This window comes from Mirounga angustirostris, unplaced genomic scaffold, assembly GCF_029215605.1.
Source record: "Mirounga angustirostris isolate CCGP_5_RB_7025 unplaced genomic scaffold, mMirAng1.0.hap1 SCAF_18, whole genome shotgun sequence".
Lineage (NCBI taxonomy): Eukaryota > Metazoa > Chordata > Mammalia > Carnivora > Phocidae > Mirounga > Mirounga angustirostris.
The window spans coordinates 589,838-661,237 of NW_026991726.1; the positions used below are offsets into that span (position 1 = coordinate 589,838).

Consider the following 71,400-nt stretch of genomic DNA (forward strand, 5'->3'; position numbering starts at 1 on the left):
AAAAAACTTCAGAGTTCTGCAAGACTCTTTCCGCTTCTCTATGATGGCTTTCCACCTGTGGACTTGCTCTGTTTTTACCTTGCATTGCCTCTGTTAATAAAGATAAATAATCTCCATTCTCTCTTTCTGGGGACAGAGGGTGAGGTGTTAGCAGCAAGGGAGTTCTTAATTCTCTGTCTTTATCAATGACATAACTCTTTGGACTACGCTTGTTAGGTAGGAGCTGTTTTCTTTCCCAGGACTGAAGAAAAACCAGAGCGGCTTAGAAATTCCTGGCCATCCATGCCCAGGTGGAACCAATTTGGTAAAAGAACCTTTTGCTGCAAATGTTCTGCAGGTCACTGAGACCGATCGGTTCATACCCATGCTTCCCAGGGAGTTCTCCCCTCAATCCCATGAGCTTCTTTGGGAATGGCACACTTTAGGGAATTCTTGACCTAGAGTAGGAAAAGGTAGCAGTCCTTTATCCCCCTCACATAGATTCTTCTTTAAAAAGTAATAAATTACCTTTGATGACTCAGGGATACCTCCTTGCTTTGATTACCATTACAAGATTTATTTGGTTTGTTCGTAATAAGTGTATTAGGTTTGATCTTACTTTAAAAGCCTGTCCTGGCACAGATGTCTTGCTGAACTGTGAATGGACATCGAGGCTCCTTTTAAAGGAGACTTAAGCATTTGTTGCCACAACCGGATCTGAGCATAATACTGAGCTCAAGAAAGATCATTTTCTCAACAGAAATAATTTATTATTGCCAGAGGTAATGTGAAATTATTTATTTTTTCTTGAAGCATGTTTTTTGTAAATGTTTTCCAGAGATACGTGACTTGAAATTAATGACACTCTCCTTTGTAAAGACTTTATTTCATTTCATGTACTCTATTGACCCCCTGGGAGAATATCCAGTCTAGAGAGGAGAAAACGGACGTGGTGCCAAACAGCCACGAATGCCTCCAGTAGATGAGGTGTTCGCCTGAATGCTTCATGGGGGACTTCATCCCTATGCTGTATTTTGTGTTTTTTGGCATCTTTGGTTCATTTGTGGAAGCTTGTCTGTTAGAATTCCATATACATTTCATTGGCTTTGAAAGATATTGGGGTTGACATAAACCTACTGAAAGGAAAGTTTGCATCGAAAGTAATACATTTCCTAGTCAAAGAAAACACCATTGTTCTGGCATCAGTGGATGTGATTTTTGTTTTCTTTTAACTTCCCAGTAGTAGTGAAGCTATTTGGGTCAGTTATCTGGTAATTGTCAGAAGGAAAGTTATATGTATATTTTACTGGTTAGTGGTTCAGACTGGCCATAAAGTGGGAGGGAAAAGAAAAGGACCTTCTTCCCCCACACATGAGGTCATACTGCTCATCACAGCTTTATGAACATAGTAAGAAACTGAAGTCATCTCTGACTGAGGTTGTCGAGTTGGAGGCGTAACATCTCCCAGAAAAGAACTTCTGTGAGAATTCTGAAAAATCTGTTGATGGAGGCTTCTGCCCATTTAGTATTGTCAGCATATTACTATTGATGTCTTACAATTTCCGGTGTACTTCTCACATAAACCTATAGTGCCTCAGCTAGCTGCATTTTCATTATTTTCCACCAGTCCCACCGATTCAAACTTCCTTCCTTTAACTGTTTGCTTTCATCTTCTCTAAGCCCTGGGGATTCTTCTTGGCTTCCAGAAAAAGTCCTCCTTACTCCCTTCTCCCACTCCCCATTTCTCTTTACATAGCCTTCTTTGTCTAAAGAGTGTCCTGGTGATCAGCAAGCTGTGACAGAGTGTGTGTGAGGCCTGGTGGGTAACGACTGACAACTGCAGGTACGTGTCCAGGGCTCTTAGAACCTTAAAAACCTTCTGCCGTATGAAATAGGATAGGGCCGGTCTTTCTTCTTTTGATTGCTTGCTTTCCTGATTGCTCTTTTGTAGGAGATCCAGTATCTCTTCTACATACTCAGTCTGTATTAGGAGTGTTGGATTTCTCCATAACTCCCCTCTCCGTCTCGGAAATAGACCCAAGGCTTCACTCAGGACCAGAAGATATAGTTAGGGTGGCATGACAGATAGAAATTAGTGAAAAGTTTAGGCTTATCCCAAAAAATAAATGTTTGATACATCTGGGACTTCTTCAAGCTGTCCTCTGCTTTATATAGCAAAGGACAAAATGAATCACTCCATAACAAGGGGTCCTAAGAGATACCAAACTCAATTAAAATTGATTTAACTTGGGGCACCTGGGTGGCTCAGTCGGTTAAGCGGCTGCCTTCCGCTCAGGTCATGATCCCAGGGTCCTGGGATCGAGCCCCGCATCGGACTCCCTGCTCGGCGGGAAGCCTGCTTCTCCCTCTCCCACTCCCCCTGCTTGTGTTCCCTCTCTCGCTGTCTCTCTCTGTCAAATAAACAACTAAAATCTTAAAAAAAAAAAATTGATTTAACTTCTGGGGAGCTGTCCAGATTATACTCCACAAATACTAATATGATAATATCCATTTTAGCCATAAAGCATCTCATTGGATCTCGTGTCTCTTTTCCTAGATTATAGATCATGGACAGTAATAGACTGTCTCTCGAACCAAGAGAGTGTAGATCTCACTGCTTCAGATTTCCAGCACGGAAGGCGAGCCGTGAAGAAGTAGGCTCACATGGCTCTGTTGGAGAATGGCCGTACACGTGACAGGCGGCCTGGCCTGGAGTGGGGCTAACCTTTTCTCATTTAAAGTTCTCTTTTCCCTCCAGAACTCATTGGAGAATCATTTGCATGTTATATTTCATCTGCGTTTATCTCATCCCAAGCTCTTCATCCTTCTGTTGAGTTACATGTTCTCCGGAGTAAATGTTTTCTACTGTCTGACAGTGTAAAAAAAAAAAAAAAAGAAAGAAAAGAAAGAAAAAGGTGAACGGTGGCACAGTTAGCATGAAAAATGGTGAAGATAGGAATAGAAAACGGGAAAATGTATGTCACTCTGGAAGTTCTGTACAGTATAAGAAAAGTGGAGCAATCAATTTCTATTAACATATATATTCTTTTAAATTTAGGAATAGACGGACAGTCTGTGGAAGTGTCCAATATCGTGGACATCCGAAAAGAACATAACCGTGAGATTGCAATGAGAATTTCTTCTAGCATAAACAGTCAAAACAAATTTTATACTGACCTGAATGGATATCAGGTAATTTTCCCTTAAAATGTCTAAGTAATAGCTGTGTTAGTGTGTAACTTTTATATATGGTAGTGGGCCAGTTAATTTTGGATCCTTTGAAAAATATGCTTAAGTTTACAAATTATTTCTAAAGGAAAACTGAATTTTAACAGGTACTTATAGGTTCTATATTCAACCAGATGTCCAAAGTTAGAACAGATATTTGAGAGATTGGTTTGTAGAGCATCTGATTTACGGAGGTAGTGTTTTCAAAGGCAGATTTGGTGACCATTTGCATGTTAAATGCCTTGACACCAAAATATATCTGAATTTGTTTAATAGAAAGGAAACATAATTAGGGATTGGTGGAGTATGTATTTTTCCCCTCATAAAGAAATGGTATGTGTGTATTTAATTTATTACATATATACTTTTAAATGTATAATGTAATAATGGGCTCTTTTAAATTTCAGGAAAGCTCTTTCCCTCTTTTTATCAATAATGTATGTGTATTTACCTTTATGCACACACTTGTGTACATATACATAGACAAAGAAATACAAGCACATATATAGAAATGTGGGCAGGCATGTATTTAATCAAAATGTTCACAAAATAATTTGAAATAGTAATGAGAAAATTGACTCAATTTTTTTCAGATTGTTAGCTCTCTAATTTAATAGGGCTCTTTTGATTGTTACATAAATTTCTATATTCAGAGTATATGTGTGTGACAACATAGCTTTGAAATACTACCACTAAAAACATTAGCATGTTTTTGAGACATTAGCATTTTAGAAATTTCTGGCTATGAATAGAAATAATTTCACAACAAATGCTTTTACTTTGTCTGATTTTCAACTGGGATGAGTGGAAGGCGTTGTGATAATTTTCTCTTCTACAATTTCCTGCAAAGGTTAAATTTAAACCTTTTCCAAAGCATAAAAATTGCATTATACACTTTGAATTTACATGTTAATTCTACCACAGCTGTTTGGTTTTCAAATGAAGCCCTGACTTTATGGTGATTCATTTTCCTTGTGTACAAAAGAAACTCTTTTCTTAAAATCTTACAAAAGCAATTATTTGTATGTGTGGGTGTATACATGAATGAAAAAAACTTAGTAAAAGTGAATAAACATGTGAATTTTCTTTTCAAGGATCGAGCATTTGAATAAATGGGAAAATATTATTTCTAAACTTCTAAATTTCTAAATTTATGACCTAAATATTTCTGCTTCTAAAATAGGCCATTTTTTAAGACTTGGAAAGAGTAGTCCTTGAGCAAAACTAGAAATCTAGACCAACAGGTAGGGAGTGAGGGTGGCAGCCCTATAGTCATGACAGTGTGAATGTCCTTTTCAGTGAGTATACAAGTTAATTTGATTGGGAAGATCCAGATTGGAAAGGAGAAATGGAAAATTCTTTGAAACTCTCTCTTCTTTTTTCTTTCTTTCTTTCTTTCTTTTTTTTTTTTTTTAACATTTTGCAGTTGTTTCTTCAGGTTCATAATTTCCTGGGCCTGTGATACAAATTACCACAAAATGGGTGGCTTAGAACAACAAGAATTTATTCTGTCATAGTTCTGGACACCAGAAGTCCCAAATCAAGATGTCTTCAGGGCCACACTCCCTCCAGAGGCTCTAGGGAAATACTCTTCCTTGCCTGTTGGGGCTTCTGATGGGCTTGTAGACCCATCACTCCACTGTCTGCCTCTGCTGTCCCAGAGTCCCTGTCGTATTCTCCTTGTGTTGCCGTGTGTGTCCTTTCGTGTCCATGTTTCCCGCTTAGAAGGACACCAGCCCTTGGATTAGAGCCCACCCTAATCCACTATACCTTATGTCTGTAGAGATCCTATTTCAGAACAAAATCACATTCACAGGTTATGGATGACCATGAATTTGGGGGACACTATTCAGTACAACCAGTAAGTTAAAGGATGCACTACAGGGTTGTTGTAAAGATTAAAGATCATATTTGTGAATGCCCGTACTTTGTCTCGTTATAATGGGCACTTAATACTATTACATTAACTTTGTACTCCTTTTCTTCTTGAGTGTCATGTCAGACTTGCATGAGCTGAACAGGAGAGATGTCATTTTTATGTGGTGTGAATAAGATACCTCATAACAAAGTCTCTGTTTGATGTTTCCTCCTGAGGTTTGAGGGACTCTCCTCAGCCCCAACCAGCTTAGTGAATTTTCGGTCAAAAAATAAAATAATGTATTTCATGCATTCACATACCAGACCAAGAAAAGTTAAAATATGGAACTACCTACATTGACACTAAAGAGGAAGAATAAGCACTGAAGAGTTTTTAAATATAAATATTAATTTGATTATTTTAATGTAATATGTTAGAGGATTTGATAAGGGGATCTGTGGTATTTATTAAAACTGATTCAAGAATTATAAGAGAGATTTTTTGAAAGGGGATAGAGAGCTATTATGCTTAGCATTCATTACAAAAGCAGTATGTTAGATTTAGATGAGAAATGAATACTTGATACCTTTATAATTTGTTTTATGCAAATATTGGAAAGCTAGAAGACTTTTGTTAAGGATTTTTATTCTGAATTTAAATAGGAATGCCTATTTTAAGAACCTGGATAAGTTCTACCTTTCTCACCTAAAAGTTTTCTAAGATCCTCCTTATTTTTTTTTTTTTTCATATTGTTTGAAAGAATGTTTTAATTCCTAAATTAGCTCTTCCTTTGAACAAGAAAGGAAGCTATACCTTTTTCTTTTTGGAAGAAACGTCATCTGTAGTCAGTACTAATTTTTTAAAGTACATCTGTAAATATCCCTTGATTTCTTTTTTTTAAAGTGAACTGTTTGGTCTTATAGATTCAGCCCAGAATGACGATGAGCAAATTGCCTCTTCAAGCAAATGTCTATCCGATGACCACAATGGCCTATATACAGGACACCAAGCATCGCTTGACATTACTCTCAGCTCAGTCTTTAGGGGTTTCAAGTTTGAAAAGTGGTGCGTGTTGTTTGGATTCTTTTTTGCTCTTACAAGTTTCAGTTCCAAATGTATAATTTTTCTGTTGGTCATATTATTAATTATCATCTTCAGACACCAGCTATTAGTTAATTTTGGTTTTGTGAGAATAACATAAAATAATGCATTTCTTCAATCTTCTGATGAAGAATGAGGGACCTAAAGCTCCATGAAACCATGGCTTCTTAAAGATAATTTTTCTCTCCTGATAGCTCATTGTTTGCACAAGCCTCTGTCGTTGTCATAATGGAATGGCTGTGGAAACTCTCCCAGAAGCCAAAGAGGAGAGGGAGCTGGGGTAAAAGTTAGAAATTCCCAGAGTTGCCTAAGTTCGCAAAGGCGGGACGTAACAGTTCAAACCTAGGTCCTTCTCTGAATCGTATCGTTCTAGGGCACTTCTACCCGAAAGAAGAAAGGGAGTTGCAATGATACAGCTAGGCAGATAAAGAGGTGACAGACACAACTTTAAGGATTCCAAAAGATAGAACAAGATGGAAAGAGAAAATAAATCGTAAACACAGATTAATTTTTATAAAACCTTCTATGGAGAGGCGTATGTCCTTTATAATACATATTTTTTCATTATCATTTATATGTAGTCAAATTGCTCTTCTTTCTTACATATTAAGAGTTGCTAAGACAAATGTCTTAAGGAGCCAGGCAGATAATAAAGGTGTGCAGGTACCTGACGTACCCTTTGCCCCAAACCCACTTTTTTAATTGGGCATATACATACATTCCATATGTCCACCCCCACAAAAAAGCATACTACTCATCTTCTTTTGTGGCTTTCATTACACAGACTCATGAGATGATACCATAAAGACATTAACGCTGTTAGAAAAATAATAATGGCCTCACATCAGGGATGCAGCGGGGAGTGGTGGGGCTTCGGCAAACTGGGGCACACCATTCCCAGTGAACGGTGGGGCAGCCGCTGCTCAGCGCCAGGTTGTTGTCACCATGGGGAAAGGGGCCCAGGGTTGCCAAATTTTTCTGCTTCTGAAGAGCCCAGGAGTCTGGAATTTTTTATGTTTTTATTTTTATTTTTTTTGGAGATTTTATTCATTTATTTGACAGAGAAAGAGAGAGACAGCGAGAGAGGGAACATAACCAGGGGGAGTGGGAGAGGGAGAAGCAGGCTTCCCAGGGAGCAGGGAGCACAATATGGGGCTCGATCCCGGGACCCCGGGACCATGACCTGAGCTGAAGGCAGCCGCTTAATGACTGAGCCACCCAGGCACTCCATATGTTTTGATTTTTAAAAAATTAAGTCAACTATTTATAGATTGGACAACTTCACATAAAATTCCTAAATGTGGTTTAGGGACAGAGGAGCTTTATTTCTCAGCTTGCCTTTGTCAAGGGAAGTGACATAACTGTCTACTCCATGATTGCTCCAGTCCTAATGTCTAGTTCCCTATTTAAGGACCCAGCTTTGAGAATTTAAGGCAACGTTTAAAAATGGGGGGCTCAAGAGTCACACCTGGCCCAGGTGCCCCTGCTACAGACAGCCAAGCACCCTAGCATTTCAGTACCTACAAACAGAAGAACAATTTGAGTACAGCCCAGGAGATTTACTGAGTGTCACATATTATGAGGGCTAACATTTGGAGGCAGGGAGAAGAGAGAAACTGCCAAGAGATTGATGTACTCATTTGGGTGTGACATGATCAAGCTCTAGATGGCCAATTCGTCCCAGTGCCTGAGGAGCACATTCTAGACAGTTGTGTTCTAAAATAAATATGGAGGTAGTAACAACGAAAATTCTGACCATCACTGGCAGTTTTATGTACTGGGTACCTAAATTGAGAAGAAAGAACTAAACAGAGTTGGATTGACTGTGTGAAAATAATAGTTATTAAAATATTTTATGTATTGCTCTTTTATGCCAAAAGATCATTTAGTACTGTAACAAATGTGAATGAGTGGATGGATGAATATGCATATATTTTTATGTATGACTAGGTTTTTTTTTTAGTGTAAATATATGACTGTGGCTCTGGGTGGTTTTTTGCTTTGTTTTGGATAGGGTTTTTTGGTTTGTAGTCTCATAGCCTAATTCTTAGCTTACAACTTAACCTAGAGGAGGTGTGGAATTACTGCACAGCCAATGAAGGAACCAAATATGGCCTCTTCTTGAACTAGAGGAGAGAGGATAGTTGATGCCACTAACTTAATACCAGGGAGGGAAGGGGGTACGTGCTGGGTGTCTCCAAATCCTGGGGTTTCTTCAGAGAATCACCAGATACCAAGTAACCAAAACGCTTAGTCTTTCAAATCCTTTTTAGATTCTACACATCTGTATTTGCCTTGTTACTCCAGGTGTGATGTATGTTTCCTAATGAACCTCGTAAATGTTTTTAAATTCCAGGTGCTACCACTAAAAATTTTAGAGGACATAATTTACTCTTCAGATTAATTCTTTTTAAATTTCACTTAAGTTTGATCTGTCTCATTTTTAAATTTCTTACCAAATTTTACCAGACATTTATGAAGAAGAACGGAAATAAAGTCCTGTTTTTTGCATTTATCCTAGCTGTTTTGAGAAAGCCCTTGGTACTTTGGGCTATATGGATCTGTCTCCTTGGCTTAAATCAGGACCGTGCCTAAACTTATGTGATTGTCACTGGATGTTTGTATTAAATAACTCTGGCCAGTTTGTTTGTTTGTTTGTTAGGTCAGATTGAAGTTATCATGGATCGAAGACTCATGCAAGATGATAATCGCGGCCTTGAACAAGGTGTCCATGATAACAAGGTTACAGCTAATTTATTTCGACTACTACTGGAAAAAAGAAGTGTGAATACGGTAGGAAAAAAATAATAACTCATACGTTCTGATGTTGTTTGTTCTTTGCCACCCAAAATTTGAAATTATGACTGTCCACTTTTTTTATGATTTTCAGTTCCCAGGATTGAGATATCCTTATAATAGGTGTAGCCTATATTGACAAAAAAGAGAACTTCAGTTACACATATGTCAGATTTGCATTTAGGTCATCTTATTTTTTATTTTTCCTTATTATGTAGATGTAAAATGTTAAAGAATCAGTTTGGGTGAGATTTTCTGAGATTATTTTGAAAGAAAATAAGAGTTGAATTTAAGAATAGAACTTAATCACATACTTAGATTAAGTTTGATTAGTAAAATTTATGGGAAACCTTAGTGTGCTTATTCTAGTCTTAGACTCCTCAATTAAAAATGGATTTACTTGTCTATCTTCTTGCTCAGTTTTCATTTCTCAAGACAAAACCTCAGCATTCCATTAAAAAAATCTGGCTAAAGCTCAGTTGGATGTAAACCAACATGACAATACGCCTCTTCAAGGCTACACAAAAGTCATCATCACAGTCCTCCGTGCTTTACTGATTTCCCACCTCAGATGATCTGTACACAGCCCTTTTTTTCTCACTCTGCTCTCCTTCTTTCTTCACTGATCCATTTCAGATCTTTTCTACTCTTTTTAGCTGGTGGCCTCACCATCGACTTCACATCTGACAGGGCTCTCTGTTCTGGGTATCAACCATCTCCTCCCACCCTTTCCTTCTTCCCTCATGTTGCAATAGAGACATTTTTACCTTCCTTTCCTCCCAGGCCAGTACCTCCACTTGTCCTTGCAACGTACCCCAGCACCCTCCTCAGCATCACCATCCTCCTTCCCTCTCTCTGCCCTTCATAGCTGACATTTCCCTAGGAAAGAAACCCTTTCTGCAGGCTTTTAGACACTCTTCATTTTCTCCTATTAAAAATAAAAACCAAGGGCGCCTGGGTGGCTCAGATGGTTAAGCGTCTGCCTTCGGCTCGAGTCATGATCCCAGGGTCCTGGGATCGAGTCCCACATCAGGCTCCCGGCTCAGCGGGGAGCCTACTTCTCCCTCTGACCCTCTCCCCTCTCATGCTGTTTCTCGCTCGCTTGCTCTCTAAAAAATAAATAAAATCTTTAATAAATACATACATACATACATACATACATACATACATACATACATACATACCAAAAACAACCTCCACACAGACTCATGTCCATTTGCCCTGCTCTCCCGTCCTGTCTTCCACACCCAGTTGAGCCGCTTTGGAAGATGGGTTTATTTCATTGCTTCCGTGTCACACTCAACTCATTTCAGATTTGCTTTAGCTTCCCCCACCACACACACACCCTTGCCAGTGTCATGAGATCCACCATCTTACTTCACCTTGCAGCAGCATTCGACACTGACCATGTCACTTCTTAGAAGGCAGTCTAGCCAGGGATTCCGTGGTGCCATGCTCATCTGGTTTTCCTCCTAGCTCTCAAGTGGTTCTTTATCTCTCTGATGGTTATTAAGCCATTAAATGTCAGAGTCCTCAAGGGTTGGCCCCACGCCTTCTCCTTTTCTCGTTTTATATGTTCTCCCTCTGCAATCTCTCCTACTCCTGTGGCTTTGGTGACCACCTCTACGCAGATGAAACCCACACATATAGTTCACCTCTTACCTGCAGACCCATCTACCTAGCTGCATCCTGCTATTCAGACCCGACATATCCATGATCACTCTCATGATCTCTCTTCCCTTCCCCCCAGACCTGCTCTTTTCTAGTGTTTGCTCTCTCGGGGACTAGTACCACCTTCCATCCAGTGCCACATACATAGCAGTCATCTCTCATTGATACTTCTCCTTTGCCTGCCCCTTTCTTAAAACAATGATCACCAGTGTTGACTATCTTATTGCCTAAATATTTCAAATCTATAAACTTGCTTATTTTGACCACCATTATCTAAAGAAACATCATGTGTTTCCTGAATCATTCTGCTCTTCTTTTCCTTCCATATTTGTTCTCAAATCAAGTAAGCAAAGTGATTCATCTTTTCAAAATTCAATCTGACCTCAGTGCTCCCTTCTTAACCCTCAGGTGTCTTCTCATTGCTCTCCTAATAAAAGCCAAAATCCTTCCCATGGCCTGAAGAGCCCTTCATGATCTGGGCCCTGCCTGTCCCCCAGCTTCATCCAGCATGACTCGTGTTATTTCTGCTCTAGGCCCACTAGTTTTCTTTCAGTCCCAAGTGCTCCCTACGCACCTGGGGCCCACAGCACCTTTGCATTTGTGGTTTCATTCTGTGCCCAGGGAACTCTTCATAATAGTTCAGGCCAAAGCTGCCTTGGTCAACTGCTTTTTCTTGACCAGGCCAGATCACCATCCTCAGTGCCTCCTCAGAATTGCGCATCTGTCCTCCGTGCATAGATGTGATTATATTTGATCATTGTCTCTCTCCTCTTTTGGACCATAACTTCATGAGAGTGGGGGCCATGTTCCTCTGCTTCTAGAATTGTTCCTGGTAGAGGAAGCACCCGATATGTGTTGCATGAATGAATGCACAAATGCATAAATGAGTGAGCTGTAATAGCGCATGGTGCCACCGCATTTATCCCAGCCCCTGCTTACTGCCTTGTCATACTCGGCATGTTCTCTTCCCCTGCTCCATTCCAGGGACTTGTCTGCTTCATTTTTATGTACCCCACAGGGCTCCTTGCCTATGGTAGCTATTCTATAAATAAAACACTGGTTGATTGAATGAAATGGCAACAGCTCATTAAAGCCAAGAATTCTTTCAGTATCTAGAATCTTTTAGGAAAAAAGATTTTAATATCCATTTTTAGATGTCAAGATTTAAACCAGTTCTTGGGACTCATGGTTTAAATCAATTACTGACAAGATAGCTTAATTTGAGGACTAAAACTGCACAGGAAAATCATTGTCTGAGTGCTGGCAGCTACTGTCTTTTTCTCCTCCCGAAAATGTCTCTGGCTTTTATGATTTTTTTTTTTCTCTCTATATAGACACTAATTTGCAAAGCTTCTATTAACTATGGCAATAAGCATTTTCATGTCAGATCTATAAAGCTTTCACTTAGAAGTGAAATAATTTGTTTATTCCCATTCAAAACTCCTTGGATAGTAATTGATTGAAATTTGATCCAGTGTTTGTATAATCCTATGTTGGTTAAATTTTTCTTTTTGCTCAACTATAGATTCTTGGACTTAAATCAATAGTTTCTTTTAAATAAAAAATGAACTAGAGAAGAGAAAATACATTTTAATTTCTAGTGCAATTGATTAAAAAGGCATTTGATTAAGGAATGTTCCATCTCCTATAACTTAAACTTTGCAGAAAGTGTTTTTATTTTCAACTCAGACTCTCATGTTTAAGATGTCGATGGTAGGAACCATGGTGAGGAGACAGTCTCTGTACAGGAAGGCATTTTAGTAGAAAGTCTTCAGCCTGCCAGAGCCTCTGGGAGGAGTTATCTGGGTGACTAAGTGGAACCGAATCCTGTTCGTGAGTGTTCTGCAGAGAGGCAGTGAGAACAAGGACTGGAATGATACTTGCTGTGAGATGTGCAGATGCCCAGGGGGTTACTGTAGCTATGTGAGGTGGACTATCATCCATGTGTAATGACCAACGGAAGCGGAAAGTGGGAATTGTCTCTTTGGCATTGACCCTTTAGGTTTTGTTTCTTTGACACTTACTCCCTATCCCTTCCTGCTGAAGACTGCTATAGGTAGAGGGCATTGAACCAGGAATTAGAAGTGCTGGGAAGTGTTCAGGTATTACAGTTGTGTCATTTTACCTGTGGATACCAGTTCTTTACATGTCAGGAAAAGGAGCTAGGAGAGATCAGATGAAAAGCTCAAATGCTGACAGGACTCAGAAAAGTGATGGCATGAGGGAGGTTGGTCAGGTTTAAGGGCAAACACGTAAGTGAGGTGACCCCAGGTCTGTGATGAGTGAGGACACATCCCACCAAGGAGCTACAACTCAGCTGCACTTGAGGGAATATGGGGGCCCAGGGTGACTTGGGTTTCCAGTGTTTTGGGTTTAAAAAAAAAAAAAAAGCTACCTGTTTTAGGGAGTTTTTTTGTTGTTGTTGACAATTTCACTGTGAAATCTCCTGGATTTTTTTTCTTTTTTGAGAGTTGGCCAAAAAACAGACAACTTTTTAATACCATGCAGACCTATCAAAACCTATCTGTAGGCAGATTTAGCTCACAGATCACCAGGCTTCACCTCTGCGCTAAATGAGATATATTTCTAAATCTTATGATTCATTAATTTTCATCAATTATTTCTTCTGTCTCTTTTTACCACATCCTTTCTCCTACTGTATTTTTCTCTCCTTTATTTATATTACATTTACTTGTTGATAGATTAAGTTTAAAAAAACATTTATCAAGTTCTCACCATGTATCAGGTCATACTGAATAAGCCAAAGTGACTCAAAATATCATCTCTTATTGTCTTAGATAATTTATTTAGCAAGTTTTGCTGTAGATGGATGGAAACCTTTGATGTTTAGGGATCAGATAACTTAAATGGGCTTCATGAAGGACACCATGGAGCCTAGCAGGAAGTTCTGATTTATAAAATAAGGGCTGGAACCCAATGGAGATCTCAACTTCTTGTGGTTTGGATCAGAATGTGCTATAAACTCTTTATAATTTCATACAGAATGCAAGGAGAAAGCTAGATCTGAACAGCTTGAAGCCTTCCAGCCCACAAGGAACCAAATAATGTTTAGAGTAGTATTTTAGTACTGCAAGGCTGGAGAATTCATTTACAGCTTAAAATTTCCTATAGCAAACATGTGTTATAAGCTTTGGGTTTATCATAAAGGTTACAGTTAAAAGATTACCTTTCCAGGAGATTAATCAAAAGGTGATAATTCACCAGCTAAATATCTTGTCGAGCCCCTCGTTGCTATAAACATGTTAAGAAAGTGCATGAATCATGGAACCTTCTGTGAGATTTTGTCCCACCCTGCCTGGCCAGCTTCCAGCAGCGTTATTTGTTCGTGGTGCTTTTATAGCTCTGAACCACAAATCTTCCCTAAACTTCTCTCCCTTATCCTGCTTAGGACAGTAAATGGCACAGTTCTTGAATTCTCGAAGCACTTACAGTCATGATATTGTTTCCTTTGACGAGACTTAGCATTAACATGTTTCTGAGTCTGAATCATTTTCTTAATCCAAAACTAGTTAAAGGATGAGACTCAGACATTTGATTGCAAAGGCAGCGGTTTCTTCTACAAGGTTGGGAGGATGTCTGGGGTGATGGTTCCCAGGACGTGTCCACAGAGCTGTGTCAGACTGACCGAGATTTGAGATTCACTCTGGGGGCTGTTAAGCTTTGGCTTCCTAGGGCTCACCCCTGGAAATTCTGATTAAGTAGATTTGGGTTAGGGTTCGGGGATCTATGTTTAAAGCTCCCCAAGCCATTTTTATGTATGGTAGGTTGCAGGGGGGCACTGAGAGTCAAGGGAACTGGTGTGGTTGGGAGGAAGAGTATATATGCACATTACTGTTTGAAAGGTATACATAATCCATCAAGAAGTATCCCACCTATTCACTGAAGTGTCCAGGGATTCCTCCAAGAGCATAGAACAAAGCCAGAGAGCTTTCTCTGAATGTTACTTGACCTAGAATGGACTTAATGCCTTCTGATTCTGATACGGCAGGTGTCTTCTTTTCTGTTGGGATCTTTTATCTTTTATTATTGAAAAGTGATTTTGTCAGCAATCCTGCCCTAGATTATGAAGTCCTTTGATCTTGGAGTACATTTAAAGTTTCCAGTTGAAACTGTTCCCTCAGTATTCAACAACATGCATTAAATTTCAGTATTGTTGGTGAATATTATTATATATGCTTTTTTAATCTTTCTTTTAAAAAAAGAGTGTGGGATGGGTGCATATTTTATTTACAAGTCATTTAGACCTTGTGTCAGTATCTCAGTATGCACTGTCCCTCTACTGCCATTAATTTTTTTTCTTTCTCCATAGTCTGAATTGTAATGACATCTACAGTTCGCTGCTGGCAAGATGCTTGTCACTCTTTGCTCAATACCCTCTGTTCAGTGCTAATCTGACATTCTGAATTTTAAGCCCCGTATCTCCTATAAATCCTATCTTTTCGGCCAGATAAGTAGCCAAGCCTTTTATTTGAGCCCTGTATTGCAGAAAGGATGCAAAATCAGAGGATATCAGTGAAATGGACAGTTTAAAAATAAGATACAAAATTAAATTTGTTCCACATGTCACTGTTGATCAAAAAACCTTTCTACATAAATTATTTTCTCTTCTCAGTGTTTTTCTCTGTGTGCTCTTATACCTTAGGCATTATTGGTTAAGATTCTACTTAGTCATCGATTTAGTTAATTGAGTGTGTCATCTACCATATGTCTATTGCCAGCCCTGGCAGACTTGTTTAATGTTTGAACATGCAGAACCACTTGTCTTTAAGTATATACCATAGCAATGACTAAAGTACTTTTAAATTCTACTGAATAATTGTGTACTAGGTAAATATGTACTAACTATTATATAACATAATTTAACAGTTTCAGTTCAGTGGTAGTGATTTACCAAATTTAACAGATGATATAGGTATACTCCTTGTGTTATTTTAAAAACCTTATTTATTTTGAGAGTTTTTCCCCAAAAAATCCTGTCATTGGGTAACATGTATGGAGCATAGCTTCAGATCACAAGATGTTATGGTCTAGTTGAGTGTATAAATGAAACCATGAGTATATGGTGGGTAAAACCTGAGGGAGAAGAGATCACATTTGATGATGTGCAAGATGTGTGAATATCCCAGCCCATCTATTTAAGAATTTTGTGGTAGGTTGAGAAAGAGTTTCCGTAAAATGTTATGCCTTGTCCTAAAATGTTTTTTGGAAAATGTTATCAGGATTTTTAGTACTAAAGCAATGGAAAAAAGATCTTTCTAAACATGAGTTAGGTGGACACTGTTCATTTTCTTGTATTGCTTACAAATGGACTTGGTAATCTCTATGTTGGCTAAGACTGTTATTTACAAAATATAAAATTAAAATATTTGTTTTTGTTTATATTTCTTTTCTATTTAAACCCTGTCAGGTAATTCCATTAATATTGTGAAAACTGCATATATATATAACACTTAAGCATTTCTGTTTTTTCTTGATAGGAAGAAGAAAAGAAGTCAGTCAGTTATCCTTCTCTCGTTAGCCACATAACATCCTCTTTCCTGAATCATCCTGTCTTTACAATGACAGAAAAGATCCCCGTGCCCACCCTTCAGCTGCTAGGTGAATTCTCTCCGTTACTGTCATCTTTGCCTTGTGACATTCATCTCGTTAATCTGAGGACAATACAGTCAAAGGTATATCCCAAAATGTATCTATAAAGAATTACTTTTTTGTGATGTATTTGATATAAGGGGATGAGAAGCAGAAAGAACTGCAGCTGACCCTTGAACAGCATGAGCTGGAATTGCACTGGTCCACTTACACAGATTGTTTCCCATAAACACACTACAGGACTGAAAATGTATTTTATCTTCCTTATGATTTTCTTAACATCATCTTTTCTCTAGCTTCTTTTATTATAAGAATACAGTGTAACATACATATAACATACAAAATGTGTGCTGATCACCTGTTCATGTTATCAGTAAGGCTTCCAACCAAGAGTAGGCTATTAGTCGTTATGTTTTGGGAGAGTCAGAGTCATGCGGATTTTTGACTCGGGGGAGGGGGATCATCGCCCCTAACCCCCGGACAGCTCAAGGGTCAACTGTACTGTGGGTTTTACTGCTCCTCAAGGAGACGTTAAGAGGACTTGGCCTTTAGGCAAAATCATTCTACCTTTCATTTGACTGTTGCTGTGTAGTTTAGAGCATATCCCACTACTAATTTCTGTTATTCCCGGAAAAGTTCTATGTGGTGAGAAGGTCAGGGTATATTATCTTTGTACAGATAAGAAAGCAAAAACTGGCCCTGGGGTCACATTATAGTAGGTGGGAGAACAGGCCGTAAGATCAGCTCTTCTAGCATTTTCCATTCATTTCTCCTTGTTAGCCAGTGTTTCTTGAGGAGTTAGAGAATTAAGAAGCATAGCATTTAATTATTTCTGTATCAGAGGCCTTGTACATTCATATCTTTCTCTTGAAAATCACTGCAACTCAGATGTTTGCATTGAGAAACCCAACTATTTAGAGACATCCAAAGATATACTAGAGGAAGAGAGGGGAAGGTTTTATTAGATTTGGAAATTTAATTCAGTTAGACTGCTTTTGTTTACATGTATGCCTACTTTTAAAGTCAGAGATTGCATTTGAAAAGAATAAAAATTAGACATTTGACATCATTTTTATCTTTTGTAGAGCTGTTTTGTGATATTGTGAATTGACATATGTGTAGCTGCAAATAGTCTTAAGTGCTTAGGGATTCTGCAGGGAATGTAATAAATGGTCTGAGTATGAAAAGAAGAGAATGCTCATGTTTGAAGACCACATAAGAAGAGAAAAATGTTTCGTTTAAGCACAAAGAACTAAAGCAAACCAAGTAAAGTAAGGATAAATGCCTGCAAATTTGGACATATAGGGCTTTTAAAACTGTATGACCAAGAGAAGGAACTTAGGCCTATGTAGGAATATCCATGAGGCTTATGATAATGAATACAGGTGAACACAGGAGGCCTGCGTATATCTGCATGTGTCAAAAGCCTTGTTTGATCATGCGAACGAACCAGGATTTATTTCGTGCCTACTACGTGCCAGTTATAGCTAAAGGCACTAGGGATACTGTCATGAGCAAACCAGACAATCACCCCTGCGTTTCTGAAGCATGGATTCTGGTGGGAGGAGAAAAATAAGAAAAAATAAGAGAAACATATAATGTGTTAGATGGTGATAAGTGTTAGGGAAAATAGGGAAGGATGGTTCTGGAAGATGATGCGAGTTTGCATAGTGTGGTTGGAAGAGGACCTTGCAGAAAGGGTGTTAATGGAGTAAAAATCTGAAGGAGGTTAGAGAGTAAGTGACTCATGCAGATTTCTGGGGGTAGAGTGGTCCAGGAAGAGTTACAAGCAAGTAGAAAGGCCTAAACGTGGGTGCCGTGGTGAGAATAGAAGCTCCATGTGAGCTGGTCTTTTCTTTGATTCCTTGCTGCATCCTGTTGCCTAGAAGAATGGTTGCACATAGAAGGGGCTCAGCAACAATTTGCTGATTGAGCGAATCTCATGAGCTCTGTTTCTAGGATTCTGCTAGTCTTTTGTGGGTCAACTTTTTGACTCATGGAAAGAACACACCAGCGATGGATAGCCTCCCTGAGCTTTTCCTCTCATTAATTCATAAGCCAAAGGGAATGAGGGGATGGGGGGGTGGTACTAAAGACTCTGAGCCTCAGGTTGCCACCTCTGGGCATGATGGTAGAGGACATTAGCAACCTAAGGATCTGAAGGCTTCTGGGGCACATGGCGGCCACTGTTCCTTAGCCTCGTTTCTAGATGACTCTTTCCCATGATTGTTTTCTGGAAGCAGATCCAGTTGTCTGGAGTCAATGAATGTTGCTATTCAGTTGGTTCACACTCTGAAGAATTCGGCTCCGTGTGGTCTGGTCTCCACTCACTATGTCCGCTTGGCTTCCCCTTGTTCCTCACACCCTTCAACAGGTGGCCCACCTCCACTCCCTGATGGCTGGCCGAGTGCCGACTCAGCTGCCCGTTATAAAATGGGGCTGATATCAGATCTGCCTGCTGCGGGTCTGTTGTGAGCAACACATAAACTAATGCTTGTGAAAGCCCTTTGGAAACAGAAGTGCTTTATAAACATACGTTGTCCTGATGGTGCTTATGGTACTTGCCGGCTCAGGTGCAAACTAGGGTTTTAGCAGAGGGAATAGAAAGCAATTTAACAATCTGACCAGGAAGAATAAAGGCTGAAATATTATGTGTAACCATAACTAGCACACTGGCACATGATCAGAAGTCGGTATTATTGGGGGCTGTTTTACTTTATCCTATCAATCAGTGCCGGTTCCTGTGTTAGTCTTTGACTCTTAGCACATATTTCTAACAGTTGGTTAAAAGCTCACCGGTAATCCAAGGGGATTGATTTGTCCATTCAAAATCACTTCTTTAAAGAATTGCATTCTGTCCCTTAACCTCTGATAATAGGAAAATAATCATTGAAAGAAGCTGACGTAGGTATTGAATCAAAGAAAGCTCGGTACTTAAAAAGGTGTCAAGTGTAATTTCATGGTTACACTAAAAGAAGACAAAAATCACTTGGAAGAAATCCAGAAACCAGACCTCAGCATTTTGGATTGTATCCCTATTTCTGTGTGCTGGCAGCTCCAAACATATAATAATGAATTGTTCCTCTGGAGGTTGCAAAGCATTTTTCCCATTGAAGTAGTGTGAACATAGCTCTTAGCTTCCAAGCCAGACCAGGGTCTCCACTGGCCTGTATGTAAGTAAGCATTTTCCTAACTACCACCTCCCACAAGAAACGTGTCTGAGAACCACCTTCACACGATGGAGGCATGTCTTTGTTTCTGCCGCACCTCCTCGTCGGCAGCGGGATGGAGGAGGCGCCTGCTTGCCCAGCTCCCGGGTCACCGTCTGATGGTTCCTCAAGTTCTAAACGTCACATGGGCAGCCTGACTCCTCAGGGAGAAAGGGGTTATGGACTCGAGCAACAGTGAGAGAGGCAAGGTAAGGTTGGAGGTGTTGCTAACCCACCAAGGTGCTGCAGCATTTCCAGCTACCAGTCCTCAGAGACCTATGTGTCCAGATCACACCAGGGAGATTTTGAAATAGAGAAGACTTACAAATTTCCCCATCTCTGAGATTCTGATTCCCTAGGTCTGGGGTGGGGCAACTTAGGAATCAGTAATTTTCAAAAACTCTCATGATTCTAGAAATTACTGTTATCTCCATTGACTAAATTGGGAAAGTAAAAGTTAGAAATTAAATGACTAAGATAAAATTACACAGTGGTACATGGCAGAATTAGGGGCCACATGCAGGTTTTCTGAATCTGGGTGCTGTACAGGGCCTCAGAGGGTGGCGTTTGACTTCTTAAGAGTTACTAAATCTGTTCCTCAGAGTCCAGTTTTTCAGGAATTATTCTGTATTGGTAGATGAGTTTATGGTTTTATATAAGCATATGTTGCTCTTATTTTATATGTTTTTGGAAAAAACTGATTGCATGTCATCTAGTTGCAGTCAGAGGACGATGGGAGCAGGCATCTCTTAAACCCTGCCTCGCAGCACCGCCGAGTGTGCCAGTGAAGTCCCGTCTAGCAGTGAACTGTCAGCCTTCTCCTCCTGGAGGCTCGGCCCCCCTCTCTTCTCTTTACCATCTCCTTTTCTTGTACTGTCAGAAGCTTGAGATATTAAAAAGAAGATTCTGTAAAGGCTTGAAAGCTGGGGAACAGGAGCACCAGTGAAGTGGTCGGGAACAGGAAAACCATGCCATCCTCAGGAAAGGGTATTGATTAGGGGGGAAGGGAGTCTTGGTAGAGAGGATGCTGGGAGAATCTCACAGGGGCATGGATCATCGGTCGGGGTTCTGTAGGCTGGAGAGATAGCTTCAGCCTGGAATGCAGACATTCCAGGGACCAGAAGGAATTTGATTAAGCCATTTAATTAAAGGCTTCATGGAGCCATGCTGCCTTGATGTTTTGCACAATGATACGTTGTTCAACCTTTTTCTTTCCCCCAGATTATTTCCACCTCTTTTATGTTCAGATGTATTTTTATTTAATTCATTTATAGATATGTATCTTTATATCTGTATCTACTTTTCTCTCTGTGTATTACATTTAGCTCTATCTCTGACATTTTATTCTGATTTCTGCTTAACCATTTCTTGCAAATAGTTAAATATTATCATTTCAACATCACCACTTACTGAATAAGATTTTCTCTCTCCACTTGTTTACACACCCCCTTTTCTTATAAGAGGCAGTTTAAGGTTTTTACTTCATTTTGCCTTTCTTAGAAGAATTGATCGGTGCTTTATTAATCTCCCTGGCTTCTGGAAAGGTGAAAATTGTGGAGAAAATTTCCTCGTTGTACAGCCCTTCACCTTCTCTGTTCTTTCTGTCATCTTATCTTGTTGATCAAAACAGGATAACTGTTATTGGACATTTTAATGAATGCCCTGGAAAATGAATTCCTACTGGTTACTTCCTGTCTCAGGACTTAAAATGCAGTGTGCAGTTTTCCCACCTTTCCAGTTGCCAGAATACAGGGAAAGATGGATGTCAGTCGGCATTTTCAAGGAATCTGGGCAGGTTGGAGAAATTTCTCCACCAGCTGTTTAGCCATGCCTTAATTTGTATGGACCTTAGACATTCTTTGAGGAGGATAGAGACACATTTCTCTTAGGGAATCTAGTCGAAGTTATGGCTTCTCTCTTCCACAGAATAAAAGGGTGCACACATAACGTTGACTACAGTTTCCAGGAGTGTGCTTATCTGTGAAGCTCACCTTATTAATGAGCAAGTCAGATTTCTTTTGGTGTGAGACGGGACGGCCACAGCTCTCTCTTCTGGGTTCTCACCCATGTCAATGGAGGGACACTTGCCTGCTGCTCTGCTTATGAGACACTGCCGTGTGCATATATGATTTTCAGAATGGCTTTAAATCCCGTTTAAAATGGGGCGGGTGGGTGGAAATGACAGTGTCCATGCCTTCCTTTCTCAACTAATGTATGTTCTGATAAGTCGTGGTTTTAGGCTGCTGGAACCTTGGATTAAATACTCCCTTTTTCTAAGCTCAGATCAGAGAGTGAGCTCCTTCGGGTTATAGCCTTTTCTTCTGTTACATTAAAAGTGATCTTTCTCTTTCCCCTCCTAGCGGGTGTCCTTGAGCGCCAGTCCATAGCTAGCGCGAAGGAAGGGGGGCGAAGCTGGTAGAGCACTTTGGAGTCCCGCTGCCTTTGTTTGAGCACATCACCTGTGCTTACCGGCCAGTTTGCTTAGCACACAGCCCCTCATTCTCCCATTTGCCTCATTCGCAACGTGGCCATGATAACAGGACACACCTCAGAGGTGTCCTAGGGATCAAATGAGTTAATGTTTGTAGAGCACTTAGAACAGTATCTGGCACGTACTAAGCACTGAGTGCGTGACGAATGAAGGTTGTCAACAGTGAGAGTTCAGTCATGAGCAGTGGTGATTGTTGCTAAAAATGAAATAAAATGTAGGCACTTTTTTTTTTATAAATTGGAGGTTGAATTTTATTCCCAAAGTAAATCTCGATGTCACCTTGACTTGTATTCCATATATATTTTTTGAAAAGTTAATAAGATACCTAAAATTGTGTGCCGGGCATTATGCTGAGTGTTTTCTTTGTAAAGAGAGCCTTATTTAGCTCTCCCAGCAGTACTGTGAAGGTAGGCAATATTGTGCCCCCCTGTTACAGAAGAGGAAACTAGCTGACCTAAAGATGGTAAGTAGCTTTCCCAGGTCATGCAGCCAGTAAATGGTGTGCTGAGAGGCGCACCCCAGCATGTTGACTCCAGATCCCCGCCCAGAACCTTCTACTCCTCTTGTATGGAAACAAAGGGGAGTGAGAGTGCTGAAAATGTTAGGGAATACTCTGCCTGTTTTTCTCTTGACCACTCAGTTATGATGGGACACCCTCAGAAGGATCCACCATCTGTGGGAAAGGTCATGAAGGACTAATGTAGGGTCGGTCAGTGATCATTGCTAGTTGACTATGAGAAGGCATGCTTCATGATTGCGATGCTCATGTGCACTTAAATATAATAATACAAACTTGTATACCCCACCTCCACTGTTTCAAAGGCTGTTATGAGATGAATTGAGTTCTTCCGTGAGAAGTATTCTGTACAGGGTCCCACACACGGCAAGTGCTCAAAAAGTGTTAGCTGCGGTTACTGTTACTGTCACTGTGGTTGGGACTTGATCCTCAGAGGGGCGCTTCACGAGTCTCCCGAGTTTTCTGAGTTCTGAGAGGTTAAATGACGTATCTGCAGACACAGGACTGGTTCGTGTGTTTTGCCCCCAGTCCAGCTTCTTCTAGCCTTGATGGCGTCGTTCTGCCAGCCGCACCATCTTCTGTCCCCCCCACCCCACCCCGTTGCCAGAGAAACCTCCCGGGCCCTGCTTAGCCTCAGAGCCACAGGTTGCTTTATCCCCTGGAAGTAAGTTCTGCGGTGGATTCTCCAAGTGACTTCGGAACACCCAGGCCTTCCCGAGGGGATTCAGTCTCAAATGTGATCTGAGCTGTAAACAGATACCTTCACAAAAAAGATGCTGTTCACTCGAGGAGAGTAAACAGACTCTGAAAGACCTGTTTTTATATTCATTAATGTGAAAGACCATTAATGTGTAACCATGAAATTACACTTGAAAGAAGCTGCATATTCAAGTTAAATTCACAGTTTCCCTACTTTGAAAAACAGTTTTCTTGGAAATAAAATGAGGAGACAGACTTTGAAACTGAAAAACTGCTGCTTTGCCTCAGGTATTTTTGCTTGAAAACTGATACTTTCATGAATATTTAATTTTTAAAAACTTGGACAAGATGATTGCTATTTCAGTTGGTGTTCTGGTCCTTACGAAAGTGATGCAGTTTTGGTTTTTAGAGAAAGTGTAACATTTTTCCATCAGTGAAAATTACTCTTTATGACTTCAATTCTACTTTTGCATTGTTTAAATCTCTTGTAAAACTAATGGCAAAATTCCAAAGATGCTTCCTTTTGCTTTTTTTTTTATTATCACCTCCAGTCTGGTAAAGGCCTCACACATTCATTATTTCAAGAGCACATGTGTTGCAGGAATTTTCACAAAGCCTGCTGTCTGGTGGTTTTGTAAGGATGGTTTAGTGAGTTAAAATGGCTAAATGCTTCAGGTTATAATGATAAGTGCTTTTAAAAGAGCCTCATCAATAGACCATGTAAATAGTGAATCTGAATTGGGACTTAGTCATGATTTTGTTATGTTATGATTTTGATGCATAATTGTTGACATACAGTTTGGAGGGTCTCTGATTCCTCAGCTACAGAGTTATAATGTCACTAAAGAAAATTTGTGAATAAAAAATTAAGTGAGCTATTGGGAAAATAATCACCAGTACTTATCTGATAGATTACAATGACAGAAAGAATAATGGCTAAAATGTACCAAGGGCTTCCTCTGCTGCAGACACTGGGCTGAGTCTCTGTTACACAATTGAATTTCATCTCCATTTTATGCTACAGGAGAAACCAGGTTTTGCTAAAAGCATCTAGGAAATTGCAGAGCTAGGATCTAGATGTCGAGCTGCCTGACTCCCAGCCCAGGTTCTGATCCATTTTCTGTAGCTTCTACACCAACACATTCTGTCCTATAAGCTAAGCCACCCTACCTCGTATTTTCAACGTCTTACTAGACGCCATGACTCCATGAAGAGGGGAAACCTGCATTAGGTCCATTTTATAGGCAAAGAAACTGATGCTTAGGTGATCAGTAACTATTCCAAGCCTATACACTTAGCACACGAGAGACTTGTCCTTGTCCTTCTGGAGACCTTATGTATGTCATAAATGAAGGATTTTTTTTTTTTTTTTTTTTTTTTTTTTTTTTTTTTTTTTTTTTTTTACTGTGCTCTTTTCATGCTCTTTTGGGACTGTGTGAAACACCTTGAAATTTTATTTTTTTATTTTTTTATTTTTTTTTAAGATTTTATTTATTTATTTGAGAGAGAGAGAATGAGAGACAGAGAGCACGAGAGGGAAGAGGGCAGAGGGGGAAGCAGACCCCCCACTGAGCAGGGAGCCGGATGCGGGACTCGATCCAGGGACTCCAGGATCATGACCTGAGCCGAAGGCAGTCGCTTAACCGACTGAGCCACCCAGGCGCCCCACCTTGAAATTTTATTAGAAAACATTGTCATATGATTTAAACTTGCTATGTTTATCATGTTGGTCCTGTGATGACTCAGAATTCCTTAAATGACTTTTTCCTCTCCCTTCAAACAAAATCTTAGCAGTACCACTGCAGAATACCAGTGTGAAATATCATAAAGCAGGTTATTCCAGCCAAGAATCCGAGGTGAGGCCAGCTTTAAATTGTTGAGGCACATTAAAGTCAAATCAGTGGTGAGAATGCTGACAGCTCCTCCTCAGAAAAGATGTCTCTGTGGCACATTTAAAAATCATATCCCCCAGTGAAGATGATTAAGAACTTGGACATATTCGTATCTGTGGCCACAGAGGAGAAAAAGGGATCATTTTCATCACAGGTCAGTGCTGAGCACACTGAACTCCTTTGAATAGCTGTCCCTTTCTTAATTCGTCCAAGGATTCTTAATTTATTTTGCTTATTATCAGAAGCGTCTCCCCCCTTGAGGAAACATAAAATTTATTAAGAGAATTGTAACTTAAAATATTCAGAGCACTCCTGGCATCTTTACTTAAATGGATGCAAGAAATTTTACTGCAAGAAAGTATATATTGATCCCTGTAGCTGACTTGTCATGTTTAGTATTTTTCTCTTTGCACAAGAAGAATAGCTTCTGTAATGTGAATTTAAATGATACATCAAGCTAATAAATGTGGTTGGCCCAGCAAGTGATAAGCATAACTAACTCAATTTAAATGTCTTTTATATAAAAATAATGAACCAGTGCATTAAAGATTAAAAATGTTAATGCAATTAGCAAAAATTAGCATTCAATAAAGAAGTGTGTTTCAGTTTTGAGATGGATGATACATCATTCAATGACCAGATAAGGACTAAATTCAGGTACACTTTATTCAGCTGGCGTGTATGTTAAAAACCAAATAAATAAAAATTAAATGCTTTATTTGCCCCTTTGCAACGACGTGGGTGGAACTAGAAGGTATTATGCTAAGCGAAATAAGTCAGTCAGAGAAAGACAATTATCATATATAATCTCACTCGTATGTGGAATTTAAGAAACAAAACAGGATCATAGGGGAAGGGAGGAAAAAGTAAAACAAGACAAAACCAGAGAGGGAGACAAACCATAAGAGACTCTTAATCATAGGGAACAAACTGAGGGTTGCTGGAGGGGAGGGGTTACAGGAATGGGGTAACTGGGTGATAGACATTTAGGAGGGCACGTGATGTAATGAGCACTGGGTATTATATAAGACTGATGAATCACTGACCTCTACCTAGACATGAAACCAGTAATACATTATATGTTAAGTAATTGAATTTAAATTAAAAAAAAGTAAATGCTTTATTTGAAGAAACTTTGATAAAACAGTATGTGGCATGTAGACAAAAGGACACGCAGGTCCTTGGGGACTGTGCCAGAAACCAGGGCATGAGGTGACTTAAAACATATTGTCACCTGCCTCCTTGTGGGGGAGGTAGAGGGGATGTAGCAGGTGTGACAGTGAACGTGGGACTGGAGGGGAAATGAATTTTCCTGGCTTCAATGCTAAATAAAGTGAGCATTTTTGGTTTGGGGACGCTGACTTTAAAACAGTGGAGTATACAGTGGTGTCGCTATTTGCCTTAATGTCGTTGTGGCGTCTTGTCACTCTATGCTCATCTGCAGGTGGATGGCAAGCATTCCGATGAGGCAGCCTTGATTCTCCACAGGAAGGGGTTTGACTGCCGCTTCTCGAGCAGAGACACGGGGCTGCTTTGTTCCACAACCCAGGGAAAGGTGAGCTGAAAAGTGGTTTTTGCTTGTTGATTTCATGTGCTTTGAAATCCTTGCTTTCTGCTAATCATTCTGACAATAAGATAATGTTTCATTGCCTCTTCGTGGACTCATTCCCCTCAGCTGCTGTAATTTAGCTCAAGTCTCTCCATCTTAAGAAAGCACTTTCTCAACCTTCGATCTCTTCTCCTTGTCAGCATCAAAATGCACATCTGGAACATGGGCACGTGTAGGGGCAACATTCTCCTCCATTCCTAGGCCTTCCGTTGCCAGCCGACAAAACATCCTCTCCCCACCCCCCATCCCCCAATATTCCCTCCTCTCTCACACATGCTCATGTAGGATCTAGGTCCATGAAGTCTCAGAGGGGCAAAAGCAGGTTTTATAATAACTAAAGGTGGGGTGGGGTGGGGTAGGGAAGTGGTGACACTGGCCAGTCGGGGAGTTTCACCACGGCCCCGAAGCAACCTTACTTATCTCCAGTCAGTTGTTGTCCCAGGGGAAATGAGGGTCTAGATCTCCTGATCAAGACAGATTTGCATAGGAGTCCTCACCGTGCCAGCCAAACAGGTCTTCAGGCTGACCTGCCGGCTGCCCAGTTTTTCTGTCTCCTTTGAGCTGGTCTTTCTGATAGTTCCCTCAGGCTCTCCTTGGAAGGAAATGAACCTCCAGCCTTCTGCCTCTGGCTCTGAGCAGGTTGTGCTCAGAGAAGACAGCTGGATGGCACACAGGCAGGTCTGCCCCACGGGGCAGCTCAGCTGACCCAGCTCTTCTCCAAAACCTCACAGATAACCTGTAGATCAGACTTAAGAGATTCATTTCCAACCCTACCAACTAGAATGTGCATAGGGTCTGAAAAGGAGAGAAAAGACAATATGGTAGGGGGTCAAAATCCACTTAGGCAGATAAGCTTCTTCATTTCTCGTATCATGCCCTCCATGGAATTGGTGCGAAGAAAGTACTGATGGTTTTGGGTTTGTTTTTCATGATATTTACGCTTTACCTTATTACTGATGATGTGAGTGTACTTGGTTGTAAGCATTTGTATATAGACATTAAGGCGTCAAGTTTTAAGGGGATTATATGGTCCAGAGAGACATGGGATGAGGGTAGTACTTTCTCAGCAACCCCCCAACCCTGAAAATGGGACTCACTGACATGAGGAGCCTGTGTCCTTTCTCTCAGCTCTTTGGGAACAAGAAGAACGACAACTGTTAGGTGTAAATGTTGGGTGTAAGAGGATATGGATGTTTTTAAAGCTTGCTGGCTCATAGATGTGTTTTCTTTTATTGAAAAAGTGGCCCCTGCACGTGATAAGTTCTCAAGAAATTCAGAAGAAGAATGTAGAGTGAGCTGTCCTCTCCTGGTTACACTTCTCCTAGGTGTCCCTCCCAGGTTGGTCTGTGTGTCCAGGCACGCATAGCTGTATCTAATCTCCTTCCTCTTCCTCTTTTTATCATTAAAAGGAAACTTCAAATACACTGTTTTACTCTCCTACTATTTTCCACTGAATAAATATATAGATGTGCTACTAATCTTTCTTCAAAGTTGACCTAACTGTGCATTTTTTTTTATCATTTATTTTCTAGATTTTGGTACAGAAGCTTTTTAGCATGCTTACTATCGCAAGTCTCATACCTTCATCATTATCCTTGATGCATTCACCTCCAGACGCCCGAAATATAAGTGAGATCAACTTGAGTCCCATGGAAATCAGCACATTCCGAATCCAGTTGAGATGAACCTGGCTTTCAAATTTGGATTGGGAAGCATTGTCTTTTATACACTTCTTGGTTTGACGTGCAATAAGGAAGCACATTATTTTAGCTTCTGGCTACTGTGAGGACATGAATTCTGTGATTGTTATTATAATTATTATTATTATTTTTTTTTTTTACTAGTACAGAAAGAAAAAAAAAAGCCATGCTATAGCCAGTTTTTCTTTAAGTTCCATCCATGAATCACCACCATCAGTATGAATCGATGCAACAATGAAGGAAGAAATGTCTAAAACAACCTCTCCACAGATTGTATCTCAGGTTAAATGCTAACTAACTATATCTGTGTCGGGAGTTGTGAAGAGATTGTTATAAGTATTCATGTTGCTGATCCTTCATTAGTTTTACAAAAATACCCATTTTTACCAAAATGGAATAAAAAGCTGAAGGGTAATAGCTAATGGCCAAAATGGTTGCAATCGTTCATACGCATTCGAAAAATTTTGTGTATTGAAATATGTGGAAAAGTGCAATCCATCAACCCTTATGATATCTGTACATCATTGATCTTCACACCTTTTTCTAATGTACCACTTGACCCCTCCCTTCTCACTCTTTGTATTTCCAGAAATAGCAGATTTTGAATCATTCAATAGTAGAAAAAGAGGCATATTTTCATTACTTGACAATGTGGGATAGGTGCAATTTATTCCATTGTCACTAAGATAGAAAAAGCAATCCCATAGGTACCATAACCTCTTTTAGGTACCACAAGGTGTCTTTTTACACAGCTCATTTGAATACAAATGTTCGGAGAGGGGTTTTCTATTTTAAAAATAACCATATCAAAATAAATGTGCCTTATTTTTTTATAAGTCTTTTTAAATCTTTTGGTGTCCATATGACTGAGGAAGGGGGAGAGGGCGGGGGTGGGGAGGAGGTGAGTACTTTCTATGACACTTAAAGTGTTATCGGTTTTGCCTGACAATGCTGGCCACATTCTGATCTGTTTCATTAAATTTGTGGTGATGTTATTCTAAACATTTTGACTATTTGAATGTACTGAGATGTCAGAAAACAAAACAAGGAAGAAAAACTACTGTTCATTAAAATCCGCTGCTGCCAAGAAGATGGCAGCTTGAAGCAAGGATTTTGTGACATGCAAAATCCATACACTCTTTCCATTTCACAGGAGGTAACTCTATGAAAGAATGCTTTAAAAGGGACCCTGTTTTGAAATCCACTTATAGGTAGCTCATCCTGATTTCTTTTATTAAAGAACATGTGTGTTGAGTGAATTCCAAACTTTTGTATGTGCTAACCTCAAAGTGAAGTTCCAAGCCTATGTACCATTACAGTACTTTTGATAAAATTTATTTGGGATCATGATTAACATGACATTAACACTGAAGCAACATTAGAAACATTTAGAATATTCAGTTTTAGGATAGAAAGGATTCACTGAGTATGTACACTTTTGAAAATTCTCTTTGTGTTACCTAATAAATTTAGTATTCTCTGACTTTAAACTTCCTTTTACCTCCTGCCATTCCAGCATCTTTATAGAGAAGTTGAAACCTAATTTCTGTTTCACCAGGTAGTCTGATGATCATCCTTTTTTTTTTTTTTTTACCAAGATGCAGCTCCTACAATTATTGCTAAGTTATGTTAAGTTCATAAATTTTTTTCGCCTTTAATAATTAAGGAAACAATACTGGTGTTGATGAAGATATTATAAGGGAGTAATTTCATGCAATAAACATGTACTGTAAGTTTCCTTCCTCATTTTGGGGGATAAACAACTAAAAGAAAAAAAAAAAACAAAACACTTCCTTTTTGTGGACATCTATAGATGTTAAGATTGCCAGAAGCAAATCCCAGGAATAAGATCAGTATTTTCATTGCATCTTAAATGTAAAACCTTCCTTTGGGAGTTCACTGTGTTCTGTGGTTAAGTGGGTTTGCTTAATCATTGTGGAAATTCTGATCGTTGAAATAAAAAATCTTGATGCAATAACAGTGGTTTTGCCACTTCTGGTTGTTTGAGATGGATCTGTCCCATGTCAGTCGGGGTCTTAGTGTGTGTTGCCACCGTTCACAGGTAAAGCAGAAATTCTCTTTAAACCAGCAAATTTCTGCTTTTTATTTTTAGAATAAATCATCAGGGAAATGAGGAGAGGATGCTTTTGCTTTGGGTTGTGGTCACGAACTGATTAATTTAGTGTCTCTGGCACACCTAAAAACCATACATTTCAGTTGTGATCTCGGTGGCATATTTGTTTGCTTGGGTTTTATTACATTTGTTACCGCAGATGTTCAGTTGAGCGAGTAGGTCATTCCTGTGATTTTTTTTTTTTTTTTTTGGTAATTTGAGCTTTTACCTGCAGTGTTTGAGAGCTCGGCATTCTTGTTTTCTTCAAATACTGATTAAAATAAAATGCTATAAAATGTGTTGTGAAACATTTTAATTACCTTCCCATGTCTTTGTTGTACTTGTGTCGAAATGTTTTCACATTCCTTTGGAAGAAAATCTTTGCTTTCATTTTGATTATGTTGCTTATCTTGGAATCAGATAGGTTTTGATATTTTTCTCTTGGAAGATTTTATATGTTTTTGAGAATATGTAATATAAGATCTCTAATAAAAGATAAATCTTACCATGTACGTAGTCCTCCAGAGTGCTGCTTAAGTCTTATTTTGTAAACAACAAGAATTAGTCCATTTTGAGGGGTAGGGTGGAAGAGTGAGGGTCTGTTCTTTGTTCTTTCAAGAATGAATCACTCCACCTTCTGCCCAGTGCTAGTTGGGAAATACAGTTTTAGAGAGCAAGTGGCAGGCGGGGGTGGTGATGAGTTCGTCTGGGTTTGTGGCCACCTTTGAGTTTGGGGTGTGGGAACCTTCCGGACAGTGGTACCTGTGGGGCCTTGTGAGCCAATTGGAGGAGCAGGGTCTGGTCAGATTCCGTATGTTACAGGACAGTAGTGAGAGGAAGACGACACAGGAAGCCAAGAAGTTTCCCGTGAGCTGATCAGGAGGGAGAGCGGGATCCGGAGGCACCCCGCCGGCCCCACCCAGCGCCCAGGGCGGTGGCTTTCAGAGACGTCCTTCAAAGGCGGGAGGTGGGGCGGCTGAAGGACAAATACGCCGGAGGATCCTGTGGGTTAGCCGGGCAAGTGAGAACGTGCTAACTAGGGAGTTTGGGCTTGTTTTGGGTGACGTAGTACAGAGGCTAGTCAATTTGTAGTATGCATGTGCCAAGCTAAAAACTCGGGAGAGAACTCTCCATAAGCATCTCATTAGCATATAAGGAAAATCGTGTTTGGCTCCATCACATTTGATTATCAACACGTCAAAATAATTTGACTATCAAGACTTGTAAAGAAACACGTAGTTTCGGTAGGTATCTGCTCGCGGACTCCCGCGAACCCGTGAGCTGCAACCAAGGGAGCGCGAGCGGGACTGGCCGGCTGAACGGGCGGCCGGACGGGGGGTGGCCGAGCATCAGCAAGGCCCCGGCTGAAGCGGAACGAGGAGATCGATTGTTCCCGGTAACGAACGGTCGAGGGCCGAAGGAGCTCCAGAGACAGGCAGAGCCAAGCACGAGATGACGTCGTCCAGGATCTGTCTTCGTCTCCTGGGTGCCCCGCTGAGAGAGCGCCCTTAATTATTCAGCCAATGTCCTGGCACTGACATCGCTTCCTCTGGCTCATGTGCTAATGACCGTGGTGAGGGCGGCGTTCGGCTCGCATGAATCACGCGGAATCGCGTGAGTGAGAAATAGTCCTCCCCCCCCAACGTGCACACCCATAGAAGGTGGGGTTCTACAACCAGAGAAAAGGGCTGGGGACCTTGAATACGAGGGGGACAAAATACAGTAGAAACACATCGCGGAGAAAAACCAAATACGCAGATCGGAAGGAAGCAGCTCACCCAGTTTCAGTTCCAGGAAAGTTCCGTAGAAGACACAGACTTGAGACAGTTCTTAAAAGATGCATTTGATTCGAACAGAGACAACACGTGTGTTCCTTGGACAAGACAGAATAAGGAAAGATGGTAACAGGAGGCGTAGCGAACTAGAAATAGTTTCCTCTGCCTGGAGCAGCGCCACCCAGTAAAACTTTCTTTAATAAGGGCAAGTTCGTTATCCATGGGCTGTCCCATAGAGCAGCCACTAGCCACCTGTGGCTTTGAGCATTTGAGATGTAGTAGTGCAACTAAGGAACTGAATGTCTTATTTTAGCTTAATTAAATTTAGCAACATGTAGCCACTGTTTCAGTACCGGTCTGTACATGGCATGCACAGGACAGTAGTAGGAAATACAACTAAATATGTAAGTTAAGGTCACTTGTGCTAGAATCCTGCTACTGAGTGGGGTTCTCAGACCAGAAGCTGTGACATCACCTGGAAACTGGTTAGACAAGCAGAATCCCACGCCCCACCTCAGACCTCCCGAGTCACAATCTGCACTTTACAAAGATCCCTAGAGGATTCACATGCACACTAAAGCACTGGCCTAGAACATTCCCAGGGAGTAATTTCTCTCTGCTCTTACCGAACTTTTCCAAGTAGCTCTTGACTGTAACTCCTATACCTCACAGTCTCTAGGAAGCATCCCATAATACCTGTCTACTTGTCCCACTGCCACCCAATTCCAAGTCACCTTCGTGCACCTGGGACTCTGCCTTACAAAAGAGTTGTAAGAGGGCTCCTGCCCCTTATGTCTCTCTTTTTTCACACAGAAGCCAGAAAATAAAAGAAAGTAAAATTTGAAAAATATCTTCCCTCTTGAAAACTGTGTGTTTCCCGTTACACCTGGAATAACATACAACCTTTCACCATGGCCAGAAGCCGTGCCTGGCTTGGTCCGTGTCCTTCTCCTTCATCTCAACTCTGAGAAGGGGCGAGGGTGTTTAAGAAATCCTTTCCCGACCCAAATCAGCTTTATCTCCCACCACGCCCCCTTCTGACTGTTGTCTAGGATTCTTATGGGTCTCTAACATGCCAAGATTGTCCCTCTTGGGGGCTTTGTACTTGTTCCTTCTGCTTCAAACTTGCTCTCAAATCCTCCCCTGGCAGGCACCTTATTATTCTGGTTTAATTCAAGCATCATCTTCTCAAGAATCTTCCTTGACCAGCCAATTTAAACCAGTCCCACCTCCACTCCCTCACTGAATATTTTTATTACACTGCTTCCTTTCTGCTTAAACAGAGTCAAATTTGAAATGATGTAGTTTGCCTTCCCCACCAGAATATAAGCTCTCCTGAAGGCAAGAACCCCAGCATTTATTCAGCATTGCATCCTCACACTTGGAACAGCAGGCGTTCGGAAGATATTTGTTCAATAAATGAATGAAAATATGTGTACCACCAGTAAATGTTGTGAAACAAGAATTATAATTTTCAGAATTACAATTTTTCCAAATCCCTTACATCTTAATCTGCTCATGTTATTTTCCTGCTCAAAAGCCTTCAGGAAGTTCCCATTACCAGAAATTAAAGTATAGAGGTTTCAAACTGCATTCCTAATCTCCCTGAAGTATGTGACCTCCTTATGGAAGATACTGTCGTTGCTTAATGACCAGTCATTGCCCCTCTGCCTTCCATGCTAATAAACCCTGATTTTATTCATAATCAGATACCCAGGAGCTTCAGGATGTGAATTGTTCTTGATCTAAATTAGTCATGAGAATTTTCTTCTCCAGGCTGGATGATGAATTTAGGAATTGGCATGTGACACAATTTTGGCCAATGGGAAGTCAGTTGGGGACTCCTGGGGGAGGCCTCCTTCCTCTTCAGAAGGAGGGAGCATCTTACCCTCAGAGCGCAATGTTTAAAGGTAGTATTGGTGTAACTGTTGATGCTTGGGCTGCTGCAGCCACTTTTGCAACCTTGCGGTGGCAAGCCTGAGGACAAAAGTCAACTAGACGACCAAGTCAAAAATGAGTAGAGCCTGGGTCCCTGATGATATTGAGCAGCTGAATGAACCAACTCCAACCTTCTTGTTATGTGAAATAATGCCACCTTGCTAAATGTTTAAGCCATTTGAGCTTAGTGTTTTGTTAGAAAGAGCTAAAAACACTTAAACTGGTGGTTCTCACCACTGCCCCAGTGCTGTGCTTTCTCCGTTAGGTACTTTCCTGGACGGGGGCGTGTGTACTTGCACAACTAAGACTCGGTCGTAGTAGGTTCCTCAGAACACATCCTCTTACGTTGTCCCTGCTGCTCCCACCACCTTGCATATTTTGCTCAATATGTTTAATAAAATTGTGTTTAATTAATTATATCGTGAAGGAATTTTTTTCAAATGTAAGGAAGAAGAAGGTTTTTAAAAAATGATAAGTGAGTTAAGGATGTGTGTACTAGCAACTTGCCCAAAGATTGCAAAGTTCCTTTGGCACAGAGTCAGATTCACTTCAAGTGTGGGATTGGGGCTGGCTCCTGTGTACCGAGATGAACCTTCCAAATGTCAAACAAAATCTGGAAGGCAGAGGAGAAAAGGACCAAGGGGTTGGGGTGGGAACAACGAGTCAATGGGACTAGCTCCTTTGAAGTACGCCAGCTAACGCTTTAAATATTTTAATATTTTTTCCCAATAAATGTCTATCATTGAAAGATTATAAGTGAATTTCTGAATCTCCGAACAGGCAAAGGAGGGAAATTGGAAGAGTGCTGTTTAAAAGGGCATATTTTAAGGGCTTTGGATGGAGCCTAGTGTTCTTGGCTCCCATGCTCCATATAGCTTCCCAATTTTTTTATTCACAGGCTTAGCCTTGGGGCTCATTTTCTAGTCCCAAATCTGAGTAGCGTTGCTACCAAGCAAGATGTGTCTCTAGGGTCTGGATGTATAAAACTCTTCACTAAACCAAAGGTAGCCTTCGTTGGTTGGCTTTCAAAGCATGATCTGAAGTTTCAGCAAGGTCTTTGTTTTGGTCCAAAACTCCCCTCTGGAGCAAAAGATCAGAGCACTTGCTTTTCTTGAGACAGATTTCCTTGCCACACGCAGGACTGAAATCATTCTGGGCTGCCTGTATGGAAGTGAGTTTTCAAGAAAAACAATTTGACTCATTCATTTGTCTTCCTAAATGGATTTTTTAAGTGCAGTTAATAAGAATACTTTGAAGTTAAAATCTATTTTCTTAGGTAAAAACTACAAATTAATCCCATTTAATTTATGGGGCTCCCCTTAATAGAGCCTGAAGGTAATCTGTTTTAGATTTTGCACTGAGCTTTCAATAAACATTAACTGAAGTTGTCATTTGGGCAGGGTACCTGTGCTAGGCTCCGAGGGAAAAGGATTTTAATAATCTTACCCTGTGGTCTAGTAAAGGAGAGAAGAAGTCCTGTATGGAGTCAAGAAGCCATACGATCAGAGAGCAAGGGAGTCACCTCAGCGCTGACTGCACGGGTGATGGATATTTGGATACAGGGGAAGGAGAGTTGGCTTCTGCCCCGAGTGATGCAGAGGGACAGCAGGGAGGTGGGAGGCTCTGAGCTGAGCCCGGAAGGATGGACGCATATCACCTACCAGGTGTGGGAGAGGAGGTGGCAAGGCACAAATGGCACCAAAAGTAGTTATCTCAAATCTGGCGGAAGTTTCATGAAGGGAAATCACTGGAAGTTAGACTGGAAGTGTCTTTGCTGAATTTAAAGACCCTCTGTAATGTGTATCTAAGCTTTGGACCCCACCGAAGAGGACGGATATGTGGTAGTGTGCCCATGAAGGTTGATCTGTTGGCACATTGAAGAAAGTGAAAGGAAAGAAACACGTGTGTCATTTTCAGGAAACTTTAATACAATGTCACATAGTTGCCAAAATTGTGAAGAAAAGGACACCTGTATCTCTGATTTTGTGATACTTTTTTTTTTAAGATTTTATTTATTTATTTGACAGAGAGAGACAGAGCAAGAGAGGGAACACAAGCAGGGGGAGTGGGAGAGGGAGAAGCAGGCTCCCCGCAGAGCAGGGAGCCCAATGCGGGACTCGATCCCAGGACCCTGGGATCATGACCTGAGTTGAAGGCAGTCGCTTAACCAACTGAGCCACCCAGGCGCCCTGATTTTGTGATACTTTTATTGGAGCCATGCGCTGGTGCATTAAGGCAATTATGAAATGGATATTTCTTATATATGAACGTGTTGACTTCAGAGCTCCATGGCAATGATACGGTGAAGACTTCCAGTGTCGAATCCAAGCTTGGACAGAACAATTTTACAGGGTATTTCATTAGTTTACAGTCAATCTACTTCAGGACTGTCTCTAGGGTTTAATTTGTCAACCATAAATTCAGGAATATTTGTCACCTAGATAAGAGGTTAAAGAATTAATGAGACACATTATTAAATACTTTCAGCTTTAAAAGTGTTTAGTATTTTAAAGTTTAGTAGAACCTTGTCATAATGCAATCTCTGGGGCCTGTGTCATTGAAATATAATAATGATGAAGTTTTATAATTCAGTAAAAACTACAGCAGGTGAAAGATAGCCCACCTTATCCTGAATCCCATCCTATTTGCATGAGGAGAGATGAGTAAGGTTTCAACAAAGCTTAAGCCCCAGTTCCTGTAGCTTTCACAAGCACTGGAAAGATGGAGCTCTGTGAAGTACAAAATCTCGAATGAGAAGGGAACAGAAGGGGCAGGGTGGCACCAGCAAAAACGACTGGTCTTTGAAACTATGCACCTGGCTTCATTAAAATCTCTAGAAATAAACAGTGAAAGTGAAAGCTGTTCAATATTTTAAAAGAAACTACCTATTTGAGCACCTGGTGTCAGGGAGCCAGGAGGCTGTTGGAGCTCAGAACTTACCAGGGTTCCAAATAGAAGACACACTGTCTATCTGAGGCATACGGAGCCCTGGGAGCTCAGAGTGTGATGTTACCATCTGTGTGATTGTGATGATCAGCTACCCGATAATGTCCGTGAAGCAGTGGGGGGCTCATGGCAGTGGGCACATTTTGGTTTGTCTGGGGCAAGGGAAAAAGAAAGATCACTAAATGTTGATTCCTTTGTTTCTCTTCCTTTTTTTGGAAGGCATGGTAAAAAGTAAACTAGTGGTAAAATAATAATAAAAAATAATAATAGGGGTGAATGGGTGAAATAGGTGAAAGACATTGAGTATACTTATCATGATGAGCACTGAGTAATGTATACAATTGTTGAGTTACTATACTGTATACCTGAAATTAATATAACAGTATGTTAACTGTAGTGAAATTAAAAAAAAATAAAAGGGGCACCTGGGTGGCTCAGTTGGTTAAGTGTCTTCATCTCAGGTCATGATCTTGGGGTTCTGAGATTGAGCCCCATGTTGGACTCCCTACTCAGCAGGGAGTCTGCTTCTCCCTCTCCCTCTGCCCCCCAATCCCCCCACTCAAGCTCTCTCTCTCTCTCTCAAATAGATAAAGTCTTTAAATAATAATAATACTAATAATAATTGCCAACATTTATTGAGTGTTATGTGCCAGGTGCTATAAACAGATGACCTACTCACATCATTGAAGCCTTACAACCAACCTATACAGCTATACTGATTATTATACCCTTTTTACAGAACAGGAAAGTGAGGGTTAATGAAACTGGACTCCAACCTTAGTCTATATAGGGGCCTGAGAACTACAGTCCACAGGCCAAAGCTAGCCCACTGCCTGTTTTTGTAATTAAAGTATTATTGGAACATAGTGATGCCGTTTGTTTACATATTTTCCATGGCTGCTGTACGGCTACACAGACAGAGTTGAACAGTTGTAACAGAGACCATATGGCCCCCAAAGCTGAAAATATTTACTAATGGTCCTTTAGAGAAAGCATAGAGTCCACTTGGTGTAGAATCCCTAGAGCTGTCACTCCAGGGAGTATTTTAGTTACAAGAGAATGGATGGGGTGCCTGGGTGGCTCAGTCGGTTGAGTGAGAGACTCTTGGTTTTGACTCAGGTCATGATCTCAGGGTCGTGGGATCAAGCCCCACGTTGGGCTCCGCAATCAGTGTGGAGTCTGCTCAAGATTCTCTCGCCTTCTCCCTCGCCCCACTTGTGTGCATGCTCTCTCTATCTCTCAAATAAATAAATAAGTAAAATATTTTTTTAAAAAAAGAGGGAGAATGGAAAATGTATCAGTAGTGGAAAGAGCACTAGACTGGGAGCCTGTAAAAAGTGGCCATGGGACCTTGGAAAAGTCACTCCACCTCCTAAGAAATCTTTTTTCTGATCTACTAATTAAAGCCACACTGCCAAGTTTCCAAATTAGAAGGTGTCCTAAACACTTCTTTCTGGTTTGCAAAAAGCTATTTTAGCAGAGGGAGAGAGAAAGAGAGAGAGCAAGCTCAAGCAGGGGGAACAGCAGGCAGGGGAGAAGCAGGCTCCCTGCTGAGCAAGGACCCCGAAGCGGGGCTGGATCCCAGGACCCTGGGATCACGACCTGAGCCGAAGGCAGACGCTTAACCGACTGAGCCACCCAGGCGTCCCTTTTATTTTGATAGTTTTACATTTTAAATTTATCTACAGTTTTGAATGAATTTTGGTGTAAGTTGTAAAGCCTGTGTCTGCATTTCACTTAACTCCGTATGGTTTCTAATTAATTGTTTCTATTTCTGGAGAAGTCGGGGACAATGGGACTCCATTTCAGTTCGAATTTCCAAAATGTAATGGATTCAGCTGGACCCCAGGACAGGTGCCTCCGCTGAACTGAGGGCACCGCATCCTGCACTGCCCCCGCCTCCCGCAGGGGGCGCCCGAGTCCCGCTCCGAGACCCTGCGGGGCATGCGCGCTCAGCCCTTCTCCTCGGGGCGCGGACCGGCGTTCCAAAGCCTCCGAACCCACTGTGCTGACGCCCAGGCTTCGGGAGGACGTGGGGCCGCGTCCACGCTGACGGCAGCCGGGCCTCCTCAGGACCCGCTGTGGAGACTCCGGGAGGACGTGGGTCCGCGTCCACGCTGACAGGGGTCCCGCCTCGTCAAGACCCGCTGTGGAGACTCCGGGAGGACGTGGGGCCGCGTCCACGCTGACGGGAGTCCCGCCTCGTCAAGACCCGCTGTGGAGACTCCGGGAGGACGTGGGGCCGCATCCACGCTGACGGGAGTCCGGGCCGCGTCAGGACCCGCTGTGGAGACTCCGGGAGGACGTGGGTCCGCGTCCACGCTGACAGGAGTCCCGCCTCGTCAAGACCCGCTGTGGAGACTCCGGGAGGACGTGGGGCCGCGTCCACGCTGACGGAAGCCGGGCCTCCTCCGGACCCGCTGTGGAGACATCGGGAGGACGTGGGTCCGCGTCCACGCTGACAGGAGTCCGGCCTCGTCAGGACCCGCTGTGGAGACTCCGGGAGGACGTGGGGCCGCGTCCACGCTGACAGGAGTCCGGCCTCATCAGGACCTGCTGTGGGGACTTCGGGAGGACGTGGGGCCGCGTCCACGCTGACGGGAGCCGGGCCTCCTCAGGACCCGCTGTGGAGACTCCGGGAGGACGTGGGGCCGCGTCCACGCTGACGGCAGCCAGGTCTCCTCCGGACGTGGTGTGGAGACTCCGGGAGGACGTGGGTCCGCGTCCACGCTGACAGGAGTCCGGCCGCGTCAGGACCCCCGGGAGTAGAAGGTGAGGAGAAGCCGCCTGAGCGGGGACTGCGGGGGGGGGGGCGGGGTGCGAGCTCCCGGGACCCCGCTGGGGAAGGGCGCGCTGTGTAGATGCGGGGCTTTGTGTGCGCTGACGTGGGGTCCCGCGCGGGGCTGGGCGCGGGGCTGGCGGGGCTCCCCTTCCTGAGCTCGGATCCGCTCCGAGGTCCCGGGGTCTGTGTTTCTGGGCCACTCGGATTCGGTTCCTGGGGCTGCTCAGACAGTCTGCAGGCAGGGAGGGGACACCCGCCACGGTGCTTGTGCTCCTTCCCGTGTCCACGCGGTCAGGATCTGGGTGGGGCTCCGGCTCCGTCACGGAGGTTGGCGTCTCTGCTTCTCTGGGAGGTGCTGACGTGGGTGTTCGGAAGAGTCACCGACTGCGGCGAGCCTGTCCCAGCGGCACAAACGCTCGGTCTCCGCACTCAGGCCCCCAGCTGTCGTTGGCTCAGCACATTCACCACCTCACACGGGGCGCTTCGGTGCGTTGGACCCCGAACAGGGACGCCGGCCCGCGGAACCCGCACAGGACCCTAAGTGCGGAGATCATCCGGTGTCCACACTGCAACCCAGCCCGCAGGCCCGCTTCCACGGTCACCACCTGCCCCACTGTCTGAAGCGTCCTTTTCCCCTCGCGTCCGGTTTTCTTCCTCTGGACCTGCTCCCGACACGTTGCCTTATGCGGGTAACCTTGGCGGATGTAAAGAGCAAGCTGGTTGCAATCTGGCCTTTCCTGTCTGGCTTCTGTCACTGCGGCTGTTTTCAGTGCCCACCCACGCTCTGACCTGCCTTAGTCCCTCATTCATCTTTTCACTGCGACTAAACACAATAGTATCGACCACTCACAACATCTCAGGTGCGCAGTTCTCTGGCCTCAGCCGAGTTGCGCGGTTGTCCCTCATTCTCCAGCACTCTTTCCTTCTCCGCGAGGGGGACTCTGTGCATGAGACGCCAGCTCCCCATTGCCCTTCCCCTGGGCCCCTGCAGCCACATTCTACTTCGTGTCTCAGGATACTTCCTGTAAGTGGGATCACACAGTGTCTGTCCTCCTGTGACTGGCTGATTTCACTCAGCGAAGCGACTTCCAGGGTCAATCCGTGTTGTAGCCTGTGTCAGAACTCCCTTCGTTTTTAAGGCCAAATCGAGTTCCACACTGTATATGCCACATTTTGTTTATCCATTCATCCGTCAGTGGGCACTTGGGTTGCTTCCACCTTTTGGCTGTTGTGAAAATTGCTGCTCTGAATAAGGGTACTTGTACTTTCAGTTTTGGGGGGCATATAAGCTGCAGTGGAATTCTGCGTTCAATATTTTGAGGAGCCACCCTATTTTTTTCTACAAATGAACCATTTTTCTTCATTCCTTCATAGGGCAGAACAAGATTGCCAGTTTGTTTATCCTTTCCCCATTGATGGACATTTGCATAGTTTCTGGGTTTTGCCTATTGTGAACACTGCTGCTACGAATATTTCTGTACATTTTTGTTTGTATCAGTGTTTTCAATTTTGGGGGTATACACCTAGGAGTGTAATTGTTGAACCATATGGTAATTCTACTTTGACCTATTTGAGTAAATGCCAAAATATTTTATACGTAGACTCACCATTTTTCACAAGCAAGGTGTAAGGGTTTCAGTTTCTCAACATCCTTTCCAAAATCTGTTATTTTAGTTTTCTTGATTATAGCGATTCTATCGTGTGTAAAAGGACATCTAACTGGTTTAAATCTTCATTTGCATAAAGACTAAGGATGCTTAACATCTATTCATGTGCTGTTCACCATTTGTATGATTTCTTTGGAGGAAGGTCTATCCAAGTCTTTTGTCTATTTTAAAAAATGGGTCGTCTTTTTGCTGAGGAGTTGTAAAAGCTCTTTACATACTCTGGGCAACAGACTCTTATTAGATAAATAATGTACAAATATTTTCTTCCATTCTGGGGGCTTTCTTTTCACTTTCCAGATAGTATCTTATGATGTACAGATTTTTATTTTTTTTTACATTTCTTTTTTAAGAGTGAGTGAGAGAGAGTGTGCAAGTGGTCAGGGGCAGAGGGAGAAGGAGAGAGAATCTTAAGCAGGGCCCATACTCAGTGTGGAGCCTGACATGGTCTTGATCTCATGACCCTGAGATCATGATCTGAGCCAAAATTAAGAGTCGGACGCTTAACCAACTGAGCCACCCAGGCACCCAGAACAGATTTTTAATTTTGAGGATATTATTTTATCTATTTTTTCCTTTCCTTTCTTATGCTTTGGTGTCAGATCTAAAAGCATTGCTAGATCCAAGCTTATGAAGATTTATCCCCATTTATTTCTTCTAGAGTTTATAGTTTTACCTCTTACATTTAAGCCTTTAATTTATTTTGAGTTAATGTTTATATGTGGTGTGAGGTAAGGGTCCAGTTTCATCTCTCTGTACATGGATAGTCAATTGTCTAGCACCCTTTGTTGAAAAGACCATTCTCTCCCCCAGTGTAATGTTGCCACCCTTGTCAAAATTCAGTGGAGCATAGATGAAGGGGTTTATTTCTGGGCTGTCAGTGAAATCCCACTGATCTGTATGCATATCTTTTTAAAAAAACTATTTTATTTATTTATTTTAAAAAACGTTTTAAATTTAAATTCAACTAATTAACGTATAATGTATTATTTGTTTCAGGGTGAATGCTACCTTTATGACAGTATCACAATGTTTTATTTACTGTTGCTTTTTATTAATATTTGAACTTTGGAAGTATGACCTTTCACCTTTGATTTTGTTTTTCAAGATTGTTTTGTCTATTTTGTGGTCCCTTGAAATTCCATATGACTGTTAGGATTAGCTTGTGCATTTCTTTCCAAAGGCCTTTGTGAATTTCCTCGGGAACACATTGAATTTCCACATTGCATTGTGTACTATTGCCATCTTATCAATAGTATGTCTTTTCATCACCATGGGGTCCTCAGATTTATTTAGGTTTCCCTTTCTTTCAGCAATGTTTTGTAATTTTCAGTGTACAAGCCTTGCACCTTGATTACATCTATTCCTGAGTATTTTGTCAATGTTAATGTTCCCTAAAATGGAATTGTTTTCTTAAATTATTTTTTGGATGATTCATGGCTAATGTATACAAATAAGAGAGATTTTTGTGTGTTGATATTAACTGGCTGTAATCATTTTTTGTTGATTGTTTAGGAAGCTCTCTATATAAGATGATGTCATCTCTGGTCTCTGAATAGACGTAGTTCTACTGTTTTCTTTCACATGTGGATTTCTTGCCTTATCATTCTGGGTAGAACTTCCAGTACGATACTGAGCAATGAGTGAAAGCCAGCATGATGGACTTGTTTGTGATTTCAGAGTAGAGCTGTCAGTCCTCTAAATTGAGCATGATGTTTGATTAGAGTTAGGGTTGGGTTAGGGGATAGGGTTAGGGTTAAGGGTTCGGGTAGTTGACCCTGTGACCCATGCAGCCCCACAGTCAGCATGTTGGAGCCAGGAACACTCCCCCTGTGCTGAGCTCGGGGGCAAACCCTGCGGGTCCCCTCCCCTGGCTGACCCCCTGAAGGTTCTGTCCCCACCTGCCATGAGTTGGAAGTCCCCACAACCTCCTCTTCAGGTTTGAATAATCTGCTCCAGTGGCTCATGGAACTCAGAGAAACATGTGTGATTCTTGGGCACAGCCATGAATCTCAGCTTCTTCATGATGGGGGGCAGCCCAGCAGCTGAGTGACCATGCAGGGCTGCCTCGGCTTTTATTTCATTTTTTAATCAGAAAAGCAAGGGCAGTTGCCTCAAAGCGTGGGAAAGGAGGACAAAGGGATGGCAAGTATCCTGAAGCAGTAAAGCAGTCCTGTACCCTCCCCTAGGGGCAGGCACGCAGGGAGGCAGTCATGGGATAAGGGAAAAGCAAGATGTTTGTGCTAGCAAGCACCAGATGCAGAAAGGGGAACTGAGGGTTACATTCTTTCCTAGCTCCTAACCTGTGCCCTGCCCCTGGGGATCATGGGATCCTGCTCCTACTGGGCCCTTGCGTTCAATAGTCTGAGAACAGGAACGCTGTTGACCTTTCAGCTGCTTCCACAATCACTCCTGAGGGCTTACAATATATTTTCTAAGAATAATTCCACACTTCCTCCGTGAGGTGGACTACCTGGTATGCACAGAGGTGGATATGAAGTTCTGCGACCACGTGAGTATGGAGATCCTGTCCCCCCTCTTCGGCACCCTGCACCCCGGTTTCTACCAGGCAGCCCACAAGGACTTCAGCTACGAGCATTGGCCACAGTCCCTTGCACACATCCCCAGGGACAAGGGCGACTTTTACTACATGAGGACCTTTTTTTGGGGGGTCGGTGGTAGAGGTTCACCAACTGACCTTGGCCTGTCACCAGGCAATGGGGGTCAACCTGGCCACTGGGATTGAGGCTGTGTGGCACAATGAGAGCCACCTGAACAGGTACTTGCTGGACCATAAGCCCATTAAGGTGCTGTCCCCAGAGGACCCGTGGGACCCTCAGCTGCTGGGCTGTCCCCGAGAGGACCTGTGGGACCCACAGCTGCTGGGCTGCCCCTGGAGGACCTGTGGGATCCACAGCTGCTGGGCTGCGCCCCATCATGAAGAAGCTGAGATTCATGGCTGTGCCCAAGAATCACCAGGACATCAGCAGTGGTTATTACTTGAGGAGTCATTTTGGTGCCCACCGGGTCTTTCACTTGAGTTAACAGATGAGCCCGAAGGAAGGACGTCATCAGTTAGGAAGAACAGACGAAGGTCAGAGTGGAGGTGGGCAAAGGCCTCTTTAACTCAGAGAGCGGGGGAACCCCGAGCTTCTTCTACACACCTTGCCCTGCTCATCGATTCCAGCTGCCTGGCTCTGAGTTCTGTCCTTTTAATGAACTGGTCATCTAGTAAGTAACATGTTTCTCTGAGTTCCATGAGCCACTGGAGCAGATTATTCAAACCTGAAGAGGAGGTTGTGGGGACTTCCAGTCTGTAGCCCATAGCTCGGAAACAGGGGTGACCTCTCTGCCCAGCCACTGGCTGACCACTGAGTTAACAGCACAGGGATTCAGTGGCCACACACAGCAAAGAATACAGACTTGACAAAGTGAGTTCAGAAAAGTCACTAAGCCAACAGTAGCAACTACAACGAGCAGCAATCATGAAGCCTGGAGTGGGGAAGGTCTGATGTTCAGGATGCTTCCATTATAATATTCATAATCACACCCTGGACTTGTCACTGGGGCCAAGTCCCCCGGCTGGGGGTCAGGTAGCTCCTACATGTTCCACGTGCCTCTCTCTGGCTCCCCCAGCCGTGCACAGTCCTATGCTGCTTCCCAGCAGAGGTCGGTTTTATCCAAAGCCAGGAAGATGGGATAGGTTTTCCTGACTCCCCAACCCCTGCCCCACAGAGCTGCAAGAGAGGAAAAAGTTTTCCTCAACCCTGTTAAGGTCCCCGGCTGAGTCTGGAAATTGACACAGACAGATGAACAGGAGAAAAGCAAGCAGAATGTATTGATTGCTTTGGTGGGAGCCTCACAAGACCATGAAGACCAGCAGAGGTGACTGGAGCAGACAGCTCTTCTACCTTTTAGACAAAGAAGCAGTAAGTGTGTGAAGAATTGACAGACGCAGGGGTTTGGACTAGGGCTCGTAAACGGTAAAGAAGTAACTAGGAAGATAAGGGTTAGTTTAACCAGGTGTGTGTGTATAGACCCCGTGGTCCTAAATTCCTTGACTCTGGTGATAAGCACGTCATCTCTGTGGTCCGGGGCGAGAAAGTTCCACATGGCAGTCTTCTGACCTGCTTAAGGGAAAAAGGGCTGATGGCTGGGGGTCAGAGAGACCTTCTTGCTTTGCTCTATGCAAAAGTTCTTTTAGCTTCTGTATTTATTTTGCCAAGGTTCCGTATTTGGGGTCGTGTGTCCTGACCCTCACTGGCCTGGTGCTGTACTCTGTCTCCTAGTATCCAGGACATTGGATGTGCTGCTGTGGAGACCTTCCAGCCCTGGGGTAGCCCCTTGTCCAGGGAGGCACCTGCCTCAAGGGGAGGGTCGCTAAGGGTGGCCGCCCCTCCTCAGGGAGATTGGGTGGGAGAATGCAGATCTTACTTCGAGAAACTGACTTTATTTCCTGAAAAGGTCTACCTGATAGTGGGATCATACGGGAGTTCTATTTTTAGTATTTTGGGGAAGCTTCATCCTTTTCCCAGCATGGGTGTGCCAACCAAAGTCAATTCCAGATGATTTTTACCTATAAACCAGAGATTTTGCAAGAACCTCTCCAGCAGAGAACATCAGGAGAACAGTTTCAAGACCTTAGACAGGCAGAGATTTCCCAGGATGCAAAATATACTAACCGTAGGAACAAACCGGTGACTGAGAAACTATGAAATGAAGAACTGGTTCTCCTTCTTCCATTTCTGGCTAGTGTGCTGGTCTGTGGCTCGATCTCACCTCAGGCAGCTGAAAGGTTGACCTCCCAGGTCAGCTACCACTGAGATGGCTACTGTTTCTAGAAATTCTTCGGGGTGTGGCCGGTTTTCCCCACCTGTGCACTGATCAAGTCGGCGACCTCGGACAGTGGAGCCACGGGTCCTCCAGGCATGGTTCCCCCCCAATGCCCCAGTAAAGCCATTCCACTGAGGGTTTAGGGGGACCGGAGCTGCCCCTAGGCAAAAACACCAGAGATTCTCACTGTCCCTACCTGGCCTACAGATGCTCCTCAGTTACTCCTGTGCCTCTGGTGTCTTCCTGGAACCCTGACCTGGCTGTTTTTGGACAGTTTGTCCAGTGGGACCCTCACTTTCTGGAAGGGGGATTTGCTGGAATCCGGAGTGTGTCCTGCAGCCCCACCAGGATCACCTTTTGAAGGCACGTCGCCTGGGTCATCTGAGGACTCAAGACTGTGGGTCTGTGGCTTGGAGGGTTTCTGAGCAGCGGGTGGGATTCTGAGCGCTGGTGGGATGGGAGGGCTGCAAGGCCCAGAGGCAGGTCTCCAGAAAGCTGTCTGGGGTCCCCGGCATCCTGCCGTTTTTGAATCAAAGCCCTGAGATCTTTAAAATGCCAGCAACGTTACAGCATGGGCAAGAAAAGCAAATGTCCCTGTGCAGCCAACACCACCTAAACTATTGGCCATTTCTTTCACTTGAGTTGAGTAGAAAGGATTGGGAGTCAGGGCTTGAGGGGGGTCCTGGATCAGACTTTGTGTTTGGGGGACAAAGGTCATCCGGACAAGCTTGTGCTGAGGCTGAGGAGGGGGTCTGTGTGGAGACACCAGCTGCAGGCACTGCTGTCCCCTGATGCCCCCTCAGCCTGCCCAAGTGCACCTGCTGCTGGGGGAGAGCCTGCCCCCTCTTCTCTGCCTGAGGCCTCTGTCCTGCACCAGGTGCGCCTCCTCTTCTGCCAGCCACTGCCAGCCTGCAGTCTGGGAGGGTGGCTACCCCGAGTTCCTGCAGCTGCTGGGGGAGCGCCTGCCCCCTCCTCTCTGCCTGAGGGCTGTCTCCTGCACCAGGTGCCTCCTCCCCTGCCAGTCACTGCCAGCCTGCAGCATGGGAGGGTGGATACCCTGAAAACCTCCAGCCCTGTGGACAGAGTCAGTGCAATGTGGTCTCCCAGCAGGTCTGAGCACCAGGCCCCCACATTGCTCACTCTCGTCCTATGGGCTCAATGTGCCACATCCTCCCTCAGGCTCCCTGGGTCCGAGTCCTCCTCTGCTCGTGGACCATCCTTGGCCCAGGCTCCACACCCTCGGACTGGGAGCGGGTCATCTGGACGTTCTGGACTCTCGCTTCTGTTCCCGTGACATGGGCACAGGCCGGCCTCACAGACTGCTCAGAGGAGACTCAGCACAGGACGATGCCGGTCGCTGTAAGGGGAGATGCCAAGTGACCCCAGAGGGAGCGCACAGGCCTTGCAGAAGGCACTGGGCTCATGGGGCTCAGTGTGGGATGCGGGCGCCCAGCCAAGGGGCATGGGGAATCCTGGTGAGGGCGGCCCTGGCAAGTGGGGGAGGGGGAAGCCACAGAAGGGTCTCAGAAGAGGCAGGAGACAAGGAAGAGGACAGGACAGAGCTTCCCAAGGAGGTCGATGGAAGGATCAAAGGATCACAGAGACCCTTGGGGAAACTCGGAGGCCCTGGAGATGTTGGCTGAAATGCTGTCATTTGGTCAGAAAAATTGTGTCACAACTCCCCAGTTGACACTGGATGATTTGCTCTTTGTTGGTTCTAGGAATCAGTGCGTACCTGCCATTAGAACTCACATGGCATGAAGTCTAGGACATACTTACTTTTCATCACTTTTCAGGACGAGATTTTTCTAGAGGACGTGCTAAACACGGGTCTCTCCATTCTTTTCTTTGTGCGACTGGCCTGTTTCCAGGAGCAGATTCCTAGTGCGCATCGCCAGAGCTAGACGTGAGGACTGCCCCCCATCACCTCCCACAGTGGACGTGACCATGTGGGTTGGGGGGTGCTCACTGATGAAGCCCCAGTGCTCAGTACCCAGCAGGGACCCCAGATCCTGTGCTGAATGAGGGCGGATGGGAGTGAGGGAAAGAGAGAGGGAAGGACGATGGGAGAGAAGGAGGGGAGAGAGGGAGAAGGGAAGGGAGGATGGGAGGGAGGCAGGATGGGGAGAGGGAGGGGAAAGAGGCAGGAGGAAAGGGAGGATGGGAGGGGTAGAGGGGAGGGAGGGAGGCAGGGAGGATGGGAGGGAGGCAGAGAGGCAGGGAGGGAGGGAGTGGGGGAGGGAAGGGAGGAGTGGAGGGGAAGGAGAGAGAGGGGCGAATGAACGAGTGAATAAATGACGTAGGGAGGGTCGGAGTGAAACCACAGAAGCTGGATCTGTACCTCAGGAGCCATTATTTGGGGTGAGGTCCGAGGGCACCACAGCCTGGGTCCTGGATGGTGGCTCAGGGCACGTCCATCTGTCCTCCCAGTGCTGACCTTCCTTCTCCTTGGACCCGGTGTCATCCTGGATCCTCTCCACCTCCTCCTCAAACAATTCTCAATGTTCCCAGGAACAGGGTGGCAGGATGGAGTCTCAGGAGGGGCTTCCCGGATCCTGTGCCCCGAAGGACAATGTGACAGTGGCTACAGGACATTCTATCATGAGGACTGGGACCATGGATCCCATCCATCTCCTTGGGTATTAACGTTGTTCCATTCCCTGCTCTCTCCACCACCGCTGTGATGAACACTCCTGAAAGCAGATCTGTGAAAAACCGAGCCAGATTTTCCGGGGGTGAGTCCGAGGCCGAGCATGCCAGGTGATGGGTGCACCTGCAGCCTGGGATGGGTGATGCTCACTGTTCTCCCAGACAGGGGTGCCCATCACCCTTTCCTCCAGGGGACCTGCATTGGACCTCTGCTTCCTCACGTTCTCCCCAGACCAGACACCTGCCAGTCTGAGGGTGACCACCGCTGCCTCCATAGGGTTTCCTTTGCCGGAATCCTTCCCCGGGAGCTCCACATCTCTGACACATATTCCCTGCGTGCCTATCCTCCCCCTTGGACTGCCATGTGTTTGGTCTCCATCCCTGTGGAACCCAGTGACTTGGAGCGTAGTTTGGACCAGAGTCAGGTGAAACCTTTCTCTGGCCTTGTTTTGTGGTGTGTCTTCCAGCTTTCTGCATTTCCCTGGTTTCTGTGTGGGCCACAGGAGTAACCAGCCGTTTCCTGTCTGGGGTCAGGCTGTGGTGTCCCAGCAGGTACAGGGGTCTCTGCCCCGAGATTGTGCTCATAATTCCTTTTTTTTAAAAAAAAATATTTATTTATTTGACAGAGAGAGACACAGCGAGAGAGGGAACACAAGCAAGGGGAGTGGGAGACGGAGAAGCAGGCTTCCCACGGAGCAGGGAGCCCGAGCGGGGCTCGATCCCAGGACCCTGGGAGCATGACCTGAGTCGAAGGCAGACGCTTAACGACTAATCCACCCAGGCGCCCCTGTGCCCATAATTCCTAAAGTGGCCTCTCTGATTACATCTGATCTGTAATCAATCGGGGATTTCAATATCGAATAAGGGAAATTTTATGACAAATAAACAGAAGAAAACGAGTCCCCTTTGAAAATAGGTGGGCAGACACAAAGACTCCTATTGCATGATTCCACGTACAGAAACATCCAGAACAAGTAAAAGAATAGGGAGAGAAAGCAGCTTAGGGGTTTCCAGGGTCTGGGCTGGGGGAGAAATGGGCAGGGAGGCTTCTGGTTCTGGGACTCCTTTGAGACATGAGATATTCCGCAGCAATCTTCTGTGGTGTGGTGGGACAGCGTTGGGAATGAACTTATGCTCATCACATGTTCAGTTGAAAACAAGTAATTTTATTTAAAACAAATAATAAACAGTATACAGACCATGAAAAGATAAAATAACAATATGAACCAGAGAGAAAGAATGTAGGGGGAGGGGATGAAACAATCTGGCGGGGCGTCGGGGTCCGGCGATGGACCTAAGGGTAATTGTACAAGGAGCTCTCCCCGCAGGGCTGTGGGCTCTGGATGTGGCTCTGGGAGCCCTGCAGGAACAGGAGTAGGGGCAGGGATTAGGATAGGGGCAGGGCCAGGGGCAGGGCCAGGTGTAAGAGCAGGGCCAGGGGCAGGGCCAGTTGTAAGAGCAGGGCCAGGTGCAGGGGCAAGGGGAGGGATAGGATCAGCAGTCGTGGCAGGTGCAGGATCTAGGGCAGGACCTGGGTAAGGAGCAGGAACAGGAGCTCCGGCAGGCGCAGGGGCAGGGGCAGCGGCAGAAGGAGCAGGAACAGGAGCTCAGGCAGGGGCAGGGGCAGGGGCAGCAGGTCTGGCAGGGGAAGGGGCAGAAGCAGGAGCAGGAAAAGGAGCAGGAACAGGAGCTCAGGCAGGGGCAGGGGCAGGGGAAGGGGCAGTGGCTCTGGCAGGGGCAGGGGAAGGAGTAGGAGGAGGGGCAGGAGCTGGGTTGGAGCAGTGGCAGGTGCAGGATCCACGGCAGGAGCTGGGTCAGGGGCAGGAACAGTAGCAGAAGCTGGGTCAGGGGCAGGTGCCAGTTCTTCCTGGTCCGCGTCAGGCTGTCCGTGGGTGGGTGCCGGGTCACCTGCCGGCTCCTGGTCTCCTCCTGCAGTCGCTGCAGGCACCACCCCTCCGTCCAGAGCTGCCGATGGAGTTGGAGCCGGCTCTAGCTCCTCAGGTGGTGGAGCAGCTGTGAGAGGAGAAAAGCTCACCCCGAGCCTGCTCTCCGTGGAGAAAGAACCCAGCCCATGGCCTCCCAGAGAAGCCGCAGCCAGGAAGGAGCCCTCCCCGGGGCGTCTCCCCGACCGCAGTCCACCCGCTGGGCGCTCTGAGCCCAGTCGTTGCTCCAGGCCCCACACCAGCCTCTGGGGACTCGTCCCTGTGGGGCCAGCACCGACCCATCCCCACACACCACAAACACCCAGCCCCAGCCTTCTCACCCTCGGGCTCGGTCTCCGTGGGCTCCGGCTCCTGGACCACTGTCCGGTGACCAACCACCTGGGACAGTGGTCTGGGGGGTGTTGGAGGTCTTGCCCGGCAATCCCCAGCACTTGTTTTTGGGGATGCCTGTGGGGTCAACCCCTCTGTCAGGGAGGAGGGCATGTCCGCCAGCTTCCTCGGGAGGTCATCCGTGGCCTTCTGCAAAGACAGGGACGGGTAGCCGGCTGGAGGCATCACAGCCCTGCCCAGCCATCCTCACTGTCCTCCTGCCCAGTCCCCCTGCTGCTCCCAGATCAGACACAGACCTGTGAGTGCACAGCCCTGCACCCGGGATGCAGTGACCCATCCCTGCAGGGCTATCGGTATAAACCCTGGGTAGAAGGGGCAGCGCCCGCACACCCCATCCCACACGGCCAGCCTTGAACTTGAACATGACCTGCCCACTGGGAAACTGACCCCTCATCAGCCTGCTCCTGCTCAGGGTGGCCCCACCCTGCATGACCCCTCTTTACACACACAGACACGCACACACACGCACACTCACACACAGAAAAGCACACACACACACACACACGGAGGGGAGGGGACCTGGGGCTGCACAGGTCAGATCAGAGCATGTGGGGCTGGGTGGCCGGCTCTGGGCCTCCTGGTGTCACCTTTCGGGTCTTCCGGCCAAACGGCCAGAAGCGGTGGGGAGCCCTGATCGGACATCCCCAGCGGGGGCCAGCGTTTGCAGGGCGGGCTTTCTTCAGCCTGCAGCATCCAGACTTAGGGAGGCAGCAATCCCACATGTTCATGGTTGGATGATCTCCAACGAAATGAGCTGGGCAGGGGGCTGTCTCTGGAATGTGGGTGCCTGGTTACCTGGGTTCCAAATTCTGTTGGACTCTGTTGTCAGGGAAGTGAGGTCACCAGTGCCTGGGGTCCCCTTACCCAACTTCCTCCTCACACAAGACCCCCGCCCCCGAGGGCCCCCTCCCCCGGCTGTTCAATGCTCCCCCTCCCCCCATGCCCCATCCATACAGTGACTCCCTCCCAGCCCCCCCACAGCCTTCCCAAGGCCTGGGTGCAGCCGGTGTCCCCGCTGTGAGGACACAGAGCTGGCTTCAGACTGGGCTCCTGTGCGTGCCCAGGGCTGTGACCCTGGACAGACCCTGTGCCTCTCAGGGCCTCCCCAGGCTCCCCATCTGCACAGCGGGGTGTTCTGGCTTCTACTCCTAGGGACGCTATCAGGGGTAGGACCTCTACATACATTCCGGACCTGCTATCACAGGAGGCTGGGGCACACTTGGCAATGCAAGTATGAGCCCGGGGCTGGGCGGGACATGGAGCACAGCTCAGAGGGGCCTGGGTCTGCTCTGGGGTCTGGGCAAAGCCACCCCCTTCTTGCCTGTTCCCAGCCCCTGTGGGAAGGTTGCAATGAACGGATTCTGACCTTGTCCTCTCACAACACAGACTTCCAGGGGCTTCGATTAGGGTTAGGCTCAGGTCCCAGGGACTCATCTGTGCCCATGTGCTGAGCAGTCCCCACAGTGGCTCCCAGCATCCCTGAATCCTGGTCACAGATCCCTATGGAATCCCCTCCCCTCCAGGGAGGATGGCCTCTCAGGAAGAGAATGGCGACAAATGCTGGGATGTCATTTTCAAGCTGATGGAGGAAAGTCTGTGACTTCTTCTGGTTCCCTCTGTCGTGTGTTCATTCTCTGTCTCCTTCTCTGTTTCTGTCTCTGCCTCTGTGTCTCTCACAGGAGCAGGATCTGTGGACTCCAGGGGTGATGTGAGAAACCTCAGAAGTCTCTCTTGTCCGTGTTTCCCTCTTCTGTCCCGGGGCTCCGTTCCTTCCTAAGGCCTTGTCACCGGGACCAGAGCAGTGAATCTGGAACCGCTTCCAAATGGAGACCCGGAGACTGCAACAAGGAGGGTCTTGGCCTTGGTCCCCAGACTAGTGGTCAGTGCTCTGCCATGTTCTGCGTACCCAGGTCCTCAGCCCCCCAAGCCCCCAGTCTGTCCCCTGCTCCGAAGGACCTCGAGGGGGTACAAAGCATTTTCCCAGGACTGGGAGCACAGGGGGTCGGGGATGGAGATCCAAGGCCAACAGGCTCTCCCACAAGCCTGTGGGAACCTAGGGACACTGCATCTCTACAGCCCAAGTGACAGAAGAGTAAGCTGAGGCCTTTGTGCTGTAGCCCCTCTGGACATGGGGGTGGGTATCTCTTCCTGCTTCCAAGTGCCCAGGCTGGTGATGGACACCGGAACCCAGACCCTGTCCTCTCCCAGTGCCCTGGCATCCCCCCTGGGCCCCTTGGGGACCCCTGACCCTCAGCCTGTCCTGTCTCCCCTCCCCATGCTATGGATCTGGGTCCTTGCCAGGAGTCCTGATGCCCTGCCCCACGGCCCAGCTCTCTGCAACCTGTTTCTTCTTTCCCCCCTGTCACCCACCTCGCTCCCAGGGTGTCCTCCCCTTCTGACCCCCAGCTGGGCAGTCCGAGTGGTGTGTGTGTGGGTGTGGGTGTGGGTGTGGGGGTGGGTGTGCAGGTGCACGTGCCTCTAAGTACCTGGGGATGCCAAAGTCATGTCCCCACATGGGACGGGGTGGGTAGCTCTTCCCGAGGATCTGAGGGGCTCTCACCCCCAAAGCAAACCTCATGGGAGGGTTGGGACTGGCCTAGGACTGAAGAGCAGCTCCTTGGACTCTGCACCCCTCAGTTGTCCTGGGCCAGTCCCTGCCTCTCTTGACCCAGGTTCCCAACTGTCCCTGAGGGTCGGACATGGAAAGGCTTGAACGTGGCTGCTCCTCCAGGGGTAGGTGGGGGACAGGTGCACCAGGCACGCAGGCCTCCCCAACGAGAGGGCCAGCCAGGTGTGTCATGGCCAGGTGTGCACAGACGACCTGCCCACAGCTCCTGTACCATGACACAGCCCTGCGGCAGATGTGCATGAGACCCATGGCTCCGCACCTGACCGGTCCCCCGCGTTCCCTCAGCACCTCGGAGACAAGGGCTCTTCTTCGTCCTAGGGCCCGTCATCCTTCGGACAATGAGAGCAGAGGGATCCGTATGTAGAGGAGGCCGGCAGGGCGTCCCACGGAACGTCGTGTGCCCATCTCTGCTTTGTCGACTAGGCTTAGCGGCGGACCCCCACCTAGAAAGAGGCCCGCGGGGCAGGGACATTTGTCTGCCCTGTTCCCTGAATTATGGAAAATGTCTAGAAGGGGCTTCCTGTCCATGTGTGGAGTCGATGAAGCCCAGCCAGCACCTTTCAGATGTCTGAGTGGCTCTGGGGCCCCTCTGCCAGCCCCCAGGGATCCCTGCTCTGGCTCTACCCAGGAAGGGAGCCCCAGATGGAATCTGAAACCTCCTCACAGCCAGGAATGTGGCTTTGCCCAGGACACAGGACAGCGAGGCATGGGGCAGGGAGCTCCTTCACAGTGGAGAGAACGGCCTCAGCCCCAGGCCACCCTCCCCATGGGCCGGCCACAGGGTCGGGGAGCGGTCCCAACAGGCCCGACGGCAACCCCGTGTGTGGGGCCTGGCCTCGTGGCACGCAGGGTCCCCAGGAGACAGCTGAGGTTCGGAGAGGGGACGTGCCAGCCCCGAGACACACAGCCCGCAGGTGAGGGGGAGCCTCCGGGCGGGACGGGGGGCCCTGCTCACCTTGGTGAGCAGCAGGTGTGGGAAGAGCTGGGGAGGCGTTCCTCTGGGAGGTGCTCCGGGAGAGGCCCACAGGAGAGGGCCTGGCCCGGCTCCACCAGCTTCCTCAGGCTGTCTGCACAGACCGCCCACAGCCTCTGGCTCGCCCCCAGCGGCAGGGCCCTCTCAGGTTCACGGTGGGGCTGATCGGTGGATAAAGGAGGGACAATTCACAACACAGAAACTGCAAAACTATTTCTGTCCGTGTCCTGAAGTGGAACAGAATATCCAAATTGGTTCGGATCATCTTCCACGTATGTGAAGGGTGATTTTGTACGTGGCCAAGGCTGGGGCTGGACCGGGTGTGTGTGTCTGTGTGTGAAGGACCAGGTGTGTGTGTGTGTGTGTGTGTGTGTGTGTTTGAAGGACTGGGTGTGTGTCTGTGTTTGGCGTGTGTGTTTGTGTGTGTGGGTCTGTGATGGGAGCAGCCCAGAGCCCTTGGGTTGAGATCATGGCCACGTAAGGGGCACAGCCGTCGTGGCACCCCGGGTCATCAGTGTCCTGGATGGCGACGGGGCAGGAGACCCTCCCGGCCCTCCCAGAGCCTGGTCCTGGAGCGCCCTCGTCCCCACACTCCCCCTGAGCCCGCACAAGCCCTTACCGACTGCTTGGTTCACGTGCCCCACGCCGGGGAGCCGTCGAGTGAGGCTCCTGTTGACCAGCTTGTCCCCAATTTCTTCCATGGGGCTCTGCGAAGACAGTGAGTGGCGCCTGGCCCGGAGGCATCACAGCCCTGCCCGGCCGTCCTCACCGTCCTCCTGCCCAGGCCCACTGCTGCCCCCAGATCAGACACAGCCCCGTGCGGGCACAGCCCTGCGCCCGGGGTGCAGTGACATGTATCGACAGGGCTCCAGATCAAACCTGGGGAGAAGGAAGCCGCCCCAGCACACCCCGTCCCACCCAGCCAGCCTTGACCCGGGGTGTCAACATGATCCACCCACCAGGCATCTGGCCCCTCATCACCCTGCTCCTGCTTAGGGTGGGCTACCCTGCCCGAGACCTCTGCACACACACACACACACACACAGGGGGCGCTGGGCTGCACGGTCGGATCACAGCGGTGTCTGGCTGGCCTGGCTGGCTCTGGGCTTCCCTGTGTTCCCTTTGGGCCCCTCCAGGCAAAAGGCCAGAGGTGTCAGGGGTGGGACCTGACCCCAGGTCTCCAGTGTAGGCAACGGCTCTCACTGTCAGCTTTGCTGAGACCACATCCTGGGGACATTGGGATACAGCAGGATTGCAGCATCTCTAGCCAAGTGAACTGAGTAGGAAGGGGGCTGGCTCTAGATTGTGGGTGCCTGTGACAGCCCTTGGGCATCTTGGGGACGCCCTGGCCATCAGCCTGGCATGTCTCCCCCGAGGCCCATGCTACGGCCCCGGGCATGTTCCCAGGAGACAATGCCCACAGCCCACGGCCCAGCTGCCTCCAACCTCCTCCTTCTTTCCCCCTTGTCCCCTCCAGGGTCCACGCCCCCTTGGACGCGCCTGAGGAGTTTGTGCGTGTGTGTGTGTGTGTGTGAGTGTGTTTGTGTGCGCGCGCGCTCGCACAGGCAAGAGCCTTGTGCGTACGTGTGCCCGCGCGAGGATGACCAGAGGAAAGGGCCCCACATGGGAGTGTGGGCAGTGGTCCCCCAGATCTTAGGGGCCTTCGTTCCCAAAGGAAACCCCCTGCGAGGTGAAGCTTGGCCTCAGAAGCTGGATCCCTCCCTGTTCCTCTAGCCTCTGCTCAGCTGGTGGGTCCCAGGCAAGTCCCTGCATCTCCTGCCCTCAGTTTGCCGACTGTCCCATGAGGGCTTGGAGGAGGAACGTCCTTAGCGTTGCTCGGCGTGGCCGGTCGACTCCCACCTTTTGGGTGGACGTGGCTCAGGTGCACTCTTGGTGGGCGGGGCCCTCCCACCAACGGTGGGTCGGAGGCAGGTGGATCCTGCGCAGGCGCACACGGCCCAGCAGACGGCGCCTGCGCGGGTCCCCACCTGCCAGCAGGCCTGCACAAACCCGAGGGGCTGGCTGTGGCCTTGGTCCTCCGTGTCCCGATCTCCACTGCCTGCTCAGTGACCCTCACGTCCTCTTAGGCCGGGGGCCAGACCCAGTCCCGCCAGGCAGGGCCGCTGGACTGAGTGGACATGGAGACCTGGGGACTAGAGAGAAATGAAATATACCCCCGCTGCCATCCTGGCCCCAACCTTCCACTTCAGTGTTCGTCTCAGTGCATGGCGGGGGTTCAGGGGAGGGTGATGGGGACACATGTGGCAGGGAGGAGGTCAGGCCGCCTTTTCCTCCTCTACATCACCTCCCCCTGTCTTCCTCGCAGCAGCCCATCTCCCCAAAATCCGGCACTCAAACACCTTCATCTCCCTGCTTTCAACCCCAACCCATCTTCCTGAGGTGGGAGTCACTGACCCCATCTCTAAAGTAGAAAACTGAGGTCCCAGGAGTTCCCACAGGAGCTTGCCAGTCACAGGGCTGTGAGATGGCACTGCTGTGGGTTTGAACCCAGCTCAATCTGACCCAAAGCCTGAGCTTACAGAGGAGCCGGAGGAAGGAGCCTTTGAGCCCAGGCTTGGAGGTGAGGCCATCCTGGATGGGGGTCATAGGGAGGGACGGCAGGGGTTCTGAGGGGCAAATTCCAGCCGGGCTCCCTGGGGGACGAAGGCTCTACACAGGCTGGAGTGGGCTGAGGGGTGCACACTGGGGAGTATGTCTAGACCAGATCACGCAGGGCTCTCTGGATATTGGGCAAGGAGTCAGGGGACACTGCGTGTTGGGGGGTTCAGGGGACACAATCCGGGCAGTCTTACCAGAGCCACAGCATCGTAGATTTAGAAGGAGCTTGGTGGGCATGTTATTGTCCCCATCCAAGCATGGATCACCAAGCAAGCACCAGCCAGAGGTGAGGAGGCTGCCGCAGTTTCCTCCTGTGTAGAGTGGGGGCCGTGGTGGTCGTCTGCGTCCTTCCAGGCCTGGGCATGCTGCCTGGAAGTTCCAGAGGTGGCTTCTTGTCAGAGTAGCTAGCTGTTCCAGTGAGGTCAGTACTCAGAGACGTCTGAGTCAGGAAACTAAAGGGACGCCCCACGTGCCCAGTTCAGCAGGATGCTCTTGGACATGGTGCCGATCTTCATGTCCAGGCTGATGGTGTTGAGGCAGCAGCGCCCACCTGCTGCATGGAGAGCGGCAGCGATGAGCCGTGGTTGCAGACCCCGAGACACGGCGCTCGTGTGAGTCCGAGGCTGCCACAGATGTGATGGAGGCTGAGGAGGGGGAGGTGCTGACAGAGGCTGAGATGATGCCTGAGGTCTCCTGCTTCGACTGGGAGGTCAACTCCGGAACTTGAGGAACGGCAAGGCCAGTAGAAACACCAGACTGTGTAAGGCTACCGTGGTCAGCATCTAGCCCAGAAGCTGCTAGAGACTGAGTCTTCTTGGCCCCTTGTGGCTGTGGAGTGGGGACCCAGGCTCCAGGAAGGGATGTCTCTCAGGGAGAAAGGGTGGGACAGTCACCTCCTTTTCCTGGCCATCAGGGATCCTGGGACAAAACCCACACTAATGTCGTGCACATCTCCATCGGGCTGGAGGAGCATGCAGAGCGGGTAGGCGATGTCCCTGCTGCGCAGGTAGGGGCTGCATCTGAGCTGGTCCCAGGACTTGGAGTGAGCGCTCCTTTTGGTCTTGGGTGTTGTGTTGGGGCTGCGGAGGCAGAATTGAAGGGCTGACTTTGCATTGATCCGACACCCTGGGTGAATGGGTGCTCTGGGGTGTCCATGGGCACAGGTGGCTGTGACCCACACATGGGAAGGTGTGAAGGAAGCACACAGAAGACAGTGCCCTGAGCTATGCAGGTTTTCTGCTCATGGGCAGTGCTCCTTGGCAAAATTCAGCTAGTCTGCTTGTTCCTAGAGCACAGAAGGCCCCTAAGGTTGTGAGTGGTTCATTGCAAGTCAGGTCAGTCTGTTGCTAGGCATCATGCCTGGCAGGAGGAGAGCTTCAGCCTGAAATGACGGTCTGGGGGTGACCTGGAATGCCAGGTGAGGTAGAAATTGCCCAGGTAGCCTGATCCACTCCAGTCTGTATTGCTTCTCTACCCAACAACCCAGACCTAGACAAAGGCCCTCTGGCTGCCTGGCATCTGGAACGGTTAGAATGTTCCTCTGGTTCAGTCGAAGGAGAAGATCAAAGTTAGTAGAGCAAAGAATCTATGAAGATTAGGGCAGAGATACATGGAAGAGAAGAGCACGTGAGAAAAATCAGTGAAAACAACAGTTCTTTCTTTTGCAGATTTACCAAAATTGACAAAGAGACAAAAATGGAACCACTTTATACCAACCAATTGGCTCCCTGAGATGAAGCAGATCATTCTGAGAAGCCCACAAACTACCAAAGTGACTCCAGAAGAAATGGAAACCATGAGCTGACCTCTAATAAGTAAATAGACTGAAGCAGTCATGAGAACTTCCCAAGAATGAAAAGTCCAGAACCTGATGCTTTCCCTGGTGATTTGTCCCACACATTTAAAGAAGACAGAATACCAATCCTTCTGAAAGTCTGAAAAAAGTACAAGAGGAGCGAACACTTCCCACGTCACCCTAGAATGCCAGCATTGTCCCGATTCCAAAGACTGACAAAGACCTTACAAGAAAAGACAGTTGCAGGCCAAAATCCATTATGAAGAGCGAGGCAAATATCCTCAACAGAATTCTAGCAGACAGAATCTAGCAGCACATTGACAGGACTCTACATCATGACCAAGTGTGATTTACACCGGGAATGCAAAGGCTGTTCAACGTAGCTAATCAGTGTCCTAGACCACCTCCAGAAGAAACATGATCATGTCAAATGTTGTAGGATAAGCTTTGACAAAATCCAAACCTTTTCATAACAAGGGTTCTCAATAAAATAGAAATAGAAGGTTAAATTGTGATAAAGGAGAGGTGCCTGGGTGGCTCAGTGGGTTGAGTGTCCGACTCTTGGTTTGGGCTCAGGTCATGATCTCAAGAGACTTCAGATTGAGCTCCAGGGAGGGTTCTGCACTCAATCGGGAGTCTGCTTGGAGATTCTCTCCCTCTGCCCCTCCCCACTCCTGGGTTTGCATGCTCTCAAATAAATAAATAAATAAATAAATAAATAAATAAATAAATAAATAAATAATTCTTTAAAAATTATGATAAAGGATATTTATGAAAAATAACTAAAATGTATATCATTCTCTGTGGTGAAAGACTGAGTGTTTTCTCCTTAAAATCCCTAAAAAGTCAAGGATGCCCATGTCCACCACTTCATTTCCTTATTGTCATGAAAATTTGGTCAGAGAAATTATACAAGATTAGTTACTAAAAGCTCACAAATGGAAAGGAAGAAGAAAAAGTTTATTTATATATGACATGATCTTCTATGCAAATAATCCTAAGAATTTGAAAAACTGTACGAGATTATAATATTTCCCGAAAGGTATGAGCAGAGAAGACCAACACGTATGGATCAATGGGATAGTGCTTAGAATCAAGGAATAAATACATGTACAGTCAGTTGTTTTCGAACACGGAGACCAAGATCAGTCAATGAGGCAAAAACAATGTCTCCAACAAACGGTGTTGAGAAACCGGATATCCACCTACGAAGGAGTGAAGTCAGAGCATTCCCTTCCACCCTATAAAAAATGAACTCCACATGGATCCAAGAATGAACTTTAAGAGCGAAAATTCTTAACACTGAGAAGAAACTAAGAGCACCTAGGGGCAGATCTTCCTTCCCTTGGATTTGGCAATATGGTGTCTCTTGTATGGCACCCGAAGCCCAAGCAACAACAGAGAAAACAGAGACACTGGACTTCAACGTCGCTAAAAACTTTTGTGAAGGAAAGGGTAATCTCAAGAGGATGTAAAGAAACCCAAAGAATGGTAGGAAATATTTGCAAATCTCATACGAGTCTTGCATCCAGAATGTGTCCAAACTCCTCCAACTTAAGAACCTAAACAACCCCACTGAAAATAATAGACATTTCTCCAAAGAAGATAGTCAGACGACCCAGTGAGCACATGGGGCGATTTTCTTCATGAGATCGTACGAAATGCAAGCCAACACCACAGTCACATGCCTTCCCCCACCCAGGAAGAGGGGCTCTAGTGAATAAGCAGAAATAACAAGTGTCGGAGAGGATGTGGGGAAACAGTACCCTCCTCCATTGCTGGGGGAGATGTAATATGGCGGAGCCACTGTGGCAAAGGGTGTGGCACGTCGTCCACACGTTGAGCATACTGTTCTCATTTGGCCAAACTCCACTCATTCTCTAAACAGAAGAATGGAATACAGGCCCTCTAACAACAGCCTGCACGTAAGTCTTCGTAGCAGCACTCTGGACAATAACCGAAAGATGAAAACAACCCACAGGTGCACCCACACTTGAATGGACAAACACAACGTGGTCTGTTCATACAATGGGATTCATTCAGCCACGCCAGGAAAGAGGTAGTGATACACGCTATCACGTGGGTGAACTTTGAAAACATCCTTCTCAGTGGAAGAAACTAGACCCCAAATACCACATACGGTATGATCCCACGTGTATGAAAAATTCGTCCCAGGTAAATGACAGGTGCCAGATCAGTGGTTGCCTGGGAGCAGGGGGATGGGGAATGGCCAGTGACTGCCTGCTCAGAGGATGCGGGGTTTCTCTCCCGGGCATTCAATGTTCTGGGACTAGATAGGGTGATGGTACCAGCACGGGAAATGGAGTTGATAACAGTGGTTTGCACACTTTGAAATGTTTAAAAAGATAAAGTTTATTTTATCTTAAGCTACAAATATACCTGGAGACAGGAAAAGAAACCAAAGCCAAAAGAGAAGAAAAGGAATGCATTCGCTGGTGAGGACAGGCCGACTCTGGTGCTGGAACTGGCTCTGGTTGGAGCTCATCAGCTGCTCCGGGAGGTGGGGCCGGAGCTGGATGTAGCTGGTGCTGGATTGGGTCTTGCTCCCACTGGCCCTAACTCTGCAGGGGGAGCCAGCGCTGGCTCCAGGTCGGAGGTGCCTCCGGAGCTGACTGTGCAGCCGGTCCAGCTCGGAGTCTTGCCTTGGCTCTAGCTCTGCAGTCGGCGATGGAGCCGTAGGTCCAGGGGCTTCCTCCCACTGGGGCGCACGTGGCTCCAGCTCCCGAGCTCCTGGTGAAGGCCCCTCAGCAGGACATGGAAATGCCTCGAGCTCTGCAGCGGGCTTTGGGTCTGTAGCTGCTTCGGCAGCCGCGTCGACTCTGCAGCGGGGACCGGCCCCGGGGCAGCGGCCAGTTCTCCGTCTCGAGATGGTGCCAAAGCAGCAGGAGGAGAGAAGATCACCACCCTGCCAGGGGGATCACCCTGTGCTGATCCCCACAGCCCGTCCCTGTGCCTTCTCAGAGGAAACCGGCCTCCCCCAGCAGCGCTGAGCTGCCTCGAGACCTAGCTCTCGTTCTCGGGCTGCCTCGCACTCTCCCAGTGCTGCTGGATCGGGTGGGAGAACTGGTGGAGGTGGCTCTGCTCTGGAATTCACCCCGGAGCCGCTTTTGTCTCCGGAGGGGGACCGCGGGTCGGAGCTGGAGGGGCTCTAGTGTGCGAGCCCCTGGCCCAGGCTCTCGAGCTGCTTCCACGGCTGGCTCGAGTCAGCGCCGGGGCACGTTCTGGTGCGTCAGATGGTTCGAGATCTTAGCTGCCCCACGCTCGTGCAAGGTCTCGTGCTCGAGGTGCTCTAGCTCTGTATCGCCCACTTGCTGACCATGGGTGAGATGCTGACCCACCGGTTAGGCTGGGAGCTCCGAGGGCAGGGAGGATGTCTGGGCGTCCCCTCTGCATTCCAGTGAACAGTCACAGGTGTGGGTGATGCCCGCGTGGAAGAAAGCGTGAACACAAGAGTCTGTGGCCCAGACCTCTCATCTGTAACAACATCCGCCGCATCACGGTGCTGCTGGGGGAATCCCACCGACTCACTAAACTTTGAAGTGCTACCACCTCCCAGGCACTGTTCTGGGGTTTGGGGACCCACCGGTGAGGAAGCACGGTCCCTGCTTGCGTGGGGCTGGCCGGAGCAGAAGTCAAACGAGGACTTCAGGTCCCCGGCAAGTGTCTCTGATCAGCTGGGGGCAGCTGCCGGGAGCAGCGGGTCAGGCCCTTGTCCCCGTCTGGCAGCTCTGGACCGACCCGCGTGGGGCGCGTGGTGAAGGGGATGCAGGATCCTTGGTCAGAATCTCCCCGTAGCCATTACCCCCATGTAGCCGGTCCCGTCACCGTCCCGAGTTTTGTCATCCATGAAGTGGGCAGGGGAGGAAAGCCGTTTGTGGGTTCAAGAGCCCTATCCAAGTGTGGAACCGGGTCTGGATCATCTCTGGAGGGGGATTCAGCTCCAGCACCTGCCCCAGAGCTCGAGCCAGGTCCTCCACCGATGCGTGCCGCAGCTCCCGAGACTGGGGCAGCTGCAGCTTCGGGTCTCGCGCCAGCTCTGGGATCAGAGCCCGGTTTGGAGCTTGAGCAGCTCCAGCACCAGCTAGAGAACTCGACAGCCAAGGGCCAGCACCTTCACCGTCACACCCTCGCCATCGTGCACGAGGTCAGGAGAGGGGCTGGGGGCGGGAGGGTCCCTGCTGGGCAGGTCCCCCCGGGTACCTTGGTCACTCCACTCAGAGCTCCCCCTCCCCACCCCTCCCACAGGTCACAGCCCCAGGGATCCCCACCCCTGCTTCCCAAACAAGGCTCAAGGTGGACAAGCAGACCTGGGATGTTGGAAATTGAGGCTTGTACCCTCAACACTGGATACGTGTTGACCCAGAAACTCCACTTTATGGATTCTGTTGCAAAGAGAGGTTGATGGAAACGGTGTTCCCTTCGACACGGTGGGAGTGAGCTGCCCACGCTAGGTGATGGGTGCACCTGTGGCCTGGGATGGGTGCTGCTCACTGTTCTCCCAGACAGGAGTGCCCGTCACCCTTCTCTCCCGGGGACCTCCGTTTCCTCACGTTCTCGCCAGGTCTACTGGTCCCCAGACCAGACACCTGCCAGTCTGAGGGTGACCAGTGCTGCCTCCATAGGGTTTCCATTGCCAGAGTCCTTCCCCGGGAGCTCCTGCATCTCTGACTGCCCCCATGACTGTCCCCCTACCCTTGGACTTGCAAGCATTTCGTCTCTGTGCCTGTGGAACCCAGTGACTTGGAGCATGGTTTGGACCAGAGGCATGGGAAACCTTTCTGTGGCCTTGGGTTGTGAGCAATGCTTTGGCCCTTTGGGGTGTGTCTTCCAGCTTTCTGCATTTCCCTGGGTTCTCTGTGGGTCACAGGAGGAGCCAGCCCTTTCCTGTCTGGGGTCAGGCTGAGGTGTCCCAGCAGGAACAGGGGTCTCCGCCCCGAGATTGTGTCCATATTTACCAAAGGGGGCTCTATGGTTACATCTCATCTGTAATCCATCGGGGATTTCAACATCCAATAAGGGAAATTCTATGTCAAGTCAACCCAGAAAAGAAGAAGTCCCCTTTGAAAATAGGGGGGCAGACACAAAGACCCATACTGTGTGATTCCACGTACAGGAAACCTCCAGAACAGGTAAAGGAACAGAGAGAGGAAGCAGCTTAGGGGTTTCCAGGGAGGTCTTCTGTTTCGGGGACTCCTTTGGGGAAGCAGATATTCCACAGCCATGTTCTGTGGTGTGGTGGCCCAGGGTTGGGAATGTACTTGATGCTCGGGATTTGTTCAACTGAAAAAATGAATTTTATTTAAAATAAATAAAAAACAGCATATAGGACATGGAAAGAGAATAGAACAGTTAATACGAACCAGAGAGAAAGAACATAGGGGGAGGGGATGAAACAATTTGGCGGGGCATCGGGGTCGGGTGATGGAGCTAAGGGTAATGGTACAAGGAGCTCTCCCTGTGAGGATGTGGGCTCTGGATGTGGTTCTGGGAGCCCTGCAGGAGGAGGAGGAGGGGCAGGGCCAGATGCAAGAGCAGGGCCAGACAGAAGCGCAGGGCCAGGGGCAGGATCCACGGTAAGAGCTGGGTCAGGGGCAAGTAGAGGAGCATAGGCAGGGCCAGGGGAAGGATCAGCAGCCCTGGAAAGCAGAGGAAGGGGCATCGGCTCTGGCAGGGGCAGGGGCAGGAACAGGGACACCGGCACCGGAAGGGGCATTGGCTCTGGCAGGGGCAGGAACAGGGACACAGGCAGGGGAAGGGGCATCAGCTCTGGCAGGGGCAGGGGCAGGAACAGGGACACTGGCAGGGGAAGGGGCATCGGCTCTGGCAGGGGCAGGGGCAGGAACAGGGACACTGGCAGGGGAAGGGGCATCGGCTCTGGTAGGGGCAGGGGCAGGAACTGGGACGCAGGCAGGGGAAGGGGCATCGGATCTGGCAGGGGCAGGAACAGGGACACTGGCAGGGGAAGGGGCATCGGCTCTGGCAGGGGCAGGGGCAGGAACAAGGACGCAGGCAGGGGAAGGGGCATCGGCTCTGGCGGGGGCCGGAACAGGGACACAGGCAGAGGAAGGGACAGGTGCAGGGGCGGGGGGTGGGCCAGGGGCAGGAATGGGCGCACACGCAGGGACAGGGAAACGGGTAGGGAAAGGGGAAGGAGCTGGGTCATAGGTAAGGATAGGACCACAGGGAGGGGCTGGGGAAGGGACAGTTGCAGGGCAGAAGCCGAGTCAAGGGCAAGAACAGGAATACAGGCAGGGGCAGGAGAAGGGGCAGAATCCAGGGCAGGAGCTGTGTCCGGGGCAACAACAGGAACATAGGTAGGGGAAGGGGCAGGTGCAGGGGCAGGAGGTGGGTCAGGGACAGGAACAGGACCACAGGCAGGGCCAGGGGCAGAACCCGGGTCAGGGGCAAGAATAGGAGCACAGGCAGGGGCAAGGGAAGGGGAAGGATCCAGGGCCGGAGCTGGATCAGGGTCAGGATCCGGATCAGGGGCAAGAAGAGGAGCAAAGGTAAGGGAAGGGGCTGGTGCAGGGTCAGGAGCTTGGTCAGGGGCAAGAACAGGTGCACAGGCAGGTGCTGGGAAAGGGGCAGGTGCAGGGGCAGGAGGTGGGTCAGGAGAAGGGACATTGGCTCTAGCAGGGGCAGGGGCAGGGGCAGGAGTTTGGGCAGGGGCCGGAACAGGAGCACAAGCCGGGGGAGGGGAGGGGGCAGGTGCAAGGAGAGGGACAGGGTCTGTCGCATTGGCACGTACAGGAAGCGGGGCAGTATCTGGGTCAGGGGCAAGAACCGGGGCACTGGCAGGGGTAGGGATGGGTCAGGATCCAGGGCAGGAGCTGGCTCGGGGGCAGGAGCAGGGCCACAGTTCGGGGCAGGCGCAGGGGCGGTGGCTCTGGCAGGCACAGGGGCAGGCACAGGGGCAGGCTCTCCGGAGGCAGGTTCTCCAGCAGGCCCTTCCTGGCGCCCCGTCAGTCTGTCCGTGGGCGGGTGCTGGTCACCTGCCGGAACCTGGTCTCCTGCTGAAGTCGCAGCCACCACCCCTCCGTCCAGAGCTGCCGATGGAGTTGGAACCACCTCTAGCTCCTCAGGTCGTGGAGCAGCTGTGAGAGGAGAAAATCTCAGCCCGAGCCTGCTCTCCGTGGAGACAGAACCCAGCCCAGGGCCTCCCAGAGAAGCCGCAGCCAGGAAGGAGCCCTCCCCGGGGCGTCTCCCCGACCGCAGTCCACCCACTGGGCGCTCTGAGCCCAGTCGTTGCTCCAGGCCCCACACCAGGCTCTGGGGGCTCCTTCCTGTGGGGCCAGCCCCCACCCTTCCGCACACACCCACGGGCACCCAGCCCCGGGCTTCTCAGGCTCAGGCTCGGCCTCCGTGGGCTCCGGCTCCTGGAGCACAATGCAGTCAATGACCACCAGGGACAGTGGTCTGGGTGGTGTCAGAGGCCTCTCCCCGCAATCCGCAGCACCTGCTCCAGGGGAGTCCTGTGGGGTCACGCTTCGGATCCCGGACATGGAGTGGGTGTCCGCCAGCCTCGTGCCGATCTCATCGGAGGTCTGCAAAGACAGGGACGGGTAGCCGGCCTGGAGGCATCCCAGTGCTGCCCGGCCAACCTCCCTGTCTCCTGCCCAGTGGCCCTGCTGCTCCCAGATCAGACACACACCTGTGGGTGCACAGCCCTGCACGCGGGACAATGACCCATCGCTGCAGGGTGATCGAGAGAAACCCTGGGCAGAAGCTCACAACCCCCCCACACCCCGTCCCACCCAGCCAGCCTGGACCTTGAACATGACCTGCCCACGGGTTATCTGACCCCTCATCAGCCTGCTCTTGAATGGCATTGGCCCACCCCACATGACCCCTCTTCACACACACACACACACACACACACACACACACACACACGGAGGGGAGGGGACCTGGGGCTGCACAGGTGGATTAGACCCTGTGGGGCTGGGTAACCGGCTCTGGGGCTCCTGGTGTCACCTTTCGGGCCTTCCGGCCAAACGGCCAGAGGCGGTGGGAAGCCCTGATCGGACATCCCCAGCGGGGGCCAGCGTTTGCAGGGCGGGCTTTCTTCAGCCTGCAGCATCCAGAAGTAGGGAGGCAACAAGCCCGCATGTTCATGGTTGGATGATCTCCAAAGAAATGAGCTGAGCAGCGGGCTGTCTCTGGAATGTGGGTTCCTGGTTACCTGAGTTCCAAATTCTGTTGGACTCTGTTGTCAGTGAAGTGAGGTCAGCAGTGCCTGGGGTCCCCTTAACCAACTTCCTCCTCACACAAGACCCCCGCCCCCGAGGGCCCCCTCCCCCGGCTGCTAAATGCTCCCCCTCCCCCCATGCCCCATCCATACAGTGATTCCCTCACAGCCCCCCCACAGCCTTCCCAAGGCCTGGGTGCAGCCGGTGTCCCCGCTGTGAGGACACAGAGCTGGCTTCAGACTGGGCTCCTGTGCGTGCCCAGGGCTGTGACGCTGGAAAGACCCTGTGCCCCTCTGGGCCTCCCCAGTCTCCCCATGTGCACAGTGGGGTGTTCTGGCTTCTACTCCTAGGACGCCATCAGGGGTAGGACCTCTACATACATTCCGGACCTGCTATCACAGGAGGCTGTGGCACACTTGGCAATGCAAGGATGAGCCAGGGGCTGGGCGGGACATGGAGCACAGCTCAGAGGGGCCTGGGTCTGCTCTGGGGTCTGGGCAAAGCCACCCCCTTCTTGCCTGTTCCCAGCCCCTGTGGGAAGGTTGCAATGAACGGATTCCGACCTTGTCCCCTGGTGACGCACAATTCCAGGGGCTCCCATTAGGTTTAGGCTCAGGCCCCGGGGCCTCGTCTGCGCCCATGTGCTGGGCAGTCCCCACAGTGGATCCCGGGCATTCCCGCATCCTGCTCACACATCCCTGTGGAATCCCCTCCCCTCCGGGGTAGATGGCCTGTGTGACCGTGCTCTCAGGAAGAGAATGGGGCCAAATGCTGGGATGTCATTTCCAAGCTGATGGAGGAAAGTCTGTGACTTCTGGTTCCCACTGTCGTGTGTTCATTCTCTGTCTCCTTCTCTGTTTCTGTCTCTGTCTCTGTGTCTCTCACAGGAGCAGGACCTGTGGACTCCAGGGGTGATGTGAGAAACCTCATAAGCCTCCCTTGTCCGTGTTTCCCTCTTCTGTCCCGGGGCTCCATTCCTACCTAAGGCCTTGTCACCCGGACAGAGCAGAGAAACTGAAACCTCTTCCAAATGGACACCCGGAGGCTGCAACAAGGAGGGTCTTGGCCATGGTCCCCAGACTAGTGGTCAGTGCTCTGCCACGTTCTACGTACCCAGGTCCTCAGCCCCCCAAGCCCCCAGTCTGTCCCCTGTTCCGAAGGACCTCTAGGGAGTACAAAGCATTTTCCCAGCACTGGGAGCACAGGGGGTCGGGGATGGAGATCCAAGGCCAACAGACTCTCCCACAAGCCTGTGGGACCCTAGGGACACTGCATCTCTACAGCCCAAGTGACAGAAGAGTAAGCTGAGGCCTTTGTGCTGTAACCACTCTGGACATGGGGGTGGGTATCTCTTCCTGCTTCCAAGTGCCCAGGCTGGTGATGGACACCGGAACCCAGACCCTGTCCTCTCCCAGTGCCCTGGCAACCCCCATGGGCCCCTTGGGGACCCCTGACCCTCAGCCTGTCCTGTCTCCCCTCCCCATGCTATGGATCTGGATCCTTGCCAGGAGTCCTGATGCCCTGCCCCATGGCCCAGCTGTCTGCAACCTGTTTCTTCTTTCCCCCCTGTCACCCACCTCGCTCCCAGGGTGTCCTCCGCTTTTGACACCCAGCTGGGCAGTCCGAGTGGTGTGTGTGTGGGTATGGGTGTGTGTGTGGCGGTGGGTGTGCAGGTGCACGTGCCTCTACGTGCCTGGGGATGCCAAGGTCATGTCCCCACATCGGACGGTGTGGGTAGCTCTTCCCGAGCATCTGAGGAGCTCTCACCCCCAAAGCAAACCTCATGGGAGGGTTGGGACTGGCCTAGGTTTGAAGAGCAGCTCCTTGGACTCTGCACCCTCAGTTGTCCTGGGTCAGTCCCTGCCTCTCTTGACCCAGGGTCCCAACTGTACCTGAGGGTCGGACATGGAAAGGCTTGAACATGGCTGCTCCTCCAGGGGTAGGTGGGGGACAGGTGCACCAGGCACGCAGGCCTCCCCACCGAGAGGGCCAGCCAGGTGTGTCATGGCCAGGTGTGCACCGACGACCTGCCCACAGCTCCTGGACCATGACCCAGGCCTGCGGCAGATGTGCACGAGACCCATGGCTCCGCACCTGACCGGTCCCCCGCGTTCCCTCACCACCTCGGAGACAAGGGCTCTTCTTTGGACAGTGAGAGCAGAGGGATCCGTATGTAGAGGAGGCCGGCAGGGCGTCCCACGGAACGTCGTGTGCCCATCTCTGCTTTGTCGTCTAGGCTTAGCGGCGGACCCCACCTAGAAAGAGGCCCGCGGGGCAGGGACATTTGTCTGCCCTGTTCCCTGAATTATGGAAAATGTCTAGAAGGGGCTTCCTGTCCATGTGTGGAGTCGATGAAGCCAAGCCAGCACCTTTCAGATGTCTGAGTGGCTCTGGGGCCCCTCTGCCAGCCCCCAGGGATCCCTGCTCTGGCTCCACCCAGGATGGGAGCCCCAGATGGAATCTGAGACCTCCTCACAGCCAGGAATGCGGCTGTGCCCGGGACACAGGACACCGAGGCTTGGGGCAGAGAGCTCCTTCACGGTGAAGAGGAACTGCCTCAGCCCCAGGCGACCCTCCCCGTGGGCCGGCCCCAGGTTCGTGGAGCGGTCCCAACAGGCCCGACGGCAACCCCGTGTGTGGGGCCTGGCCTCGTGGCACACAGGGTCCCCAGGAGTCACCTGAGGTTCGGAGAGGGGATGTGCCAGGCCCGAGACACACAGCCCGCAGGTGAGGGGGAGCCTCCGGGCGGGACGGGGGGCCCTGCTCACCTTGGTGAGCAGCAGGTGTGGGAAGGGCTGGGGAGGCGTTCCTCTGGGAGGTGCTCCGGGAGAGGGGCCACAGGAGAGGGCCTGGCCCGGCTCCACCAGCTTCCTCAGGCTGTCAGCACGGACCGCCCACAGCCTCTGGCTCGCCCCCAGCGGCAGGGCCCACTCAGGTTCACGGTGGGGCTGATCTGTGGATAAAGGAGGGACAATTCACAACATAGAAACTGCAAAACTATTTCTGTCCGTGTCCTGAAGTGCAACAGAATATCCAAATTGGTTCGGATCATCTTCCACGTATGTGAAGGGTGATTTTGTACGTGGCCAAGGCTGGGGCTGGACCGGGTGTATGTGTCTGTGTGTGAAGGACCAGGTGTGTGTGTGTGTGTGTGTGTGCTTGAAGGACTGGGTGTGTGTGTGTTTGGCGTGTGTGTCTGTTTGTGTGTGTCTGTGAAGGGAGCAGCCCTGACCCCTTGGGTTGAGATCATGGCCACGTAAGGGGCACAGCCGTCGTGGCACCCCGGGACGTCAGTGTCCCGGATGGCGTCGGGACAGGAGACCCTCCCGGCCCTCCCCGAGCCTGGTCCTGGAGGGCCCTCGTGCCCAAACTCCCCCTGAGCCCGCACCAGCCCTTACCGACTGCCTGGTGCACGTGCCCCCGCTGGGGAGCTGTCGAGTGAGGCTCCTGTTGACCAGCTTGTCCCCAATTACTTCCATGGGGCTCTGCGAAGACAGTGAGCGGCGCCCGGCCCAGAGGCATCACAGCCCTGCCCGGCCGTCCTCACCGTCCTCCTGCCCAGCCCCACTGCTGCCCCCAGATCAGACACAGCCCCGTGCGGGCACAGCCCTGCACCCGGGGTACAGTGACATGTATCGACAGGGCTCCGGATCAAACCTGGGGAGAAGGAAGCCGCCCCAGCACACCCCGTCCCACCCAGCCAGCCTTGACTCGGGGTGTCAACATGATCCACCCACCAGGCCTCTGGCCCCTCATCACCCTGCTCCTGCTCAGGGTGGGC

At 48.2% G+C, this 71,400-nt stretch overlaps 1 protein-coding gene across 1 annotated transcript; it reads left to right on the forward strand.

Annotated features, from left to right (window-relative positions):
• The first annotated feature begins 501 nt into the window (after positions 1–501).
• Positions 502–28,607, forward strand: LOC135363103 (alpha-mannosidase 2-like). Its single transcript, XM_064583790.1, has 6 exons — positions 502–3,171; positions 5,989–6,130; positions 8,829–8,959; positions 16,132–16,326; positions 26,496–26,606; positions 28,193–28,607. Exons 1-6 carry the CDS (start codon positions 2,923–2,925, stop codon positions 28,343–28,345), a joined length of 981 nt encoding a protein of 326 aa, XP_064439860.1. The 5' UTR covers positions 502–2,922; the 3' UTR covers positions 28,346–28,607.
• Positions 28,608–71,400: the final 42,793 nt, after the last annotated feature.

Bases quoted from the DNA above. Each gene is read 5' to 3' on its own strand.
- LOC135363103 (XM_064583790.1), top strand. From the start codon at position 2,923: ATGGTGAAGATAGGAATAGAAAACGGGAAAATGTATGTCACTCTGGAA. The intron at 6,131-8,828 runs GTGCGTGTTGTT...TTTGTTTGTTAG, and splicing joins GGTTTCAAGTTTGAAAAGTG to GTCAGATTGAAGTTATCATG. The intron at 26,607-28,192 runs GTGAGCTGAAAA...TTTATTTTCTAG, and splicing joins GTTCCACAACCCAGGGAAAG to ATTTTGGTACAGAAGCTTTT.